Source organism: Eretmochelys imbricata, chromosome 1 (genome assembly GCF_965152235.1).
Source record: "Eretmochelys imbricata isolate rEreImb1 chromosome 1, rEreImb1.hap1, whole genome shotgun sequence".
NCBI classification, from domain to species: Eukaryota; Metazoa; Chordata; order Testudines; family Cheloniidae; genus Eretmochelys; species Eretmochelys imbricata.
The window spans coordinates 166,503,222-166,564,169 of NC_135572.1; the positions used below are offsets into that span (position 1 = coordinate 166,503,222).

The 60,948-nt window shown below is 40.7% G+C and overlaps 2 protein-coding genes across 2 annotated transcripts; both read left to right on the plus strand.

Annotated features, from left to right (window-relative positions):
* The first annotated feature begins 13,967 nt into the window (after positions 1 to 13,967).
* On the plus strand, positions 13,968 to 14,708 carry EPCIP (exosomal polycystin 1 interacting protein). The gene has a single exon (XM_077814709.1). The coding sequence runs from the start codon at positions 13,968 to 13,970 to the stop codon at positions 14,679 to 14,681; it is 714 nt and encodes a 237-aa protein (XP_077670835.1). The 3' UTR covers positions 14,682 to 14,708.
* A 10,472-nt stretch (positions 14,709 to 25,180) lies between these two features.
* On the plus strand, positions 25,181 to 60,168 carry PAXBP1 (PAX3 and PAX7 binding protein 1). The gene is made up of 18 exons (XM_077819254.1): positions 25,181 to 25,636; positions 26,667 to 26,795; positions 29,028 to 29,204; positions 31,708 to 31,929; positions 32,566 to 32,669; positions 34,074 to 34,294; positions 35,263 to 35,452; positions 43,310 to 43,433; positions 46,293 to 46,392; positions 46,943 to 47,058; positions 49,055 to 49,254; positions 50,689 to 50,833; positions 50,984 to 51,105; positions 51,933 to 52,009; positions 52,340 to 52,406; positions 56,216 to 56,362; positions 56,845 to 56,999; positions 58,671 to 60,168. The coding sequence occupies exons 1-18, from the start codon at positions 25,240 to 25,242 to the stop codon at positions 58,786 to 58,788; spliced, it is 2,811 nt and encodes a 936-aa protein (XP_077675380.1). The 5' UTR covers positions 25,181 to 25,239; the 3' UTR covers positions 58,789 to 60,168.
* Positions 60,169 to 60,948: the final 780 nt, after the last annotated feature.

The following is a 60,948-nucleotide window of genomic DNA, read 5'->3' on the forward strand; positions in this document are numbered from 1 at the left end:
CAGAGCAACGGGTTGACTCCCTTGCCTTCTGGTACACCTGCCTCAGCTCCTTTATCTTCACCTGGCACTGATGCATGTCCTGTTCATAGCTCTTCTCCAACATGCCACAAGAAATCTCGCCATAGGTATCGAAGTTGCTATGGCTGGTGCAGAGCTGGGATTGCACAGCCTCCTCTTCCCACAGTGCCAGCAGATCCAACAACTCAGGTGTGCTCCAAGTGGGAGAGTGTTTGCTGTGTGGAGCCGCCATGGTCAGCTGGGAAGATGCAATGTGAGCTCTCCACGCCAAGCAAACAGGAAGTGGAATTTCAAAAATTCCCAGTCCTATAAAGGGGAGAAGGGGCAGTGCAATGGCGGGGGCTCAGGGAGAAGGGTAAGCGGGCGGGGCCTTGGGGGAGTGGGCAGTGTGAGGGCATGGCCTCAGGGGGCAATGTGGCTTTCGGGGACAGGGCCACAGTTCGGGTGCCTGTGGCCCCCACACTTGTAAAGTGCTTCCATCACTCCTGATCTAAGGGGAAAGTGTCTAAGAGGTTTCGGGAGGGCTGTGGCATGTGTTCTGTGGTTTAGGTGGCCAGACTGAGGGGTTCCACTGCCCAAGAAAAGGTGTCAGATATGAGGTCTGTACCTGGAAGTGCATCTGAGAGACCCAGAGCTTGGAACGGTGACCAGTCACTACCCAGACCCAGGGACCTTAGAACCACATATGATTCAGTGGTTAGATCGAATCACAACAGCCTGAAGTTCATCCAGAGAGGGGGACTGGCTCAGGCTCTGACAGTCACTGAAAGAGAGGCAACAGAAAACAAACAACAAAGGAAAAAAATAAGAAGAAAGAGAACACATCAAAAACAGAAGAAGGAAAAAGTGAGGGAGGAAAAATGCACATAAAAGAAAAAAAATAGACCAAAGACAGGGGAAAGAGGAAAAAATGAGGAATGGAAGCATTTTTCTGGGGCATGGTGCATAGGAACATGAAGGGTAGGAACAGGGAGTGTGCCCAGGTACCAGTCTAATACAAGGTGAAGGCTCCAATATCAAATGCTGATGAACCCCTGTGGTTTAGTAAAAAGAACAGGAGTACTTGTGGCACCTTAGCGACTAACAAATTTATTTGGGCATAAGCTTTTGTGGGCTACAGCCCACTTCATCGGATGCATAGAATGGAACATATAGTAAGAAGATATTTATACATACAGGGAACGTGAAAAGGTGGACTGTCTGGCCAAGAAGGAAGTAATACTGAAATGCTCCAAAATTTCGTCTAATACCACGAGGCTGGGAAGTCATACAGAGTGGGATTCACAAAGTTATTTAGGTGCCTAACTCCCATGAGAGTTAGCACCTAACTTCCTTTGTGAATCCCACACATCATAATCCCATGTAGGGTGACCAGATAGCAAGTGTGAAAAATCGGGACAGAGGGCAGGGGGTAATAAGAGCCCACATTAAAAAAAACCCCAAATATTGGGACTGTCCCTATAAAATCGGGACATCTGGTCACCCTAATCCCATATCATAATATGGGCTCCCTCAGGAATGGGGGAGAGCCGCAGATTTCTGAGTAGGATAGTCCTCTTCACTCAACTCACTACCATCATGGATAAAAATATTAAGTGAAGAAGATAAATAGAACTAGGATCCAAATTGTTGGGTATGTGGAAGGAATTTGGAGTTGCATATTTGGAAGGTAGGAAATGGCTCTTCTACATTCACAAAAACCAAAATCCTGTCTCCAGCACCTATCACAAGTGATGTAGCTGGGCCCCTCTCTCACCCTTTGTCAGTCTTGTCTATTTAGACTTGACTGGGGGAGCTTGTCTGGGGGAGGGACAGTTTCTTATTATGTGTTTGCACAGCAAGTGATCCACTAGAGCCCTCTACTTGTTTGGGGCCTCTGGACACTATTATACTGCAGTTAAATAATCAGAGTACATAAATAATGGTTGGGATAACCTATATGGCCTTTGGTCACTGCAAAGCAGGATAGCCTCACCTCAGTCAGATATATGCAGATACTCCCATTAAATTCAATAGCTGCAGCATTAGGTCCAGACACTGTGAAAACCTTGCTACTGTGTACACCCGAGTTCTTTCAGTGCTGTGCACAGTGTTAATGCATACGCTGTAAAATCAGAGTTAATGATGTAACCTTTAAGCAGGCCTCTCCGTACCCCCACCCAAAGATTAGTTCAAGCAGGAATTGCTGTTAGGAATAATCTCTGTAAAGCCGGTAGGTAGGGATCATTGCCAGGACAGGAGCTCTGTGCATATGAACATGCCCAGTACACATCACACTAACTCTAGTTACAAAGTGCTTGCAGAGCACTCTCTATATAGGTTTGGAGAGAGGCAAAATAGGGGTGGACAACTTCTATGTCCCCATCCCACTTTTGACCATAGACTTTCTTTCAGGAGTCCATGGGCAAGGCCTGCCAGAATGTGACCCCAAGGATCTAGCAGTAGGCTGTAGCTATAATGCATAGTTCAGCCTCTAGACAGGGCCCTATAAAAAGAGAATTTACTTGTGTCCAGAAGAAAACAGCTGAATTCTTTAGGAATTTATACTTCATAATGTATGGGGGAGGGTTAAAGTATACCAAAAGTTGGGCATGACCCAAATAAGATTGTATTTATCTATGGATGAGCTCAAGTTCAGAGGTAGAGTCGAAAACATTAATCCCAATTCTGTTCCCACTGAATACTGGAGGCATAAATTAGACCAGCTCTAGAGACTGCTCTGCCTGCCACACTTTCTTAGTGCAGGAGCCAAGAACAGCAGGGACTTATTGTGCTCTGGTAAAAGGACAATGAGGATACTTAGGAGGCTAAATAAGAGGCTATTGCAGTAATCAAAATGGACTATAATGAGGGGGTGAATGAAAGATTTGGCTGTGAAAAGAAGATTTGGTAATGAAAAGAAAAGGATGGATTTGAGGAGGAAAAAATGGCAGGATTTGGATCTGGCCTGGATGACTGGGAAAGGGAGGAGTCAAAAGTACCACAAATTGCAGGTTTGAGTAATGAGAAAGATGGTGGTGCTGTCAGCAGGGAAGGTTTGGGAGGAAACATAAGGAGTTTGATTATGGTCATGTTAAGTTTCAGCTGATGACAAGACATTGCTTCCGGGAGAGAGGCTGAAATGTGGGATTGAATGGAAGGAGATAGGCTGGGGCAGAAAGAGAGATTTGCAAGTCATTATCCTAGAGATGATAGTGCAGATGAAATTGCCCAGAGACAGGGTGAGAAAAGAGAAGAGCCTTGGGTATCCCTACAGGCAGTGGGAGAGGGAAGAAGGAGAACCTGTGGCCTGTGCCGCTTCCTGAGCTCCCATTGGCCGGGAATGGCAAACTGCAGCCACTGGGAGCTGCAGGCGTCCATGCATATGTAAACAAACTGTCTGGTGGCCCGCCAGCGGATTACCCTGACAGGCCACTTGCGGCCTGCGGACCGCAGGTTGCCCACCACTGCTTCTGTGGTTTATCAGTCCTGTCACTGGTAAGCAGGCACGTAACAGTAAGTAAATGAGCTCCAGAGCCCTGGAGAACAGTAAGGGCAGCCAGACTAGTCACAGGAAACTCTGAGAGGAAAATGATTTTATTCTGTAGGGACAGGGATTCTAACACTGTATAGGATGGTTGGATTAATGCTAAAAGGAAAAGGGTAATAATATCATGAAAGAGCAGTGATAAGAAGAGCACTTCCTGGTGGTGGAACCTAATTATTATTTCAAGGCCTTGGCTCATTTCAGAAACTTGTAAACTTGATTAATTTCCCATTGTAATGGTAGTTCCGAGTGGCATAACTCAGAAGCTGTTTATAGCTGTCTTCTGTTCCTCTCCTGTTGTTCTGTCCACTGAATTTATTTCCACAAGGCACCATTTAAATAAAGATTCCATGGGGGAGGATGAGAGAAAGCAGACCTCAGTTTATACTATTTATACATTGGGGGTGGAGTTGGCAGTAGTCTGACTTGTAACTGAAAAGCAGACATAATAGTCTTAGGCCATGTCTACATGTACAGCACTGTGGTGAAGATGCTCTATGCTGGTTTCCCATAGGCATAAAAAAACCACCCCTGCGAGCAGCATAAGCTATGTCTGCAGGAGGAGCTCCCACCGACATAGCATTGTGCACATTAGCGCTTATATCAGTGTAACTTATGTTACTCAGGGGGTAGAATATTCACACCCTTCAGGGACATAAATTTTGCTGACATAGGCAGACACAGCTTAGAATTTTCCAGTCCTAAGACTAAAACAGATTCTCACTGGAAGCAAAAGAATCCCATAAACACTGGTTTAAACTGTCTCTGCACTTGGAGTACGGAACCTCTACACGTTCCATTCAGAAAGTATTTATCAGGCAAACAGTTAATTAAAATAAATGATTGAACTAATTCTACATATCTGATATCAAAATGTACTGATTTTCACCACTCCAAACAATTTTAAAGATTAAATATTGTGCATGAGTTTGGATAAGTTTCACTGTCTGAAACTACTGGATTGAACAGTTATTTAAAAACAAAATCCATACCAGAGTCTTTCTAAGATCAGGAATACACCCACCTTCCGCAGATAATGTGGCCATACTTGGCGCCAGAATGAGTATGTGAGGATGGACAATTTCTGTTTACTGACCTCTCGTGGAAGGATAGGGTTCAGTCCACTTGCCAAGCACAAATTTGAAATTCAAGAAGTAATGGTTCTCTGAGCTCTACAGTCTTTCAAAGTACAAATTGAAAAGCTGAAAAAACCTGCATGTGGAATGGTCACAATTTCTTACTTTTATGGTACTTGCTGATTCTGTCAAGGAAATATCATGTCTAAGGGAAACAAATTGTACAGTGGCAGAGACTTTTTAAATAGCCATGTATCATTAATATTTTAATGAGGAGTTCCCACAAGAAAATGTCCCTGTTAGCCTGTGATAAATCCCTTCTTCCAAATGTGCCTGGATTGCAAAGAGGAACGGGGGACTGACTGGACCATCTGTTCATTTTTTTTATGTCCAAAACACTGTCTCTTAGCCATAGCCAAGGAAGGAGGGCAACAAATGTATAGGAAACACATTTCACTGGAAATGTTTACTCTTGGTTTCTGAAAATGTAGGGGGTATATTGATAGTACAGCGGAGTGTTCAACGAAGTGTGATTTGAAATGGAGTGTTGTGTACAACAGGCCTTTCAGGGCGGGGGCTCAAGTTCCTTCTCTGTGAAATTTTATTAAAGTACCTAACATTTAATGCAATCTTCTGAATTCCATAGACTACTCTCTAGAAGTATTTTAAAGAGCCCCAGGGATAAACTGTCTCTATTAAGGTAATTAAGCAACATCCAGAGAATGAGAGTATGTGAGGAGGAGGGGTGGATTACATAGCCCAGATTCTCTAGTCCTAAAGCCACTTTGTGCCATGATGCAACCTTGGACACAATGGAAAATCCAGTCCCATTAGAGAGCAGGAAATCACCCTAATCTTCCCTTTAGTTTAGTGGTAGAATTTTAACAAGGAGCTTCTGAGTGTCCCTGCGAGCCCGTTCCAGCACCTAGTGGCTTTTAAAAACTCTCTAAAAATTAATCCAAACTAAGAGAGTCTCCCAGCAAAGCAGTAAAATGAGTACCATGAGTCGTGAGAGATCACAAAAATCTTGTTAAAATGTTTTCCCCCTTTTTTTAATTTAAATTTGAAATTTCAATGAAGAATCTTATAAAAACAAAAACAACAAAAAACAATCCTGAAATTGTTGTCCAGCTCTACATAGCCACACTTGTGATGACTAAACCAAATAGTTCAGAGATGTGGTTTGGCTAAGCAGGAAAAGGTTTGTCTACCTAGTTCAAACCAAAAATTCCCATCCTTGCATACTCTTCAGACCCTTTCTGTCCTATGTCCCTTTCTCTGTTAGGCTCTTGTTCCTCACTTCACTGCTCCCTCTCCAGTCTCGAACTCTACTGCCTTCTCCTTTAGAACCCCCCTCCACTTTTTCTTTCCTACAGACTCCCAGTGCCTTCTGAGCCTCTCTGATGCCTCATGATCATATTCCAGGTTTCCAGCTCCTCCAGACTTCCCCAGGGGTTCTCTCCTGCCTGTTCAGTTGTGACCCTTGCCCTTCTAACAGCCCCTCCACAGCACTAATAGTTATCCAAAAGATGCATCTAAGGGTAGGAGCCATTAAGCTGCTGTGTTCAGGTTTTATCACTGTTTTCTGACTAATTTCTTACTTTTATTATATTTTTATTTTTTTGCAGAAAAGCTTGTTAAAAAATCAACAAAAACCTTTTTCAAAACCCCCAAAGTGTGCAGACAGCAGAGTAGCATGAGTAGGAGTTATGTAATGCATATTTCTTTGTAGATAGTTGGAGGCTCAAATAGCAGTGCAGTGCAGGTGATTTTAATATTTTGTGGACACTGTATAACCTACAACAGATATTTCACTGCCTGCATATTGCTTGCCAAAAACACACCAAAACTTAGCATGCAGTACTTATTGCTATGATTTCTTCTGAGTTGCAAGGAACAAAAGAGGATAGCAAGTATTTTTGGAGATAAAGCTTCATTCAATACCAAGATACAGAACACAGCTTGTGACTAAACTAACTGTGAAACAGAATTTTCCTATGGTGGCTGCATGAGAGTAACAAAGCAAAGCAAAGCTCAGGTGAGTGCAAAGAATTAGCAGAGGAATAACTAGTTAGCTCTGATGAGAATTTATCAAAAAAATGTGTTTTGCTTTTGTTTTTTGTCATGGCTATACACTTTCAGAACTTTGAAAAATCATTAAACTTCTATTGATTTTGGTTGGTGTTTGCGATTCAGGAGAAATTCTGAGTGGCAGGCTCATATAGCACTTTAATTAAAATCTCTTTTATAGAGATTAAATTCATACTGCTGCTAAATTTATCTATGAATTTTGCTTGTAAAATACTATCTTCAAAACAGATAAATCCAGATCATTCTTGGCAATGTGTGAGGGGAATATTACTGCATTTATGACACAATAGTGATACTGTAAATATTCTGATTTATTTTATCATAGCCTCAAGCCAAGGAAAAATAAACCAAATGTAAAAGTATGGTAGTAGAATTCTCATTATCATGCATGATTGGATCCTTAGATGTTTGGGGCCAACTTCATTGCTTGTGTAACTGCATAATATCAGGGGAGTTACAGAATGGTTGTACTTGACCTTTGAAGTTTAACATTAACTAAATGTTCAGGTGGCATTTCTGGTATGTTGTGAGAGATAATGCTGTGGAATTTGGATTAAATATTTAATTTCAACAAGAAGCTGTCTGTATCCTGAATTCAAGAGAAACATGTTTTTCTAACTTTTAAAATAGTTGCTAGACATGGGAGGTGAGCATGAAATTAAATTTCCTTGGAGTGAGCTCATTAAAGTTTGTTCTCTAGAACACTCATCTTCCTCTTTTCGTGGATGTGTAAATCCTGGGGCATTTACTGGCCACCATAATTTCTGTAAATATACTAGTGTGTGACCAAACATCAAAGAAATAAGTGGACTGAAATGTACCTCTTTTGTAAACTGTAAATTTGGAGTGTAATTAAAAGGACAAAGAAGTCATTCTATCAAGATGCAATGATGTTTATAATTTTAATGTTCAATGTATCCTAGAATAACAATGCTCTTTGTAGGGTTGTCAGGAGGAACTGAATCCAGAATATCTTGCTCCAAAGCAAACCCATTAGCAGGGAGCTGTCCTCTGAGGATCAACCACAGATTACTAATACAAGGCTAATCTAACAAGCTACTAAATGCATTTTAAAATATTCTGTTAATAGGGTGCTACACAAACGTTTGTATATTAAAAGGCTCCATTGTTTAATTAAATCAGGTTTGGATTGGTACCCTGTGAATATTCATTAATTATACATTATTATATATTATTACTATTAGTTTCTTGAGGACATTTTTTTAAACAATCAGCTTTTATTGTACTGGCTTTCTGATGCACTGGACATGTGTTCTAGAGATGGGAGAACATTTAAATATTCTAAGGGCTAAATTCTTCTCTCGGATTCTAAGAAGATTCTGGCTGGCTTCAGTGGGAACCACACCCATGGGCACAATTTGGTCCTAATTGGTCCTAGTATATATAAGATTTCAAATTAATCAGTAAAAAAAATATTTCCACCCAAGTATCTTATCTCTTATCTTGAGGCAGGATATTATTTATTATTATTATTATTAGTAGTAGTATTTAGCATCGGAATACTGTAGTATTTATCTTTTTTTCCTTTTTTTAAGAGTAGGGGCAGGGCAGGGGGCAGGAGCAGAGTCGGGGAGAGGGACAGAGGCAGGATCCTGAGCCCCGGCAGCTGGGAGGTAGCCCCTGTCTGTTCAGCTCAGGGATCTGGGGGGTGGGAAGGGGACCCTCAATGATGCTGGGCTCAGGCTCTATGGCTGGTGTGGCAGCCACGGCATCGGGAGGTGGAAAGTCTTCAGTAGGGTCCCCGCCCGGGAAGGAGGTCGGTTGCCCCACACCTATGAGGGATACCCCATGGGACTCGGGTCCTGGCCGCGTGGCACTGGCCATCGCCTCAGTAGGCTCGGTGGCCATCAGCGGGGTGCCACCTGCACCGGGCAGATGAAAGAGCCCAGGGGACCCTCAGAGGCAGGAGCAGAAGCAGCAGTTAGGGGGAGGGAGCATGGGGAAAGGGGGGCTGAGGTGAGGTCACTTAGATCGAGGACTGCTGGCAGAGGGTCATCCTCCCCCTGGGTGACCAAGGTCAGACCCAGGGCCTCGATCTCCTCATAAATGGAGGGGAGATCACCTTCCACCACCCCGGGGTTCTCCCTGCCGGCACCCGAAGCAACGCTCACTTCGGGGCTCGCAGGGGCTTCAACTGTTAAGGGGGCAGGAAGGGCTCCATCGGGGGCCTCTGAGGGAAGGGACTCCAGTGGAGGGGTGGTACTGCCCTCCGGTGCTGCCATGTCTTCCCCAGCTGGTACTGGTGGACAAATTCCACCCGGGGGCAAGGCGGAAGGCCTGGCATTGGTGCCCCCTTCCTGGTCTTCAGGGGGGCTTCCGCATCAGTGGGAAGGAGCAGAGCTTGAGCCTTTCACTTGCCCCGCTTCCCCTGTACTAGGGCCCAGCCCTCCATGGCATCATCCGGGGGCTGGCTAACAGGGGTTGGGTCGGGGGGCGGGGCGATGGGTCAGGGATTCAGGGAGGTCACGGTGGGGCAGCATGAGGGAGGGAAGATTCCCCCTGGGGTGGGCCCTCTCCCATGCCTGGCAGGTATAAGAGACCAGGGAGGCTAAGCCTCTCCAAACAGGATGTGGCGCACTTCTCTCTAGAGGTGCTGCCGCCGGCCTGCCGCCTTCAGAGCTGCTGCCAAAAGGGCATCTGGGCCATAGCCCCACCCATGCTCCACTCCAGGGCCCTGCTCCCACTTGTCCTCTTCCCCCATCACCCTGCCCACACTTCTCTTCCTGCCCCAACTCCCTCTTCCCCCCAAGGTCCCACCCTTGCTCTGCCTCTTTCCCCCGAGGATCCTAATCCCGCTCACACCTCTCCACCCCCTCTGAGGAACGGTGGGCAGGGGAGGTATCAGGGGAGGGGGCGGAGAAGTGCGAGCAGTGGGTAGGGCGGCTTCGGGGAAGGGGTAAAAGAGGCACCAGTGGCGGCCGCCTCAGGGGAGGGGACAAAGAGGCACAAGAAGTGGGCGGGGGGCCTCGGGGGCGGAGAGGAGGGAGTGGCGGGTAGGAGGGGGAGAGCTTTGGGGGAGGGGGTAGAAAGGGTAGGGGACCAACCAGGAGCGGGGCCTGGAGTGGAGTGTGGACAGGGCCTTGGAGGAGGAGGCAGAACGGGGCGGGCCTCAGGGTGGAGCAGGGGGAGGGGCCACAGTCCAGGCACCAGGGGCCTCCCCCACTTCTAGGAAGCTTCTGGTGCTCACACCCAGCCTCCCCAAATGCAGGAGTCACACACTGCCCATGGTATTTATTATTTATACCCACTGTGGTAGGGACCAAAGGCCACAGTCAGGATCTGGTACCATTGTACTACATACTGTAAAAACATGGGGCTGGATGGCTGAAGATCAAGGTGTCCCTATTAGCTCTTGTGGCTCCCCCATCCAGTGCACCCAAGGGGAGCTTGGGCAGAATGAAGAATCTACTCTGTTGTCTGTAGCACACATGAAGGTTGTTAAACTGCTTTGCTTTGCTACTTTGCTTTGATGAAGTAGTGTAAAGGAGGCAGAACATATCATTGAATCTGGCCCCAAAAAGTAAAAAGGAAAGTGGTAAGAAAATAAAGATTTTTTTGTTATGCCTATTACAAGACAGTAATAAAATTATAGAACTGTCTAGAAGCTAGGAGGAGAAAGAGAATGGGTGAAGTCAATGGCGACTGCATAGAGGGTCATAAATAAGGAGTGGAATCACCTGTGTTTGGATACAGAAGAGAGGGGAGAAGATAGAGCTGTGAATTGTCCGTTTACAACAATGCTTTCGGAAGGCCAGAAGACCACATAATTGACTAGCTCATCTTAGTTTTCTGTCTTGAGTCTTCAGTGTTGAATTCACTATGTGGTTTTACCAGTAATAAATGTGAAAGCTGCAGATCAGTGCTGCGAACATATGGTTAGTGTTTAGTGATGATCAAACTTTGTATAAACTTATCTGATTCTACATGTCTAAAGTTGAAGGGAGTGTAGGAAATAAGTTTTGAAGTAATGAAAAAAATAATTCTTTTGAAATAAAATGTAAACCTCGATAAGTAGTAAGACAGGAGTCATATCCATCTCAAAAGGTGCAGAAAGTCAGTTTTTCAGATTCTTCAAGATTAAAGGAGTCACTGAAACTCTGTCTATTGAAATGGAAGAGTAGAGCATTAACTTAATGATCCTGAAAGTGAGACATTTTCCATGCCGTTGTCATCATGAAAACATAGATGTAATGATAATTTAAGTCCCGGTGTCAGGCTCTTTAGCAACTCTTCAGCATCAGGTTCATTCATGAGCAATCTCCATTCATCTTCTGCTTAAAATTTATGTTCAGGAAAGGAGTTGTTGCACACTTGGTTGCATCATAATGGTGAAAAATTATGGAAGTAAAATTAATTGAATTCAAAATTGTGTCAAATTTTAAAAGACCCACACCCTTGTTTAAGCAGCCCAGTATCAATCAAGTGTGTTTTTAGCATATTTGGACTGGTTAAATCTAAATTGGGCAACAGGTTAGATTCTGAAAAAGCAAATAAGCTGGTAAAAGTATCTCCGAACAAATACAAAAGTCTGGTGGGCCTAGCCAGTTAGCAGACCAGAGGAGTAAATTATTGTGTTCTTGTATTTTACTTACAAGATTGCAAGCTTGTTATACCAATAAAATAAAAACCAGCAGGATCTTATTAAAGGGAAAAAGGCAAAATACCACATTTATTGTGAATACAGAAAGAATCATAGTAAGCAGTTAGTTATAGCTATGACATTCCATTCAATCTCATATTTATTCACACATTCATTCATACAAACACACACACAGGTTCTGCAAGGTTGTTATCATAGTTACAGCCTTAGAGTTGCTCATGCCAAGCCACTGGCCAGGTGGCCTGGACATGAGGAGGCAGCAGGGCCTTGTCAGATGCTCATCTGATGCTCCTGGAAGTTGGTTTGCAGAATCAGACCCCAAAGTTCTCACTTTTTAGAGTCTATTTTTATAGGAATTTCTTCCTATGCCAGTCTGTGGGAATTGCTTCATCATGCTGTTGCTGAATCAATCAGCAGATAGCACATTCCTGACGGCTCCGTGCTGCTAGATGTTATCTTGTTCTTTGGTTCTCCCATTCTTGAGGCTGTTGGGTGGATTCCACTCTGCCCTCCGGGGGGGGGGGGGTCCTCTGGTTATTTCCACTTGATGCCTTCTTCAGCCGATGGACACTGGATTCTTAGGCTGGCACCTCCCTGATCATTCAGTTATTATCCACACCAAGCATCCATCCACATACATCCTCTATCTCTATTTTAATCACAATTGTTAATACAACAAAAGGGTGGGGAGTCTCTGGGTGCTGTTTCTGTTGTTAGAGTATTGCTTTGAGTCTCTGTCTCTGTGAATTGCTTTGAGAACAGACTCTGTCTTAGAATGTACTAACACAATTAGCAGCTTGCAAGTTTCACACATAGAGGGAGAAAAACAGTACCAAAAACCAAGAGACCTCTTAATTAGTAATACCCTGGAATTTAAACTATGGGGAATCAAACCCATTTGTGATTTTAATACAGAACTTCTTTAATATGATCCAACAAGCTCTTCATTTTGGACAGAATGCCTTTTTATGTCTGAGGAATAATTATGCATATGAAGTAAATGTATATGTTTTGTGTTTTACTTCATAAAATCTTCATGGCCTGTTGTAGTTTTACTCAGAAGAAAAAGTGTTTTTTTTTTTCAGGATGAGGGCAAATCACCACAGCCTGATTGTAAGATGCTGTCTGAATCTGGTGTCTACACAGTACAGACATTCCATGCCCCTCCCAGCCTGGGTATAAATAGCAGTGTAGACAGTGAGGCACTGCTTAGGTGAGTAGAGTAAAAACACACCAGAACCATAGGGATGCACTCACCACGGCTCTCTAACTTGCCCAATCAGTGCCCCCCGATCTACACTTGCTATTATTAGCAGTGTATTGTTCCCCTGCCTCCCCCTGCTGGAGCCTTGCCCCGCTGCCCGAGTCTTTCACTGCAGCGAGGAACAGCTCCAAGAGCGGGAGCTGCTGCGGCATTTCCCTGCTGCCTCCCCCCCTGCCAGACCCTTTTCCTGTTGCTGGAGGGTCGGGACACTACACTGCTAAAAATAGCAGTGTAGATGGGAGACACGCTATTTGGGTGAGTAGAGAGCTGTGTAGGATATGTATCCTAAGGTTCTGTCATGTCTTTACTCATTTAAGCAGTGCCTCACTGCTATTTATACCCATGCTGGGGGGCATGCAGTGTGTATAGTCTACACACCGCCATACCTGTAGACTATAGCCTGAGAGAAGAATGTTCATATTGGTTTGGTACTCAACCGTAGCTGTGATGAGAGCTATAAAACAGTAAAGATTAAATGACTGAGATACAATTTGTTCTTTATAAATCTCCATGCCTTTATTAGTTCTATTACAGGCATGCCTAGAGGTGCCAATGAATGTAGGGACACTATTGTGCTTGGCACTGTACAAACACATAGTAATAGACAGTCCCTACCCACAAAGAGTTCACATTCTAAGGGCTAGATTGTCACAGCCCTTACTCAGGCATGCAGGGGAGTAAGAGGCAGTAAGACCCCACCTTTTACTTCCCTGCTCAGATTGCCCTCCACTGCAGCTAGTGTTGCAGGGGTTATCAGCACTCACTCAGTATTCCTGCCAGCAAGCAAGTGCACTGGGAGGAAACTGATAGGAGCAAGGAGTAGGAGGAGCCCTGTCTTTGCCCTCACCCTTGTCAGCCAGAGTATCCGCGAAGTGCACAGGGGAAAGTAAGCTGTTCTATAAAAGTGGATAAAACAATTTATTCCTCCCCGAGTAGAAGAAGTGGCAAGAAATCCAATGGAGTCACAGTTTGTTCTCTGACCTGCACTGGGATCAGTGAAGCTATGTGTCTCCCCTAACCTGAGGAAGTGCTCTGTGTGCAGGGCCAGCTCTAGGCACCAGCAAACCAAGCACGTGCTTGGGGCGGCACTTTTCAAGGGGTGGCGCTCGGCCCCCCCCCTTTTTTTTTTGCACTTGGGGCAGCAAAAAACCTAGAGCTGGCCCTGTCTCTGTAGCTTGAAAGCCTGTCTCTCTGACCAACAGAAGTTGGTCCAATAAAAGATATTACCTCACCCATCTTGTCCCCTAACTTAGGGTAGATTGTAAAGTGGCAGTGTAGCCCTGAATAGACAAGTCAGACAATGAGTGGGAGAAAGTCTTAACGATTAAGTGAACCCTAATATAATAAAGTTACTCTTATTCTCATTAGGTAATGGCAAATGATAAGAATCACTCAGTAAAAGAAGACAAGATGCCTGGAAGCATGATGTCAGTATCCTGCCATAAGCACCATTTCCTTTTGGTTGGCTTTCTTGGTTTCTGTCTTAACAGTTTTGTGAGAGGTCAAAAGAACAACACTCTGATTTTCACCAAGGAAAACACAATTCGCAACTGCAGCTGTTCTGCTGATATCCATGATTGTGATTACAGCTTGGCAAACCTCATGTGCAGTTGCAAAACCATCTTGCCTTATACAATAGATAGAGTCAGCTACCACAGTGACCTAACAATTTGGTTCACAGATACGACCGTGCTTGGAATGCTGTTGAACTTTACAGTGGTGCACTACCTGAAGCTTTCACTCTGTGGCTCCACTCCTCTACCAACAGAATACCTGGCCATTTTGGGATTGCGAAAGCTGCAAATAAACAGTGAGGTTAAGGGCCAATTTCTAGAGCAAAATTTAACAATCTACAAAAGCGGCGACAATGAGATGACAGACAAACTGAAGGTGCTACACAAAGACAGGCAAATGTTTTTGTATATTTCTGTCTTGGATACATCTCTTTTCAACAGGTATTCTTTACTGAAGTCCTATAGTGTGGAAAATGTCTCCAGCATTACAGACCACTTTCCAAGTCTGCCATATTCTGATATATTTTCAACTACTAATAACAAAAGCTACGTTGTAACATTCATTTACTGAAACATGTTCAACAACTTCAGCAGTACAGTAAGGGGGCATGTTAACCTGTCATTAGAACAAGATATGGAGCATTTGCAAGTCTGTTTTGTTTGAGCCAGAAAGGAAAGTAAGTGTGGGTCAGTTCTTACTGCACTCAAAATGACACTACTCACAAAATGTGAGGTTCAAAATAGTTTGAACACAGATAATTAATTCTGTAACCTGTTTCTTAGGGAACAAAGAAAGTGTGAAACAATCAATTTTAAAAGTGATGTAACTAAGTTTTCAAAATGACTTAATTATTGTATGGTAAAGATTGAAATATGTTGATTAATTTTGTTATGAAATGTGCATTACTTGGGCATATGAAAACATGACAATGTACCTTTAGGTATGGAAGTACCTAATAATAATAACCCATCTGTAATGTGTTTTTACACATTCTGCTAGATGTAGTAAATATGTGGAAAATGTATAAATAGTATGAATTGTAGTGAGTTTGTCTAGTTATATGTACTGAATCTCTTATCTTTTTACATAAAAGTACATGGATCTTTTTCAGTTGTAGTTTGAAAGCTCACACCATTATTTGCCTTGGAATACCATTAGGCTAGTGTATGATGAGCAATTATGTCTCCTTATGAAGGCTGTTTAATTACTCCAGTGTTGTCTTAATTTGGTTCTACATTAACACAGAACTTGGAGATACCCAGAAGTCACCTACTACAGGACAGGCCCAACAAAGAAAATAACAGAACGCCACTAGCTGTCACCTTCAGCCCCCAACTAAAAACTCTCCAGTGCATCATCAAAGATTTACAGCCTATCCAGAAAAATGATCCCTCACGCTCACAGATCTTGGAGACAGACCAGTCCTCGCTTACAGACAGCCCCCCAACCTGAAGCTAATACTCTCCAGCAACCCCACACCACACAACAGAAACACTAACCCAGGAACCTATCCTTGCCCAATGCCAACTCTGTCCACATATTTATTCAAGTGACACCATCATAGGACCTAATCACGGTAGCCACGCCATCAGGGGCTCGTTCACCTGCACATCTACCAATGTGATATATGCCATCATCTGCCAGCAATGCCCCTCTGCCATGTACATTGGCCAAACCAGACAGTCTCTACGAAAAAGAATAAATGGACACAAATCTGACATCAGGAATCATAACATTCAAAAACCGGTAGGAGAACACTTCAACCTCTCTGACCACTCAGTAAAAGATTTAAGGGTGGCAATTTTGCAACAGAAAAGCTTCAAAAACAGACTCCAACGAGAAACTGCTGAGCTTGAATTAATATGCAAAGTAGATACCATTAACTTGGGTTTGAATAGAGACTGGGAGTGGCTGGGTCATTACACATATTGAATCTATTTCCTTAAGTATCTTCACACCTTCTAGTCAGCTGTCTAAATGGGCCATCTTGATTATCACTACAAAAGTTTTTTTCTCCTGCTGATAATAGCTCATCTTAATTAATTAGCCTCTTACAGTTTGCATGGCAACTTCCACCTTCTCTGTATGTATATATGTATATCTTCTTACTATATGTTCCATTCTATGCATCCGATGAAGTGGGCTGTAGCCCACGAAAGCTTATGCTCTAATAAATTGGTTAGTCTCTAAGGTGCCACAAGTACTCCTGTTTTTTTGCGGATACAGACTAACATGGCTGATACTCTGAAACCTGGAGATAGACAGGCTTCATATGAATTAAAGTAGTACTGTTGGCTGCACAGATGCAGAAATCTGACAGAGCCTTTGGAGCTGGCTCCAGCAGACCCTTTTATATAGGTTACCAAAGATGAATTGCCAGTGACATACTGTTTTCACAATAAGGCAAGGTTAATTATATCATATATATACAGTATAATAAAAAAGTATCTAGAACAGCAGATCTTTACAGTCTTGTACTGCCAATAAGGGATATCTAACAAATCTTTCCTCCTTAGCTTGTGATAACACCTGGGGGAGTGATGGTGTTAAGGGACTGGGGAATCTATTAATTAGGATTTCTTTTAAATGGGAAAACATTCTCATAACTATAACCAAAAAAGATGGCAGGGCTCCTGGACAAAGAACAGTGTTCAGCTTGTGTAATTTGAAAAGGGAAGGGGGGTGATGGTGTTGTAAGTGGTCAGAAGATAAGGAAATCCTTCCCTGAGAGAGATTTCAAAAATACTCAAAACTTGGCACAGTCTGGTACGTTCCAAAGGTGGGGGGAAAATGAAAAAATGCTCTCTAGAAGTATTTGCTAACTTTTAATACCAGTAGCTGATATCTCTGGCAGGCGTGCAAAGGTCACTCTGACCTCTAATTTCTATCTTTCTGATCTATATACGTTGTCAGACCATCCTCACCATCATGGTATCTTTAACAAGGAGCTCCTATTTTAAATTATGAAGATATGAGTTAGGCCCTCCAGATGCAATATTTATTTATATCCATGAATAGTCGTAAATACCCTGATGCCATAAGTAAATACCAGCATCATTTTACCTACTTTTTTCTCTCTACTCTTTTATTTTCTTTAGGGCTTTGTTTCTGATGGTGAGATTCAGCATTATTTTATTTTTACGTCTGAAAAGTAAAGACACATTTTCTCTTTTGTGAAAACAGATTCCATCAAAGCACTAACCACTTGGATCTGAAGCTCCTTTCTCCCTTCTCTCAATCAAGGGACCACAAGTACTTACTCATTTTTTAACTTAGTCATTACTCAGGCAAACTCCCATTGCAAATCGAGTAAGGATAGAGCATAAAACTTGAGTGAAAACTGAGTAAGAACCTCAGAGTTTGGCCCACAGGGAAGAAACAGCTCTTCGTATGCATTCTTCAATTTTATTTGCATGTAGGACCTTTCATTTATTTACTTTTAGGGAATAATGAAAAAGATGCCTATCCAAAAATGAGGCATTCTAACTTGTCCTTATAACATCCAACGACAATATGCCGTAGTGCTGAGTGTCCATAGCCACACTATACAGCTTTATTCCAATTATCTAAACATTCTACAGGGCTATTACTAGGCCTGTCAATTAATCGCAGTTAACTCAAGCGATTAACTCAAAATAAATTAACTTGATTTAAAAAAATGAATCACAGTTTTAATGACATTGTTAAACAATAACAGAATACCAATCTAAATGTATTATGAATATCTTTCTACATTTTGAAATATATTGATTTCAATTACAACACAGAATACAAAGTATACAGTGCTCACTTTATATTATTTTTATTACCAATATTTGTACTGTAAAAAAGATAAAAGTAGTATTTTTCAATTCACCTCATACAAGTACTGTAATGCAATCCAATCTCTTTATCGTGAAAGTGCAACTTACAAATGTAGAATTATTTTTACATAACTGCACTCAAAAACAAAACAGTGTAAAACTTTAGAGCTTACAAGTCCACTCAGTCCTACTTCTTGTGCAACAAATTGCTAAGACAAACAAGTTTCTTTACATTTACAGAAGACAATGCTACTTATTTACAATGTCACCTGAAAGTGAGAACAGGCATTTGCATGGCACTGTTGTAGCCAGCATAGCAAGGTATTTACATGCCAGACATGCTAAACATTCATATGCCCCATCATGTTTCAACTTGTAGATTTTTAAGAGTGCAAATATTTGTGATAAAACATAATATAAAATGAGCACTCCACACTTTGTATTCTGAGTTATAATTGAAATCAATATATTTGAAAATTAAGAAAAGCATTCAAAATTATTTATAATGTAAATCAGTATTCTATTATTAACAGTTTGATTAAAACTGCAATTAATTTTTTAATCATTTGACAGCCCTAATTATTACTGATCTGGTGAAACCAGGTTAATTGCAGACGATTGTGTGGCTACTGACAATCCTTGGCTGGGCAATGTCCCCTCCTGACCTCAAGTCCAATCTTCAAGGCACTATGTGCAGGGACTTTATCTCTACTGCAGGCTATATGACCAAAAAGTGCCAGCCAGCGATGACTGTGACTTCAATCCTCTCGTGGCCAGTTCTCAATAATACATCCCTATTATTGATGAGATCAAACCATCTTATACCCAGTAGTCACCGCTGGCAATGCATATGAAATGCCTCCAGCCTCCCTAATGTCATGTTTAAGCAACATATATGTTTCACAAAAAGAAAAGGAGTACTTGTGGCACCTTAGAGACTAACCAATTTATTTGAGCATAAGCTTTCGTGAGCTACACCTCACTTCATCGGTTGCATCCGATGAAGTGAGCTGTAGCTCACAAAAGCTTATGCTCAAATAAATTGGTTAGTCTCTAAGGTGCCACAAGTACTCCTTTTCTTTTTGTGAATACAGACTAACACGGCTGTTACTCTGATATATGTTTCAGAATCAGATCCATATAAAAGGCTCAGAAGTACACAGGTTCGATAAATCCATACTTTTGTATGTAGTTTCACCTTCTTTTGGCTCCAGGGCCTGTGCAGATCCTTCACGGTTCAGAGTACTAAACTGATTCTCCTTAGGATATCTGGCTGGCTACAACCATTTGATGACAATGTACTGTCTGGACAGATGAAATTGTCCACTATTTCCACAGTTTGTCTAGCAGCACAGCTATCTTGTATCACAACTTTTGCACTGACACTCTGGATTTTTGTTTTTGTCCAAGAAATCCTTAGTCCCAGGGCAGCTGCCACATGCAGGAAACTCTCTAGTGTGTCTGTAAGGTCATTTGCGCCCTGGCTGAAGAGGATGATATCACCCATATAATCCAGTTTGGTAAAAGAAGCTGATCCAAGTTATACCGGTATTTGTGGAGACATGTTCATGGAGCCAATCCATTGGATGGCAGAACAGGGCTGGGGGCAGGACATATTCAGTGGTGCAAGTACAGTTGTACGGTCCAGTATGCCATACCAGTAAGATATTTATAGTTAGTATGGCGTACCGGAAAGACACAGGAGGAGCCCGCCCCCAGCCCTTCCTCGCAGCGGCATCTCCTGAATCCTCTTCCCTGGGGTCTACAGGGCTGGGGGTATGTGCACTGGGGGCAGTACAGCAGCTGCGCCGGAGGAGTTGCTGGTGTGGGGCAGCCTGGCGGCCCCATGTTCTTCTGCTCCTTTCACCGCTGCAGTTCCGGAGAGCCCTGATCTCCCAGGAACCACAGTGGCGAAAGAAGCAGAACGTGGGGCCACCAGGTGGCTCCACGCCGGCAGCTCTTCTGGCGTGGCTATACTGCCCACAGCCCTTCCACACAGCTGCATCTCTTGAGTCCTCCTGACTGGGGTCTGTACAGCAGAAGTCTCTGGCGCAGTTGGAGGACAGAATCCCCCCCCCACAGGTAACATGGGATAGATGTGGCTCATGGGGAGGGGACAGGGAGAGCACGGGGGCCCTGGGCTGGGGGTGAGGTGGAGTCACGTGGCCCCCCTTTGTCTCCCTCCCATGAGTGCAGTGTACTGGCAAGAAATGATTTCTACTTGTACCACTGGACATATCCCTGCTTCACCCCAGATCTAATGTAAAACCTGTCAGACCTATGGGTCCCTCATTGCATCCGTGCCCGTGAGTCATTATGTGGATCTTGAATTAATCTCAGGAAGATGTCGGGAACACCATTGCCTCACAGGGCCTTCCACAGGTCAGCTCTATCGACAGAACTGAAGGCTACCTTTAGGTCTACATATGCTGCTGTCAAAGGACAATTGAATTCATGATTGATCTCAGATAAAAGATGAAGAAGAAGTATAGAGTCCATTGTAGATCACACAGCAGTGAAGCCTGATTGCTCTAGTGATGCTGTTTCACAAGGAAAGCCTGGAGCTGGGCAAGTAGGACATGTGTAAAAACTTTTCCAGGAACATTAAGCAGAGTTATTGGCCTACAGCTGCTGCACTCAGTGTGTGGGACTTACTCCTTATAAAGTGGGTTGATGATCCCTTCCTTTTACTCTACTGGTACCTTCACAGTAGTCCAAGCCTGGACAAAAAGTTGGTATAATAATGCTACGCTTATGGCCTCTATGGCACACCTGATAAGTTTGGGTGTTATGCCGGCAAGTCTGGTGCATGCCTGTTTCACAGTTTCTATAATATCCAGCAGCATTCAAAAAACAAACATTCAGGAGGAACAAAGGAAGCCCCCAATCCTGCAAACACTTACAATCATGCTTAACTTTACTACCATGAAATCCCATTGATTTCAATTGGACTACTCATGGTAGTAAAGTTAAGAATGTGCGTTTTTAAAGGATTGGAACCTAACTCAATTCAGCAAGACAGTGAATCAGCTACAAACGGCCTCCTTTCCACCTGCCATCTCTGGGAATATACCCTCAACCTTCCTCAAAAAATTATTTCAAATAAATAAATAAAGGGCTTTTTAGTTGATCTTGCCAACTCCCATGATTTTATCATGAGTCTTGAAATAATTGGTGTTTTCTTAAAGCTGCAGATCCTAGAGTCACACGTATACATGAGAATTCCAGCTTTCATAAACAAAAACAAATTTCTAGCCTTCCTGATTACTGAGAAAAGTGTGGAAATATATTCCCAGTGTATCCTAAAGGCTCACAAGCCAGAAGGCAAATAAAAAGAACCTAAAATGCACTATTAATCTTCATCTCACTAATTTTCACCCAATTTCATGATGTTTAGGTCTCACTCATGATATGGAGCCTTTGGGGTTGCTTCATAAATGCTAAGGGCTCAGTTCTGAACTGTAGCTGAGTTGAGAGAGACATAGCTCTTCATGAGCAAGCAAGAGAGACTAATTCAGATTGGTTTTCTAGGAACTCCGGCCACCTCCTCTCTAATCAAGAGTATTAAGGTTGAAAGCACAAATTGTTTTTGGCTGATTAATAATCCTGAGGCAGGACACTTCTGTCTTAAAAATTCTCAGAACTGGTTTATACAAAGTAACTCATTTATGGATGTTAGTACACCATATATAAAAACTGATATAATCAAGAAAGTCTAATAGATTATTAGTGACTATATGTGAGGGTCTGCTGCCCTCTAGTAAAAAGGCATTGAATAACAAAGTAATTAAGTATTACCATAACAACATCTTTTAAAATGGAAGCATGCAGTACTATTAAATATGAGCTCTGGCTTTGGTGGGAAGGTTAATATGGAAATAAGAAAGCACATAAGTCTTCCAGATACTGTAACTTAAAAGAAAACTGCACTTAGTTTTGCTCAGAGTAATGTTCTGAATAAAGGTCGCATAATAAAATCCTCAACCCTATACCCAGCTGAGCACAAGAGAACTCTGATGGGGAAGTAGGGAGGAAACCTTCCTCCAGCCCATGAGAGAGAAAGGAGCCGCAAAGTGGAGTTAGCTGGAGTAGCCTCTGCAGTCCTCATGCCCCTGTTCTGGAGACACCAAAGACTTGAAAGTCAAGTCAATCAACCTGCTCCTTACCCTACCCTGTTTCTGTTGTGCCCTAAAAAAGCTGCTGCCTTAGGAGATGCCACATAGCTGGCCTCCAATGCAACACATGTAGACACCATGTAAGCTGCAAACTCTATTAATGCCACAGTTCAGGACCCGTCTCATCTGCAGGTGAAAGGGAGGATTTGGGCCACACACAAGCACCACTATTTCTGGCTCTGTCTTGAAGCAAATAATGTATCTTTGTGAAACAAGTATCGGGGTCCCGGTAAGGTGCCTAAGAAATTGTAAACCACTTTCCAGGCTTTAATACTGATTGAACAATTTGATGAAGACCTGTAGTGTTTAACAATGTATTTTCATGAAAAGGTTAACGTTTACATGAGATTCTCTATCTGGCTCAGTTTGCAGCATGTAAGGAAAGTGGCTGCCATAAAGTCTTTCAAATTAATGTGTGCTTCTCATTCATGGGAACATCAAAAAATTAAATATATAAAAAAATGGACACTGGTGCAAGGGCTATGGAATGGTTTTCCTGTCACTCAGTAGTTCAGACATAACCTATGAACAACACTATAAATTTAGAACAGCACAGAAATTAGTTATATAGCACCTTTCCTATTCAACAGGGTTTACAAAGTATGAGTTAGATGCTGGCAATACAGTGACTGTGTAAGCAAGGGGATTCTGGGGGAACCTGCTCTTCTGAGGGACCTCGTCCGCCTCTAATTTCAGTCTCTTTAGCTCTCCATGCTGTCCATCATCTTTCAGTCTCTCCCACTGATTCTGTCCCCTACTTCTGCCACTCCCTGTACCCATTCTCTCTCCACTACCTCAAATTCCCAAAGTCTCTGCCCCCTTTTTCTAGTATTCTCACCTTCCTTGCCAGCAGAACACACCAGGGCAGCCAGGTACCTCTGCCTCCTCCTCCCAGCTACCCTAGGCTTACTTGGATCCAAAAGAGGGAGTTGTGCGAGCAAAGGGCAAAAGGCTTGCTAGATGCCTGATATCCTAGGAGGGTTGCAGGGATGCCTTGGGAGCTGCTAAACAGTGTCATGTGAGTTGCTAACTCTTCTGATTTTAGATGCTTTGTTTCAAATTGTATTATTTTCTGATTTCTACCAGCAAACTCATGAATTTTGCTTAGTTAAAATGGCTGCCATCTCTTATTACTGCCAGTGGGAAGGACTGACCAGGGTGCCCTCAGTTCTGATGAAACCATTTCCTGACTACTACCCCTAATAAAGATGACCCCCAATTTCCATTTTTTTCTAAGAAGACAGAAGCCAGGCTGTCTTCAGGGAGGATGGCTATTCTTAGTGCTTACAGCTGATGAATGGTGAGTAAACATGGGAAGGGAGGCTGCAGGGAGATTGAGGAGGGAGCACTAGGGAATAGGACATAGGAGTCTTGAAGGGTTACAGGGTTGAGGCAGGAAAGGAAACTGAGGGAGATGCAGGGAAATGAGTACAAGAAGGGATACAGCAGGGACATATCTTGTGCATTTATAGTTGATCCCTGGGATGTTTTAAGGCCTACTGAATTTGAACTCTGGTAGGACTTGTGTATGATAAATATATGACCTTGTCCTAATATCTTTATTAGTGGGAGACTTTTATTTTGAAATTTAAACTATAACAGGGGGAATTAACCTCCCTCTTTGGCAGGAGAGGCTGAGACCCAGAAAGTGTAAACAGAACATACTCCTGGGGAAATTCTGCACCACTGCATATGCGCAGAATTTATATCCCCTGCAGATTTCTTTACTTCGCTGCAGAAAAATGACTTTCTGACAGGGAAGCAAAGGGAAGTCACAAGAGCGGTCATACAACCCTCCCCAGCAATGTGTTTCAGGAGCCCAGCAGAGAGATAAATCACTGTGGGGCAGGAGGTGGGAATGGGGAAGACCCCACTGGTGGCTCCTACCCTGCACTGGATTCAGCTGCTAGTCCCGACTGGGCTGGGGAGGACGGAACAACTTCTTCCCTTGCATGGCATCCGGGACCGAGTCAGACCCACCCCATGATTTCTCCCCTGGCTGAAGGAAGCTCTGCAAACTCCCACCCCCCACTATCCCCTGTTTCCTGCACCCATTGCTCCTCAGTTTCAGGGGAGGGATCCCTGTACAGGGAACTGCTCCCCCCTCTGCTAAACCCCAATGCATCCAGACCACCCCCATATCCAGACCCTCACTCCCAGCACTCAGAACTCTGTCCCCCATGAGCCCCATTCCCCCCACACCACCCTGATGAGTCACCTGGATCCCCACCCCACTGAACCCCAACCAACTGCATCTGGATCCTCCCACATCCCCATCCTGAGCTCTATCCCCCCCACACCCAGACCCTCCCTGCTGAGCCCTAACCAGTTTCATCTGGACCCCCCTGCACAGCCTGATGACCGTTGCACCCAGAACCCCCCCAACAAGCCTCTTTGCATCCCGAGCCACCTACACCCAGATTGCCCCACACAGAGCCCTCTCAACCCACACCTGGCTCCCCCTACACTTGAATCCTGCCTTGCTGAGCCTGCCCGCCTACACTTGGTGCACCTGGCACAGAGGGGCAGGCCCAGTCCTTGCGCTGTGTCAGGGTTAGATGCAGCCACACCGCTGAGTCTGTGCCTGGGGGAGGGGGGTGGCCTGCACTGTGACCACCTACCACTATGCAGCCAGGGGCCCCAGTGCTCCCCACTGCCATGCTGGCGCCTCCACCAGCCCCTCAGTGACACAAACCCGCAGAGGTCAGTCCCTAACGCCCAAGCCAAGTCATGGGCAGCGCCGAGCACCGCGGGAGTCAAGTTTCCACCGTCCTCAATAGCGCTTCCGTCGCGCCGCCCGCCCAGCCCCCCGAGGCAACTGCACCTGGGCCGCCACTGCCGTCACGTGATCGCTCCCCCCTCACCCCCTTGTTTCCCCGCTCACACAAGATGGCGGCGGCTGTGCAGTCGCGGGTGGGCGCTCTAGTCCCCCGCCCTCTATGGTTGCGCGAGGCACGCTAGCCCGGCGCGGCACTCTATGGTGTGGCGCGTCGTCGCTTCCCCTGGCAGCCGCTGCGGGCGGCTGGGCGGGCCAGCAGGTGGCGCTGTGACTGCCCGGTTATCATGCTCCGGGGAGGGGGAGCTGGGGCTGGGCCGCGACGCGCTGCTGCGGGGCGAGTGTCTGGGCTGCGCGCTGCCGGGCCCGGCGGGATGTTCCGCAAGGCGCGGCGGGTGAACGTGCGGAAGCGGAACGACTCCGAGGAGGAGGACGAGGAGCGGGAGCGGGACGAGGAGCCGCCGGAGGCGGACGGGCCCGGCGAGGCCGCCATGGCCCAGGCGGCCCCGCTTCTGCCGCTCCCCACCGGCTGCGTCCCCCTCGCCGTCCCCGCCCTGACGGGCTGCGGGGCGGGCAGCGGCCTAGGCCCGGGCTTCGCTCCCGGCCTGGCCGCACTTCTGCCGCCGCCGCCGCCGCTGCCGCCGCCACAGCAGGGGAACGGGCTGCCGGGGGCCGGGCGGGCGCGGGAGCGGGAGCGGAAGCGGCTGCGGGAGAACAAAGAGGCGCCGGCGCCGCGGGCCAGTCTGCTCAGCTTCCAGGACGAGGAGGAGGGTGAGTGAGTGAGTGGGGCCGGGCAGCGGCGGGCGGGCAGGCGGGCCCCCCTAGCTGCACCTAGCCAGCCCCTGGGAGGCCGGGTCCCCGTCGGGAGCTCGCAGCTGCATGACGGTTTCTGCTCGCGCGGGCCCCGGCCCCCCAGCGTCGCTGCAAGTCAGGAGAGTCGGTGTTAGGGGGGAGGGGAAGAGGCCTATCGGGCTATCAGGTCAAATCTCTTTTCCCTCTCCTCCTTCCCCTCGATATAGGCCCTGGTTCTTCCTTCCCGGGGCCACGTGTGACTCGCAACTTACCTGCTGCGATTTGTATTAAGGCAAAATGTTGAACGTGTGGTTTCCCCCCAATAAGGACTAAGTGGAGAGGAAAACTAGGACTTAAAGAGGGGCCATCACAGCGATTCACAGTATATTTTCTGGGTAATAAAATGAATGATAAGGTGTCTTCAATTTTTGATTTAAAAATTATATAAAAAGTGTACATCCGTTCTTTTTTTTTTTGTTTGCCTTCTGTTTTTGAGCCTTTAAGATGCAACGAGGGGCTTATTTTTATATTCTTCAACTGGGATAGTTAGGTATGTTTTTTAAAATGAAAGATGAGATTCTCATATATTGATAAAAAGAAAAGGAGTACTTGTGGCACCTTAGAGACTAACAAATTTATTTGAGCATAAGTTTTCGTGAGCTACAGCTCATTTCATACAGACTAACACGGCTGCTACTCTGAAACCTGTCATATCTTGATGTGATTCCAGGAGTTTGGGCTTCAAGAAGAACACCTGTTATCACAAGGCTTATGATTAAAATTATGAGCGTTTTTGCACTGAAAACATGCAATTGCAGTGCCTACTTTTCAAAACTTTTATGTTAAATTTTGAATTTAGATTTGTGGGATACTTTTGTTAGTAACTCTACTATGAAGTTGTGCTGTGCACCACGTGAAAAGACTTGACAGATGGAAACTATTTTTGTGAGTTGTAGCTGACCAATCTGTTCCCAGGTCACTTAATGTTTTCTGATTTTCTTTGTTAAAGAAGCTGAAGAAGTTTTTAAAGTGAAAAAATCAAGTTACAGCAAAAAGATAGTGAAACTACTGAAGAAAGAATACAAAGAAGATCTCGAAAAATCAAAGGTTAAACCAGAAGTCAATTCTCCAGCAGATGGTAATTGCAAAACTACTACTACTAGTAACTTGTATTAACTGAAAGATTAAATACTGTTCATAAAAATGAGTTGTGTTAAAGATGCAGTGTCAATTCTGCAAGGAGACTGAGCATTTTAATACTTAGATTGCTCTACGTATTCAGAGCAGTCTGTATAAGCATTAAGTTAATCCTCATAAGCACCCTTTTGGCGTAGATGGAATTTATCCCCATTTTATGGTTATGGAAATAGATATGGAGAGGTGAGGACAGTTACTAGAAGGCTACACAGTGAATCCTCATTAGAGTTGGGATTAAAGCTGACTAGTTCTTGACTCAAGCCTAGACTCATTTCTTTAAATCACGCTGTACTTCTGCTTTCTAACAGCTAGCGTTTGGATCTGCATCTAGCACACTTCTCTGCCAGGATGCCCTCTCAACACAGGTGTTAAAAGGAGAGCATTAAAGTGAGGGAGAAAATTATTGAGGGGGTTCGCAGAGTTGAATTCCTTATGTTGAGATCCTGTGTTAGAAGAAGTGACCTACATCTGTGTGTTCCAAACTAAGGACTGGATCAATGAGCATGGGGAGGTGAGGCAGAGACTGAGATGAGAACAGGCTGGAAGAGTGGTGGGCAAAAAGCTCTCTAACCATTTGAGTACACATCCGTAGAACCTGGAATAGAGCCTAGGGTTCCTGAGTTTCACCATTCCTGCTGTCAGCTAATAACTGAAGCCTACTGGCAAAAGTGTGTGCTTCATCTCCCTCTAACAGCTGGATCACATACAGGATGGCAACCTACTACTGCTATCAGTTACTGTTAGCTTAGGTGGAGCGTCTGTGCTGTGAAGGTTCATGGCCAGCTGATGAATAATGTGAGACTCAGTATGGTTTCAAATGATGGAATTTCTGTTTTTTCTGTTTGCTATTTTAAAAAAAAAAAGAAATTATATAAAAAATTCCATTAAAGGAATGTTAGTTATAAAATCAAGCACTCAAAAGTGAGAAAATGCCAGAATGAAGGTTGCATGTGTAACCTTCATTTGGCCACTGTATGTATCTTGTTATGTCGTTTATGATCATGTAATTAAAGACTAACTTTGCTCCCTGGGATCTCAGTGCACAAAATGTATGTTGCTCAGGGAGTCAATCATGGTTGTGTAGGACCCCTGTTGTCTTTAGGACCCCTGCCTCACTTGTGGCAGAAAATCTGGGCCTGCCCAGGGATGGGATGTAGAGAATGAGGCAGAGGACTGCAGGAAGTAAAAGGATGGTTTTGTAGTTGAATGGAACTGTGAAGAACTGGATTCTATCCCTGCCTCTGCCATAGAGTACCTATGTGATGCTGGGCAAGTAATCTAAATCAAACTTTTCACAGGTGGCTACTGTATGTTCCTCCTTTTTTTTTGGTGTCCATCTTCTGGCAGTTGGGGTTGGATTTGCAGAAATGCTGAGTGCGCTTAACTGCAACTGAAGTCAATGAGATCTGTGCTCTGAACAAATAAAGAGCTATGAAATGTTAAATTCTTGGAAAATTCAGGACGTGGGCATCTCACGTTGGACACCCAAAATTAGTGTGCATTTCTGATAATGCCTCTGTGCCTGTTCCCCTTTTGTAGAATGGAAATAATGTTGCCTTACAGGAGTATTTTGAAGATGAATGTAAGTTTGTGAAGCACTCAGATGTTACAATGGTGATTGTCATAGAAAAGCCTCTGTTGAAATTAATAATTGTCTTCAAAGCAGTGTTTGAGTGGTGTGCAGTAAATCAGGTCTGGGGCCACACACTGATTAATGAGAATAAAATAAAATATTGGATAGCTGCTCATTCAGTGAGTACTGTCCATCTTGTGCAATGAGTGAGGCAGGGTTCCTGTGGGGGGAGGGGGGAAAAAAAAGGTGTGTGTTCAGTCATTGAAGACTGTCATAATGCATATGTATGCAGGGCTACAATAAGGTTGCATAGGCAGCCTTAATTCTGGCATTTCCTGGCTCTCAATGCTTGACTGTGTGAACTTAATATTTAATGTTTTCTTGGGTGCATTAGTCTTCCTATCTGAGACTGGTCAGACTGTATAGTGTGAACTTGAGAAGATTTCAATGTTTTTTATTGAAGCCACAACATATGTTCTTCTCCTTGTAAGTTAAAAATTAATTGCTGTCTTAAACCTAAGCATATCTGGTGGTATTCTTTTAAAAGTGCTTTTAAAAAATCTTCACAGAAAGAAACCGATATAGACTTTTCTCTTACAGCTGAACAGGCCATAGAGAAAACAGGACAGGTTAAGGAAGCAAACCAAGAAGATGGGACTGCGAACAGTGAACAAGGTGAAGAAGAGATGGAAGTCGAAAGTGAGAAGGAAGAAGAAAAACCTAAAACCGGGGGAACTTTTTCAAGTGCTTTATCATCTCTGAATGTTCTCCGTCCAGGTTTGTACTTTATAGTAAATCTAGTTTAGTGGGTTTGGAAATGCTGTCTCTAACATTTGTGATGTAAGTACTGATATCCAGTCAGCTGTATGCACTCTTCCCAAGCTTAACTCCTACACACCCTCGAACAGTGACTAGAAATGAAAATTTAAAAGTAAATGGAAATGTCCACTTTCCAAGGTTCATCCATATTCTGCTGGCCTGTGGAAGAATATAATTACACACTGTTTTTGAAGAACTAGGAAAACTGAACTGATTCATTTAAGAACTAAAATAGGACCATTTAATTACCACAGTATCAAATAGCAGAGTTTAATATGCTGAAAACAAAGGCTGTAACAAAATGTTTTGGTTTTTTTAAGTTAGGTATTTATATGAATTCCTTCAGGTGCCAAGTTCGTGGGGTGATATTTCAAAATGAAGCATAAGTCAAACTGGAGTCTCTGGTCTTTAAAAAACTAAATAAACACCCCTTCTAGTTACAGCATTTGTTTTTCTAAAACTTTGAAATATTGAATGTCCTCAAAACTCACCTCTATTTTTGATATTCTGGTAATTCTCCAAGTAACCTGTCTTGTGGTGTAGTTTGGCATTTATCCTTAATTTAGGCACTAGAAAATGTTCTTACACTTTTGACCCCCTATTTGAGTGTCTTGAATGCTGTTAACTTGGTTAAATAGACTAGGAAATATTAAGGGCCAAAGAAATTAGTTTGAAGTATTATTCTTCATGAATAATAATAACTAGCAAATTTGCACATAAGGAAGCTTTCTGTCTGGGGAATAAGGTTGTTGCCTTCATGCTCACAATCCACAGACAACCATGGATCCATCTTAATTCCCTCTTAAAATAATGTAACTTGGGTACACACAGCAGACAGACTGCTTGTACAGATTTTTCAGACATGTCTGCCACCTTGTTTCCCTTATTCACCCATCTTTCCTTACTATCTTTGTCCTACTCTGTCAAGTTCTATGGTAATCTCTCTTTCTGAAGGGACTAAACTTTGAGCAAAATGAGAGAAGAGCTGCTCTCAGTTCTTACCTCCTCACACAGCTCCAGACTCTATTAAGAAGCTACTCTTTCTCTGGGAGCACCTCCCTAGGGGAATCACCCTCTCTCCCAGCTAAATGGGCTGAGGGTAGCAGAGTAGGTACTTTGTTCTGCTGCTGCTGGCTGTTACTGGGGGAGAGATGTCTAACCGGGACTTCTGGCTACATACCAGTGACTCCAGGAGGGAACCCCCAAGTGCTTACCACAGAGGCTGAGGGAAGCAGAACAGAACCTCTTATGTTAAAGATATTCAAGGCACTGTCATCAAGGATGGACTATGGGAAGTTATCTTTTGGGGGGGAACTTGATGGATTTGGCCTGCATCCAATTTATTTTTTAACATTTATTATCTGCATTGATAACTGCACTATGAGATGCCTTTTCAGAAAATGTAAATTAAAAAAGAATCATGCAGGAAGGGCTTTCTGCAGCATATACTGTTCACTAATTTCTGAACATGATGTAAAGGTAGGAGCATTACATTTAATGACTCTAAATCATTAAATGTGTGCATTGACTATATATTGCTGGTTCAAAACTGTATTTCTTACATGCTACCAGAGATTTTTAGCTTCATGAACTTTGAGAGTATCTGAAACATAACAAAAATCATGTGAGATGATGATATTCCATTTAAATACTGCACTGCTTACGAAGAAACAAAAAATACGTTAGTAATTGTATTGTGCCTACACAGCCTCCAGAGTCCCAATCTTGTTTAGCACTACTGTAATACAAATAATGGGAATTCTAGATTGAGGAACCTTGGATTGCTGTTTTATTGGAAGATTAGTACCATTTGGGCTCCCCTAGTCATCAGGAACACATGACCAAGGGAAAAGAGCTGCCACCAACAATAGTTTGTCTAAACTTAGACAAGAAAGTTCAAGAAAGAATTAAATCTAGAAAACTATCCATTTGGCTATATCTATTATATGCAAGAGGTGACATTATGCTGTATGTATGCAGCTTGTATATACTGCTGCATTTTCTGAAAGCCTGTGAAATATCTTTCAGGGCTTGCCTATCAGAATAGTTTCTTTTGGATTTTTTTCTCTGGTTTCCTTAACAGGGAGAAAATATGTTTGCCCTTCTTGCCCCTGGAATGTATTAAATAAGGCCTGAAACGTATATATTTTTAAACTTTCTTCTGTTTTTTTTGTGTGGAATATCTTGTCTTCCCTGTCTTTGCCGGAGGACTCTTAAGTTCTTACGAGCAGAAAAGGCCTCAGTGGAAGGGCTCAGTGGAAAGGGCTGAGAGTGCTTTAACCATTAAAAATCTTTTCTGCTTGGATTCCTCCGTTTTCCTTACTGATAAGAAATACTGACGGGTTGGTGTGTCTTCAGTACCATTTTTCTCAGCTGATATGGCAGTAGACAAGTAGCAAAGAGTCTCACTGAGTTCGGATGCAATCATTGGCTGTTTAACTTCGTAAACATATGTTTCCAGGAGAAATCCCAGATGCTGCTTTTATTCATGCCGCTAGAAAAAAGCGTCAAATGGCTCGGGAACTTGGGGACTTTACGCCTATTGACAATGAGCCGGGCAAAGGCCGCCTTGTTCGAGAAGATGAAAATGATGCCAGTGATGATGAAGATGATGATGAGAAGAGAAGAATAGTATTCTCAGTGAAGGAAAAATCCCAAAGGCAAAAGATTGCAGAGGAAATAGGTAAAATGTTTTTGGAAGGATGATAGCATACCTAATATAGAAACTATTTTCATTGTAGGTTACTCACCCTGACCTTTACAAGCCCTTAAACAAAATGTTCTGCATAACTAATAGCAGTTTTGGTTTACCATAATCCACATTGCAGTTTGGTATAGAATATTTTATTTGAACTCAATGTCATAAAACTTTAATGATCCATTTTAAGGAATTATGGTAAAGTAGAATCTAGCTAATAAACACATTCAGTTTGCACACAAAAATGGCCCCTTTCTGCTTTTGAGCAAAGCTTTAATAGCACAGTGCTTTTCTGAAGTTTCATGAAAACTTAATTATACAAAATATTTGTGGTGAACTCTTAAGTATAAACTAATTAAAGCTATGCTTGTCAACCAAACAAAATGTATTGTGCCACATTATTCTTTTGATTATTTACTAGCTAATGTGTAAAATGAATTTACGGCGGATCTCTTGGTCATGGAAGATTAGCAAGGTTCTGGCTTGTAATAAGCATTAGGTGTTTTTTCTTACTCTAATGATTACGTAAATTTAACTATTGGAATTCGGAATGAAATATCCTTGGTATAAATCCATTATCTCCATTTTTATCTTGTCTGTTCATTTCCTTTGGGTGCCCAGGTATTGAGGGAAGCGATGACGAAGCTCTCGTGACTGGGGAACAGGATGAAGAACTCAGTCGATGGGAACAGGAACAGATACGAAAAGGAATTAACATACCTCAGGCATGTATTCAAATAGTTCAAAAAAGATGGTATATTTTTTGGGAAAGGTATAGGATTTTTAACCTTTCAGTGCATATATTGACTAAAACTTCCCCAAACTCAAAGCAGTATTATGCTGGTTGGTACAATTTGATCTGATGAGATTAATGGTGTAACTTTAATTTATAAAGTCCTCTCATATGGAAATAGGTGGTGTCTTGCTCCTGCTTTCTATCCATTATGGAAGAGTAATGAGCATTGTGGTAGCATTGACTAGCACTTATTAGCTAACTAGGGCCAGTAAGTAATGAAGCTTTGAAGTGAACTTTGTTTCTATTCTTCCTGTCCAGAAGTTGTTAGGCATGTATGGCCTGATACTACTGCGACTAAAGTCAATCGGAGGTTTTTGCCACTGATTTCAGTGGGAGTGATATCAAATCCACACTGGAAAGACATGCTAATAAAATCTAAAGCCTTAATGAATGTACATGTTCATCCCAGATGTACCAATGCCTGAGCCTACTTTTGACTAGAGCTAGGGGAAATGTTTTGGCCAAAAAATGGAGATTTGGGTTGAATGAAAAAATTTTCAAATTCATGTCTGATTTACCAAACTCATTGGAGGGGGGGGAAGGGGAGACATGAAAAAATGTAAAGGGGGGGAACTCCCAAAAACCTCAAACATTTAATTTTGACACTTTTAAAAACATTTTGATTTTTTTAATATTCAAATCAACTTTTCATTTCAAAACTTACTAGTTTTATTTTTTTTAAATGACATTTCATTTTGGATTCAACGAAAACTTCGTCTGACTCAGAATTATATTTTTTATTAGTACGGTCAGCAAACTGAAAACTCATTTGTACAGCTCTACCTGTGACCTCTTGGGAAGACTCCGTACCTGTGTAGGATTATGCCTTGTGGTAGCTGCGATTCGTGGCTTTGAGCAATGGTGAAGTAGCTGGCCCAGAGTTGGAAGGGGACACTAGTTGGCCTTGAAAGCTATTTTCTAAAATTAAAAAATATTTGTAAGGGTTTTCATGGCACGTTGTTAATCTGTATTAACAGCAGAGATTAGTACAGTTTAGGATATTTAGTAATTGGGTGTTGCAGGCTTGCTGCATTCAGTAGTATGCCATGAGCTATTACTACAAATAATGATAACCATGCTAAGACATTCTCCATGGAAGAGATTGCTTCTGTTAATTACTGTAGACCATAATTCTGTGAACACATCTTCGCTCTGTTTGTTTGTTCCCATCTATCTTTCATTAGGAGGTTATGAAAAGTGATTCATTTTAATAACCATTTTGATTTGAATAACTTCTGTCTGTGCATATAAAATGTCAAAACTAAGTTACAAAGTAATGTTTTTAAAAGGAGTGACATTAGCATTTTGAGTATTACATGTCTTCTTTCTATAGGTTCAAGCAAGTCAGCCTACTGAAGTGAATAATCTGTACTACCACAACTCTTACCAGACAATGTCTTATGGTTCATCGTATGGCATTCCTTACACTTACGCTGCTTATGGATCATCAGAGACCAAGTCTCAAAAAACAGATAATACACTTCCTTTCAAAACTCCCAGTAATGAGATGACTCCTGTTACTATTGATTTGGTAAAGAAACAGCTTAAAGACAGGTAGGGCAGACCATCTTTTTTAGACTTAAAAGACTTGTCCTCTAGCTTTCTATTCCCTCAGGCACCCTTTAATCTCGAGCAAATGCAGAATTTCATCGCTGGAAAACCACTGACTTGGCACATCATTTAAAAAACAAAAACAAAATGAAGATGACATTGAAACTTTGTTCAAAAGTCTGCTTGGATTTCTTCTGTGGAAGTGAAGCTTTTAAAATGTGGCAAATTGATCTTGTTGAAGACAGATCTGAGTTGCATCTTCTGGACGCTGAAAAAAATCTTGTAGTCAAGAATTGAAAGAACAGTGAGATGTTTAGCTTACGAAGTAACATAAAGTGTGTAAATCAGATTTTTTTTTTTTCCTGAATACATAACCATCTTACATTTTAGGCTAAAATCTGAGGTTTTTTTAGGGCTTAAACATTGTAATCTCCTTGTTAGGTATCAAAAAGATCCTACTGTATGAACAATCCAATTGCAATGAGACATATTTTAGAATGAACAGCCCACACTTTTTGTAATGTCTTCAAAACTGGTTTGTATGCCCCTTGTCGTAAAAACTTTCCATTAGCTGAAGTGCGTCTAGTCAGTGCAGTATAATAGAGGCTGTGTTATAGATTATATTTCTTGCTAGATATAGCATAATGCCTTTGCTTCTATTTTAATTTCTTAAGACTCAGTCTTGCAAGGTTCTAAGCGCCTTCGACTCCTGTTGGGATTAACAGGAGTTGACTGTACTCAGGACCTCGCAGAGTCTAGCTCATGTAACTTAAACTACTCTCCTTGCTGATAAGAACTGGAGAAGGGAGAAAGCATTGACAAATCACAGGTAGTGAATGTACCTTGAAAATATTTTCCTTATAGAGATTTGGTACTTGTGCTCTCTCACTCTGAAACAGATTAATATCTTCAACAGTGTGCATTATGTAGAGTTTACGATGTAAATTTGTTATCTATCCATTGTCCCTCAGGTTGGACTCAATGAAAGAATTGAACAAAGCCAATCAGCAGCAACATGAGAAACATCAGCAAAGCCGAGAGGACTCTACCAAGGCAATTGAACGATTAGAAGGGTCTTCTGGGGGTATTGGTGAACGGTATAAATTTTTGCAAGAAATGCGAGGGTATGTCCAAGACTTGCTTGAGTGTTTCAGTGAAAAGGTAAGGATGCAAAAACATTAATCTCTTTTCAATAAAACAGAAGTAGGGAAGCTTAGTACAGGCCAAACCCATGCCTCCTTGTACTTACTCCTGCGGCCCCCGCCCCCCAAAATATCAAAAAATCTGAGAGCATACTCAACAGAAGGTTTGGTTTTAGAGGTGATGAAAAGTCACTTTTTCATCATACTAAGCTTGTAAAGAGAAGTCTCACTTTTACAGTATAACAGATCTCTGGTGTATTTCCAGTTGGAATGTAAGTGCTGACTTGACTGAAGTGTGTGTGTGTGTTTTTAGAATGGTTTAAGAAATTGAATTTTTTTTTAAAATATTTACTCAAACACTTCCATATACACAGATTGGATGCCATGTTAACGGATAAAGTTAGTATCCATTATTGGTGAATTGTTAGATTGCATTGAGGTAAAAAGGGTTGAGGTGCAACACTGACTTTTTCTGGAAGCATTTAATGAGTGCCATATAACACACTTCTACTTTTTGCTGTAAATTTTCTGCTAGTAGCTTAAAAGATTTGGCAGTGTTCTGATATCTATTTGGCTGGAAAAGTTTTAGAATCAGCATAGCTGGCTGAAGATTTCAGAATTTTTTAGCTTTTTTCTTTTTAGGCTACTCTGTTGTATACTTCTAACTTGGAAGAATTAATTTTATTTCCCATTTAAGATAATTGAAATATCCTTTATACTTCCAATTCTGTAAACATTAGTATTAGTTAATTTGTATGGTAATCTAATCCAATTTACTGTAGTTAAATTTGGTGAAAAGATAAGATGCTAACAATCTTATGGGTGATGCGTACATTACACAAGTAAATTGCAATACAGAGGAGAGAGTGTTGTTGTAGGCTTTCACTCCTCTTTTCCTGAAAGTGATTTCTATTTTATACGCTATAGGAAGCTATTTATTACATAAATTACATAAGCCACTAGAATGGAGTATTTAGGATGGGGAAAGTGGCAGCTTTTACTTTTCTATCTGTAGGCTTCCCTTCACACCTACCACACGTTCAGGTTGATAAAGCAATTGATTCTTACTATAGTGAGATTAGCTGCTGTCTGTTGCTGGTGGAGCTTTCAGAAAATCCCCCATCTGTACTCTGAATCTTCACCACTACGTATCAAACAGAATGCCTCTGAACAACCTCTGTGTAAGCAAATAAATTGGTTAGTCTCTAAGGTGCCACAAGTACTCCTTTTCTTTTCACTTGAAACACGTTACTCTCGCTAACTTTTTTTCTGAACAGAACAATGCCAGTTGAGACTTCATCTGATCTTTTTAATGTTAACAATCAAACCAGTGATCAACCATTTAGGAAAAAAATTGGGAATAAGTAACTACATGGTTCTCAAAACTGAGCTGTGTGGAAGGTGGACTGTGTTTTTCATTTGATCCACTAGCCATACTAAATGCTGCTTAACTGAAGAAGCAAAATTTTTGAAACTGTAACATTGTTAGCTGACTATATAGGTAATGAAGTTGACAATTTATTACTGCCTCATTTTGTTGTGTGTCTAAAGTACAATCCAGATAAATTATGAGCTTGGCTTCTCTTCTCAGATCTTGTCTGTATTCAAAATTGCACCAGTTTAAAGGTGTGACTTTTTTTTTAAACAACTGCAAAACAGTGTGGACATTTAATTTGTTTTAAACCAGGTTTATTAAAAAAATAGTGTCCACACTGGTTTGCAGTTTAAATCAGTCTTAAAAATGACACCTTTACATTGGTGCAGTTCTGAATATGTAAAAGACACTGGTCTACACTGAAAAACTGACTGACCAGTAATGGACCAAAACCAGTTCTGATACTAACAGTTCAGTTATTTTCAACATTGGTTTAGGGGATCTGTTGCTGATAATCACTGGCAAAAACTGGTCAGTTTCCTACTGTAGATGGAGGTACTTGAGACTTGAATTTGTTAAATCTGCCTTCCTTTAGTATGTCATTGTCTGCTCTAATCTCTCTCTGGATGTTCTGTAGATGACTTATTAGGGGGGAAAAAAGGCCTTGTGCCTATATAAAGAAATACTTTCAATAAGTTGCCAAAAAATTACTTGTAAACTAAGCCCTTGATTCTACAATTGACTGCACCCAAGCATACTCCTGTATCCATACAGAGCGACTTTGGCTTCAGTTGAAGTCCACAGAGATGCACATACACAAAGTAAACTGTAAAATTGGGGCCTAATACAGACAATTTGACTGTAATATTTAAATACAGCATGAAATCTTAAGTATTCTCAAGGTTCTATGTATTCCCTAATTCTGTGGCCACAGAATTTGCACTGAAATCCACTGCCTGTTTTTTAGAAATCTGTAATGTGTTACTACAAAGATCTGTAACCCCTCAAAAGGTAAAACTGTGGGGCAGCATAAAATAACATAGAGGCAGCCAGACTGCAGAATTTTCATATTAGGTCATTAAAACCTCTTTAATTTTATTTTCATGAAATTGCAGCAGTAGAATTTCCTGTCTGAATTTAGAGATGCAGAATTTAGATTCAGGTTGCTCTGGGCCTTGCGTATCTCATGTTGGCTTTAGTTTGTTTTAAATTTACAATAATGCAGTTCATTTACCACTCCCCTGTAGAAAACTTCAGACTAAAAATTTTATTAAAGCAAATGTTAAAAAAATTATATAGTGCACAAGTTAAGAAAATAACATCTGTACATCTGGTTATAGTGCTTAGATTATCCACAAATACAAAGTTTGTCTTAAAAGTCATAAGATACATATAATGCATAATCAGCAATAACCCAAATTTAGGTGAATAAATTTAACAATACAGTTTACATACTAGAATCCGAATACTTGGGTACATCACTCATGAAAAGTTGTAGAGAGAGATGGTTGTGGAAAGCAAAATTATATCAATGAGTGAACATTGTCCCTCAGTAATTGAGATATTAGGGTAGGTTTACTACTGATGCATTTTGTTCTATAACACTGAAACTGGTGAGGATTGTGGTTAGTCATTTTCACAATGCTGGCACTAGGGGGAAACTTTGCATGAATGAGCACAAATGGGTTCATGACAATACATTTTTCTTCAGAAAGAGATTGAGCAGAGGGATGTGGAAGTTCTAGTGGTGTATAGACTTACTCCTGGAATAATGAGAACATTTTAGTTCTATAAAATCTTGTCTCCCTGCTATCCCTGTACCTCTCCCCTTTCTGAATTTATTTTTTTTACTTAGCATATTTTTAAGTATCAAACAGGTTTAGATGTGTGAAATACAATTCTTTCATAACACTGAGTTGCAACCTATACTGTAGTAACTGTTACATAGGTTTTAGAATAAAGTAGAATTGTAGGACTGGAAGGGACCTTGAGAGGTCATCTAGTCCAGTCCCCTGCACTCATGGCAGGACTAAATATTACCTAGACTGTCCATGTCAGGTGTCTATCTAACCTGCTCTTAAAAATTTCCAATAATGGAGATTCAACAGCCTCGCTAGGCAGTTTATTCCAGTGCTTAACCACCCTGACAGGAAGTTTTTTTCCCCTAATGTCCAACCTAAATTGCCATTGCTGCAATTTGAGCCCATTGTTTCTTGTCCTATTCTTAGAGATTAAGGAGAACAATTTTTCTCCCTTCTCCTAGTAACAACCTTTTTATGTTCTTGAAAACTGTTATCATGACCCCTCTGTCTTCTCCTCTCCAGACTAAACAAACCCAATTTTTTTCAATCTTCCCTAATAGATCTTAGATAATTTTAGTTGCTCTTTTCTAGCCTCTCTCCAGTTTGTCCACATCTTTCCTGAAATGTGGCACCCAGAACTGCGGTATCCAGAACTGCACACAATACTCCAGTTGGGGCCTTATCAGTGCAGAATAGAGCTGAAGAAGTCTTTCTCATGTCTTGCTTACAGCACTCCTGCTAATACACCCTGGAATGATAGATAGATAGATTTTATTTTATTTTTGTAACAGCATTGCACTGTTGACTCATATTTGGATTGTGATCCACTATGACCCCTAGATCCCTTTCTGCTGTACTCCTTCCTAGGCAGTCCTTTCCCATTTTGTATGTGTGCAACTGATTGTTCCTTCCTAAGTGGAGTACTTTGCATTTGTCCTTATTGAGTTTCATCCTGTTTACTTGAGACCATTTCTCCAGTTTGTCCAGATCATTTTGAATTTTAATCCTATCCTCCAAAGCACTTGCAACCCCTCCCAGCTTGGTATTGTTCTTTGTAAGTGTACTCTCTCTACCATTATCTAAATCATTGATAATGATATTGAACAGAACTGGACCCAGAACTGATCCCTGCAGGACCCACTTGTTATGCCCTTCCAGCTTGACTGTGAACCACTGAAAACTACTCTCTGGGAACAGTTTTCCAACCAATTATGAACCCACCTTATAGTAGCTCCATCTAGGTTGTATTTCCCTAGTTTGTTTATGATAAGATCATGCAAGACTGTATCAAAAGCATTACTAAATTCAAGATATACCACATCTACTGCTTCCTCCCTATCCATCAGGCTTGTTACCCTGTCAAAGATAGCTATTAGGTTGGTTTGACATGATTTGTTCTTGACAAATCCATGCTGACTGTTACTTATCACCTTATTACCTTCTAGGTGTTGGCAAATTGATTGCTTAATTATTTGCTCCATTATCTTTCTGGGTACTGAAGTTAAATGGCCTGGTCTGTAATTCCCAGGTTGTCCTCGTTTCCTTTTTATAGATTGGCACTATATTTGCCCTTTTCCAGTCCTCTCGAATGTCTTCTGTCTTCCATAATTTTTCAAAGATAATTGTTAATGGTTCAGATATCTCCTCAGTCAGCTCTTTGAGCATTCTAGGATGTATATCATCAGGCCCTGTTATCCTGAGGACATCTAACTTGTCTAAGTAATTTTTAACTTGTTCTTTCCCTATTTTAGCCTCTCCTGCATTTTCCCTAACATTCACTGTTAGACGTCCAATTGCTACTAACCTTTTCGATGAAAACTGAAACAAAGTCATTTAGCACTTCTGCCATTTCCACATTTTCTGTTGTTCTCTCTCCCCTCCCACTCCCAGTTGAGTAACAGGCCTACCCTGTCCTTGGTCATTCTCTTGCTTCTAATGTATTTAGACTGTTTTCTTGTTACCTTTTATGTCTCTAGCTAGTTTAATCTCATTTTTGTGCCTTGGCCTTTCTAATTTGGTCCCTACATACTTGTGTTGTTTCTTTATATTAAACCTTTGTAATTTGATCTAGTTTCTACTTTTTGTAGGACTTTTTTTTGTGCGGGGGAATTTCAGATTATTGACTTAACCAGGAGATCTTCAATGTTAAGGGCCAAATCCTGCATTGTCTTCCATGGATAATTACATTGAGTTCGCTGAATCTACTTGCATAACTAATGCTCACACAACTAAAAGTTTGCAGAATCATGCCTTAATACTATTTTGGTTTAAAGCACAGGGAGAATTTTAGGCAGAATGTAAGAATTCCTTGTCCTAGCTAACCATCAATTCAAGTTAACACCTCTTGTGTTACATGCAGTGCTATAAAATCTGGAATGATCACAGATGATCAGAATCCTGACTGTGCATGTCATCCAAGTGACGGCAATTCCCACAGCAGAGTGCCCCACAACGCCATGCTGTCATTGGGATTTAACTAAGTTGGGTTGAAGAGTGCCACCTGCCGATTTGGTGCAATCACTTCTTGCAGGAGCTAGGTGGTCTTTTATTCTAAGACTGTTGCCTTCATGCTGGTTAGTTCGTGAGACTTTAGAGGGTCACAAAACAAGGAATGGCTTTCAGCCATCCTACTACCACAATTAACACAACACTGTTTTTGGCTCTCTTAGAAGGTAAAGATATTGGCCATTATACCTTGCTTTTATTGTATAGATATGGAAAAGATGTGGGAGGGTGAGACTATTCGTGGATGTCCAACTGTATAGTTAGTTAAATTGTATTGTAATCTTAATAATCCCAGTATTGATATATCACCAAACCACACTTTGGAAATTAGGTTAAAAACTGATGCAAATGGAGTGAGATACTGTGCAGAAATCTCTGCACATTGATGTTTTTCCTGTTTTATTTTTTTGAGAAAAGCGTGTAACAATTAACCAAATGTTAATGGATTAAAGGATTAAATACATATGATTTTTAAAACTATAACAATGTAATAGGTAGTGAGAGCCATCAAGGTTGATCACCAGCTGCAATATTGTGGATGTAAAGAGTACTAACTCCTAAATTTAGTTGGTCTCCAGAAGGAATCTATTTTGAATGTATTCAAACACTCATGCACAAGTTTAGCTTTTCTTTTGATGTTCAGACACTGATTGGAGGAAACCTATGGGGACATTTTAAAACATTCTTTCAACTCTTCAGTTAAAATTTGTAGAATAAACTGCTCACAGGAAGAAGCTATTCTCTTTATGAACAGAAACAACAATAATGCTAGGATATGTACTTTACCCTTCAGTTAACACTACTGTTTGGTTGCATCCATTTTTGAAAAGGAGTCTTGTAAATCTGAGTTCAGAATTTATTTAACTCTAGAAAATCTTTAAACTTTTTTGTATCCATTTGCAATTAGTTCAAGAAGCTGTTCTGACCTGTTGGTGCTGATGTTCTCAGGCCAAGAATGCTAATGTGAAGAGCTGACACTTTTTTCCCTTGCTATCAAAGAAAACCTGGCTTGTAGTTCCTTTGGGTACCTGCAGTGGCCATTTCAGCTACAGTACCTTTAGTGTTAAGCTTTGTTGGAGGAGTTTTCCAAATACTGACTCCAGTCCTAGGTTAGTTCAGAAAACATTTTTCTGAAGCCATTCTTTATTTAAAAAAACAACAAAACCTTGGATTTTAGGTAGCAGTAAAATGTTAGAGCTGAAAGATTTTGGACTAGACATATCTCAGAGGTAAGGAGGCCATATCTTAAGTGTTTTAATGCCAGATATGAATAAATTACAGGAGGTGTCTTGCCAAATAAACTGAGAATTACTGTCTATTGTATTTGAATAGAAATATGGCCAGTTTTAATTCCTTGGTGCCAGGAACTGGGATCGCCCAACATAAGCTATGATGCTGCTGTCCAACACAGTAAATTCTAGTTGCTGTAACATACCTTTACTTCTAAAGTAATTGTACAACTGAAATACATTAGTCATATTAAAAAGTGAGTAGCAGATCATCACTGACTTAAACTCCAGTCCTGCAAAGATTTACCCAAGTGCATAGTTTTCCTCACATGACTCGTACCACTGAAGTGAAAATTATGCTCTTGAGTAAATTTTTTCGGGTTTGGAGCATCAGTTGGCATACACAATAGCATGTGGATGATGTTTCAATGATAAAATTCCGTAATAGTAAGTGCGCTATCAATCATTGGCATTGATTTAGTAAGTTCAGTATATGTTTTGTTTCTGTACCGCTTATTGTCAATAGCATACTTTTTCAGTAAATTAATTTTGAATCAGCATCTAGTATCTACTGTTGTAAAAGTGAGTTCTGTTAATTGTAAACAGTAGCACAAAACATTGCTTACAAGTACATACAGTGAAAACAATCCCATGGAATACATTTGTGGCATTTATACTCTAGTTCTGCATCTCTTTAAATCAGCCATTAACTTACTGTTCAGGCTTTTCACACTGCTGCTTATCAGTGAAAACTACTTGTACAACTTTTGTACTATAACTGAAGGCCATTATCATAAACTCTGTCAAATGCATGTATTGGCTCCAAAGATATCAGCTGGTAAAAGAAAACAACTGATGTATCTAAAAACCGCAACAGCCTACATTGCATCTTGGAATAGTATGGTACCCCAGACAATTAGGCACCTGAAGAGTTTGATATTACGTAGTGTGTTATATTTTTACAGGTGCCCCTGATTAATGAACTCGAGTCAGCAATGCATCAGCTGTACAAACAGCGAGCTTCCCGCCTTGTCCAAAGACGACAAGATGATATTAAAGATGAATCTTCGGAGTTTTCAAGCCATTCAAGTCAGTCCATCTTGAAGGTTTTTATTATTCATTAAACAACCTTGTTTACTTAGTATGGTTTAATTTAAAAATAAATACTGCAGAGCATGATTGACTTAAAACTTATCTTTTGTGATGACTAGAAGCAAATTCAGGTTTAAAGTATTCTGATCTGTTTTGTTTAAATACTGAGTCATTCTTACTCTTGAGACTTCATCTCTCCTATCTGCTAGTCTTAACTATATATATATGTGTTTTCTCTCTTTCCTAGCATTCAGGATATTTGAGAGTAGTGATGTTTGGCATGTAACTGTTTCCCTATGTCAGGCTCTCTTTTGACCTACTTACGTTAATGTAGATACAAAATTCATGATACATCTACCATTGATTTCCAAACAGGACTTTTAAAATGTTGATAACCTGAAGACTTAAAAAAAGTACAGTTTATTCTGTTAGCAATAAGTGTTACATTTCAACAGTGTAAGTTTAAGACTCTTAGAAAAGAAAAAGCATTTCAAAGCTAGGGAGGCTTTCTTCTCTTAGCCAGATTTAAGTTGTAATATTCAGATACTAACTCTGTAATATTATAAATACTTTATACACAATAGAAAGCCTCCTTTTGAGACCACTGCTCAGAAGTGGAAATCAATTTAAAAAAAATTGGTCAGTATCTCCGTTCTGGTGATCACTGTTAAATGTGTAAAATAAGTTGTGCAAAAAAACCAGATACTCATATTATCTATATTTTATTCCACATACTAATGATATCATGTAAAATTTCACTCAAGTGCTTTTGAAAACTTTCCTGAAATTGGTAGATCTGGTTTCCTGCTTTTAAGGAGATTTCCATTTAAAAAGTTTTTATTGCCCTCAGTTTTTTTTTGAATATGTAGAAAACATGTCCTGTGGGCAATCAAAATTCACCTTCGTCCCCGCTTTCTGGTATCCACTTCTATACCCATTATCCATTTGTCTATTTAAGAACTATCGAAAATGGATTTTGTACCTAGTTACAAAGCTACATTCTCCTGCCCACTGCAAGTCCCTTTTGAAATAATATTCAGCATGTGCACACAGCCTAATTAATTCTAAAGTTAAAATCACTCGCCCTCTTTTGAGAGCTTAGTTGAGCATAGGCCTTGTGCTGGCTCTCCCATTTACCCTGGGTGCATTGCTTTGAGGCTTAGGATATGCCAAGTATGCTCTGAGCAAATTACTTAGGGAGCCTATAGTGGGGCATGTTGGATTAGAATGTTGTTTGGGGGATGGGAAGAGTCCAGATACTATCATAAAGGGGACGCTTTATCTGAAGCATGGGAGCCCTGAGGATATATTCTGGTAAATAGATATATTCCTGAAATGTTTCAGTCCTGTCGTCCTCTCCACTGGGACTGGTAATGTGGTCAGTCAGTTTCTCGGTCAGAGGTGCACAAACACATCAACTTGACAATCAGCTCACTTTACTACTTAAACCAAAAAATTACTACCTTTGGAAGGGACTTAAACACATTCCCCAAATGTTTACTTTACTCTGTCTTGTTACAGTCTGTAACATAACCTTGACAGATGTAACATATTGAACAAATTACAACTTCTCCCATGCTCTAAAGCAGCTGTTCTCAAACTGTGGGTCGGGACCCCAGAGAGGGTTGCAGCCCTGTTTTACAGGGGTCGCCAGGGCTGGCTTGGACTTTCTGGGGCCCAGGGCCAAAGCCCGAGCCTCAACACTGGGGCTGAAGCCTTAGGACTCCAGCCCTGGGTGGCAGGGCTTAAGTTACAGGCCCCCTGCCTGGGGCTGAAGCCCTTGGGCTTCAGCTTTGGCCCTCCCACCTGAGGCAGTGGAGCTTGCGTTTTGGTTATTCGCTGTTCCCCTGGGGAGGCAGCAGGGCTCAGGCTTCGGTCCCTCGTCCTGGGGTCATGAAGTAATTTTTGTTGTCAGAAGGGGGTTGCGGTGCAATGAAGTTTGAGAACCCCTGCTCTAAAGCTTTCCTTTTCTGAAAGGATTTACCATTTCTTAAATAGGAACACTAAGACAAATAATCATTAACATTCTTAAATGATGAATGATTTGATAACCTGGTTTGGTAAGAATGCATAACTTTATTTTTGTGTAGTTTGAGGCTATTGTTGAAATCTTGTGATGTTTATTCTAGTGGGTGGATCTGGTATCAAGTAATACTTGTGAGAATTTATCGCAAAGGTTAGACAAGCTGGAGACTTTTGTTAATTTCAGTCAATGGCTTATCACCAGCTTCACTGATTAAGAGCAGAATTTAATGTAGCTAATCAGAATGATCTATCATGGAATTGCTGTTTTTTAAAAAAAAAAAAAAAAAATGGAAAAAACGTAGGCTTTATTTCCTAGGAGTTTCAGATATATATCAAAACCTACACGTAACTTAGTGAACTTGATTTTGTGCCAGGGAGCAAGACTAGATGAATAGGAGTCAGATACTGAATCTTTTGTTACAGGGCTGCCTTTCTCTTCCCTCCCCCTCTTCTCTGCTCACTCACTGTGTTTTTAAAATGTTGCATGCTGAATGCTATATTTATAGCAGCAGTACAGTTTTTTTTCATTTTTGTTGGTACCAAGCAGTTTAAACATTTACTGCTTTAGGCCACGGAGTGTTGATAACTTGTGAGTACCAGTATTAGAGGGGAAGACTGAAGTGTGATGAAGCCAAATTCGTATTTGAATAAATTTGGAGTATCTTCAATTTGAGATTCCAACTTCCATCACTACTTCTCTCAACCTGTAGTAGCTACAGATTCAAACATTTGGGTTTGTCTGTTTTTAGCTGCTTCAAAATACTGGACAACACATTATTCCCTGTTACTGTAGATGGAAGTGTTTTAATTTCAACCAATGTAATCTTGCAGGTAAAGCACTGATGGCACCGAATCTTGATTCTTTTGGACGAGACAGAGCACTCTATCAAGAGCATGTAAAACGGCGGACTGCGGAAAGGGAAGCTAGAAGGTACAGTACTAAGATTTCCTGACTGTATTGGGGTAGCACCCAAAGGCTCCATGCAGTATCATTACATCACGCAGGGATTTCCATAACATGTAGGAAAGCGCTGTCCCCACCCTGGACAACTTAGAGACTATTTGCTTTGTGCAGTAATGAAGAGAACATTTCAGTTAAATGACAAAAGTACATATCTGGTTAGTTACAGTTCTCCTTCCAACAAAACTTGCTCCTTTCGTCCTAATCCCTCTGTCCAGACGCCTCATGCCTCAGCCCACGTGCTTGCCAAGGATATCCTCAAAGAAATATTCAGGCTTAGTATGTGGAAGCAGCCAATCAGATGGTGCTTGCTAAAGTTACTGAAAATGCCTATAAGCCACTCCAGTCTTGCTGCAGTCCTTACTGCTTTCACCTAGCTCCCATGGTGAGGGATGGAGAGGCTATCTTTACTTTGGCTCTGCTGGGGTCAGGAGTAGGACCAGCATGGCTAAAACTATTGTTCATTTGTACAAAGATCTTAATGATTGGTTTATACTGTAATTGTATTGCTGCTTTATAGAGCCCGTCGTAGGCAAGCAAGAGAACAAACTGGGAAGATGGCAGATCACTTTGAAGGCCTTTCTAGTGATGATGAAGAAACTTCAACAGATATTACTAATTTCAACATGGAACGAGGTTAGAAAAGTCACTCACTTATTAACTGAACATGGAAATCCTAAAAAAAAAAAAATGCATATTACACAATATGGATTTTTTTCTAGACTTAGAATGACAAGATAACAGAATCACAACAGTGACTTGAAGTTGTTTTTTAAAAAAGCATTTAATAAGAATATGGAACTTGATGGGGACAATATCAACTCTTAAAACGAAGTTTAATAGACCTGTTCTAAAATCATGTACAAATTCAATTTCTTCTATGGAGATAGTCTAGCTAAAATAGAGGAATTGCTCTTCCTCCCTTCTTGCAGAACAAACTTGCATAGTAAAGTGTAACAACATGCCTCCTTCCCCACGCCAGCATACAGTTTTGCACAGATTCAGTGCTTTATTTTCTTTGCAAGTCTGAGTGGTTTCTATTGCATTATGAAACACATGCTCCCTCTAATGACAGAGTTAAACATTTAAGTTTGTGTGGATTTTGGCAATTCATTGTTCAGTGGGACACACTTGAACTCTATCTTCTAAAAAAAAATATATATATATTGGGGTGATTTTTGGCAAGATATTCTATTATCCCCAAGAATTCTGAAGTTGCAGACTTTGGTAGGTGAAAGACAATGTCTTTTCTGAAGTTCTGCATAAGTGTCTATAAGCTTATTGACAATTTTTATGGAGCTATGTTGCACTAACAGTTTGAAATTTAATATTTTTTTTTTTTGCATACATGTAACTAAATGGACTGTGTGTAGTGACTTAGGCCTGTAAGCCTATAACCCTAAAATTTCCATTGTTTTAATTGGCTGTAGTTTCACGAAAACTGCTATCCGTGCATAAGAATAATCTGTTTGAGTTTTGTGAAGTGTCTGTCTGTTTAGGTTTTTTTGCAGGTACAATAAAACTTTTGTTAAAAACAATATTAACCTCAACTATCTAGTTAAAAACTTAGAACCTGAACTGCTGTTTTAACTTGGCTTCTTGTGCATATATGAGATTTAGAAACAGATACTATGCCTGCTCAGTATCTATTAAAGACTTTTAGTATATTCATATCATACACACCATAGATTCATTTTGGATTGCAAGATGCACAAATAGCATACATATAACTGGGATATAATGGCAGTTAAAGATTGCTGGGACAATTTAATATGTTCTTAGTTTAGGTATCACTGTTGTGGGAGACCAGTATAAAAGATAGTTATATGATGCTCCACTTTGTAATGCCTCCCATTTGTTTCTCTTTTGGAACTGAAGAGCTATAGGAATGGCCCTTTGAAGTTTGTCTCTTTATATTCTTGATGCTCTAACTCTAAACATTGTTTACAACAAAGAGAACTAGAGCTGCAGGAAGAAGGAATGACTAAAATGAAGAGAACGTAATTGTGTAAGAAAAGGGGTGAGAGGGAGTAAAAGGATAAAGCAGGAACTTAAACAGCTGCTAGGCTTGTAAACTATTAGTACAGTAAAAATACAAAAAAAGTTCCTGGTAATTGTAATGTTCACTAAATGTGATTTTTTATTATTATTTTGTGATATATATATTCACATTATCAACAGTTCAATTCGCTCTAAGATCCACATGTCCAAATCCACACTTTCTGGAACCCTCATTTGACTGGCTAGTGTTAAGGATGCCCCATCACACTTAGAACGTGGCACTTAGTTCTTCATTTTCACCCTTATTTATCATTATTGATACAGTCCCACTTCTGGCTACTACTGAAACAAAACTGGTGGTGCTACCAAAGCTTACTAGATCTTAATATAAAACATATCTGCATGATAAAACAGTTTACCAAATAGACACTTACAGCACCCAGGCACTGTTTGTGTTGCAGTGAGGGAAGAACAGAGGACAAGAAACTAGAAAACTGAATTTTTTTTGTTGCTTTTGTCAGTTTCTAAGCTGAATATCATTTAATTTGCTTGGGTAAACCACCTTATGGGAGCTCTTGTAGACAATAGAACATCAGCTTGTTACCTAGTTCTCTAAACTTTTTCCCCCTAGATCGCATTTTGAAGGAATCCACCAAAGTTTTTGAAGATGTACTAGAAAGTTTCTACTCAATTGACTGCATTAAATCACAGTTTGAAGCCTGGCGTTCCAAGTATTTCTCCTCTTATAAAGATGCTTATATTGGCCTCTGTTTACCAAAGCTGTTTAATCCTTTAATAAGACTTCAGCTCCTTACCTGGGCTCCTTTGGAGGTAAGATACTGTTACTCAAATTAAGTGAACTGTTGTGCATTAGAGCATCATTTTTTCAAAACAAGGTGAACTACCCTTCGGTTCTTTTCGAGTATGCCACTCTCAGGTCTTGGGCCTCAAGCTCTCAAGATTATAAGGGTGTAAGCTCTTTAGGGCGGGGACCTTGTTTTTGTTCTGTATGTACCGCATCTAGCACAATGTGGTCCTAGTCCATGGTTAGGGCTCCCAGGAGGTATGGAAATATAATTAATAAACTTTTTTTTTTTTAAATGGAATCATATGATTCTTCCATGCTCAGACTGGGCTTTGGGCTGCTGTCCCCTGTGGTTAGCACAGCAGGTCTGACTTAAGTTCAACATCTGCAATTCTCTTTCCTTTGGGAGCAATGACAGTGGTATCCAGTAACCACTTCTTAAAGAAGTAAACTTCTTAAAGCAAAGTATTTATTTAGAACAAAAGTACTTAAGGGAAAACAGATCTTAAAACAATTTAAACTTGTTTATTGTTGAGTGTACCTTCAGAATAAAATGAGCTATTTTATTTCCCAGTTAAGCATATAGTTATGTTGAAAACATGCCAAATAGCTTTCCACTTACAATTTTTAATGATTTGGCTATTCATTTCACTTATGTTAGAATATAGAAACAGGGCTGATGCCAGGAAGGGGATAGGTTATAAATAATGTTAATAGATGTCCCCCAGTATCTGTCTATGTGGAGTAGAATTACAAATATAATAGTGTGTGGACCCATGAGACATTTTGGTGCTCGCAGGTTTAACCATTTATGTTCCATAGGCTACAAAATGGGCATATAAGAAAACCACATTTATATAAAATAGGCCTTTTTCATCAGGATTCTGTAGTTAGTGTGGTATCACTAGTGTATTCCATTCTGGGGTTTTGTACAGAGTGGTAGTCAATGATTTGTATGCCACCAGTGTAAGAAAAGAAAATACTTTACATCGCTCTGAAGTAAGTGAATACTATCCCCATTCTGTTAATGGGGAAATTAAGGCAGAGTGGCTTACCCTCAGTCATGCAAAATCAGTTGCAGAAATGAATAGGCCCTAAGTGATTTGTACTTAACTGAGGTATTTTGGGCCAGATAAAAATGCAGAGAAGTCTGCATTGAATTCCGTGTGAGTAAAGCACCTTTGAAAATCCCATTAGGTGCCTAAACACCTCTTAAAAATCTGGCTCTTTTTCTAATGGCTAATGTGCCTAATACTTTTAGGATGTCTAGGATACTTGGCTCATAATTCCAAAGCTATTGTTTTCTTTTTAAAAGGAGGGAAAAAAACTTTGGCCTTCAAGTGTATTGTGCTGATGTTTTAGGATGGCTAAATAAGTTGTTCAGGCTCTTTAAAACTCCTGTTGGCCTCAAACAATGTTTAAATGTATGGGACTAACGTCTGTCCTATTAATTTTAATAGGGCAAGTGTCAAGATTTTGAGAGCATGTTGTGGTTTGAATCGTTGCTATTTTATGGCTGTGAAGAACAGGAGCAAGAGAAGGATGATGCTGATATTTCACTATTACCTACCATTGTGGAAAGAGTTGTTCTCCCTAAACTAACAGGTATGACTTAAATGCTATTTTGTAACTTTTACAAATATTAAACCATAGTAAATACAGAAGAACAACTTTCATGTGATTTAACCTATTAATACCTACTTTTTGAGCACCTGCAAAGAAAACTGTGTAGTAATTCTTAATTATTTTTACTAGTACTTGCTGAAAGTATGTGGGACCCTTTTTCTACAACACAGACATCTAGGATGGTAGCAGTTACACAGAAACTAGTAAATGGATACCCTTCAGTGGTAAACGCAGAAAACAAAAACACACAGGTAACATTTTTTTCCTCAGTCATGCTAGTTTGGAAATCTATTTTATAGAATTTCTGCAGCATAATGAGAAACATTAGACACATTGGAACAAGAAAGAGAATCTTACAACTAATGGATGTGACAGTGCCCCGTTCCATAGTGCTAAAGATCCACTGGAGCAGCTGGGGGAAGTAAACTAGGAAGGATGCTAAGCCATTTGAGTCTGTACAAAATGTACAATAGGATTTGAACAGAGTGATTCAAAATGTACCAAACTTAGTTATGGGGCTATAATTTCACTTTAAGGTTCAGTTGGAAACGCCATTGCTTCTGTTTTCATAGCATATTGTATTGCTAGAACCTCTAGATTGAGTGCCACATAATTCATTTGCTTGTCTTTTATGACAAAAGAATGTCTTTGACAGCTTACTGATACTTTGCAGTGTCGTAGCTGTATACTTACAGTATAGAAGTTAACGGAGTATGAATGCAAACCTTAAAATAGGCGATAACTCCCAGCAGAGTTGATAGATTAAGACTGTATAAGACCCTGATTCTGCAAATTGTTAAAAATTTGTTTAAAGTTAAGCACAGGAATAGCTAAATTGACTTATGTTCCCTTTAAACTGAAGTCCAGTATTTTTACTGACTTGTTAATTGTAGCTATTCCCAATATTTGACTTCAGTAGGACTACCCGCATACTTGAAGTTAAGCATGTTTATGTACTTTGCTGAATTGGGGCTTAAAGCACTTTGCATTTTTAACTTCTAAAGAGGCCTTTAATTTAGCTAACAACCAAAGCAGGACTGCAAAAATTTTTAGCATTTTCATCTCTTAACTTTTTCAGACACTCTTGAAGGCCCTGTTACTAAGAATGAGAAGAACGCTAGATGACGATGTGTTCATGCCATTGTACCCCAAAAAGTAAGTTGCTTGTTTAAATGTGCAAAACAGCCATAAACATCTTGATTGGCAATTCCAGTTGCCTTTTTGTCTTGCATATGGTAGCTGAGGCTTTTTATAGCTCTGGGCTCATTCTTGGGTTTGGGTTTTAGCGATTTTTTTTTTTTCAGGTTTAATAACATACTGTAAGAATGTAATGAGGCGAAAATGATGAAAAAAGTTATTTGAAACTTTGGAATTTTACTGTAGTCTGCCCTCCATTCATGAAAATAAGAATAATCCACAACCTTCAGACTGAAGTTTTTATGGTTACCTATTAAACAAGTTTAGAGAAATCCTTTTATTTTCCAGCGTCTTAGAAAACAAGAACTCTGGTCCTTATTTGTTTTTCCAACGCCAGTTTTGGTCCTCAGTGAAGGTAAGCCAACAAAAATATCTGATGAGGCCTCAAGCCAGGTACTGCTACAATAAAATACACTTAAATATTTTAGAGAATTACTTAAAAATGCATATGGTGGAAGGGAGGTTGTGGGAAACTTTTGAAAAAAATTTAGCTTTGTAGACTAATGAAATTACTATATTCAGTACTTTGAGTGGGGTATATAAGTACAGATATAGTGAACATTTGTAATTTTAAGATAAATTTCAATTTTAAGTTAAAGTAGCACTGTAAGGTTTAAAGGAAATTCTCTTCTGATAAAATTTCATCCCCTTTTAAAACCATCTCTTATACAAAGAACAGAGAGCTTGGACAGATCACTTTGTAAATGATAACTATTTTAAAATTATGCATTACATATTTATTTGACATACAAAGCAGATCAGTCTTGATAGTCCAAATGACCAAAAAATAAAATCTGACAAAATCTAAAAGCGTGCAGGCAAAATATAAACAGGGTAGCTGAAATGAAAGGTCTTGGTTGGGGACAAAGGACAGAACAGCTACTTTGGTTGTTTATTTTTAACTTTTAAAAAAAGTAGGAAACATCAAACTCGTGCACAAGTGACACATTTATTTATCCCTTTGGCTTTCAGTCACTGCTTGCTCCAGAGTTCTAGAACAATTGTAATCTTGGTCTACTTGAGGCAAGGGGGTAGAGAGAAGATGGAGGAAACACCTTGTCTTCACATATGCATAGTCAGAAGGTGGCCCTCTTTTTTTTTTTAATCTTTAGCGACTGTTGAAATTAGACACAATGGTCGCTTGCCCTTTCATTTGAAATAAAGTATATGAACTCAACAAATATCCAAACTTTACAGACTTCTGCAAACAGTAGTAGATCTAGGATTTTCCAGTGGTGGGTGTAGGGACTGAATTGGGGAGAAATGGGATTGTTTCTCCAACTTCTGGATACGTTTGAAAATCTGTTCATATACATAACAATACTTGTAACATTTTGGCAACAAACATTTCAATTTAAAAGCGTACAATTGGCTACCCTTAAACCTTTCTTTCATTTTTAATTTTTATCTTGGGTGTGAGTGGGTGTGTGTTCTAGAGGAAAAACTGGGCATGGCTCTCAGTTCTCAAACATTAAAATGAAAGTGATTTGTAGAAGACCAAAATTGGTCATATGTTCATGACCTTGCTTTTTTTTTTTAAATGAAGTAAATTCAACCGCATCTTGAAAGCAATTTTCATAAATAACCCCCTCACTTCATTATGCTGTGGTAGGAAAGTGTCATTTTACAGATGGGGAAAATGGCACAGAGTAATTTTGACTTGACAAAGCCATAGAAGTCTGCGAGAGTCAGGATTAGTATTGAGTTCCTGGCCTTTCCAGTTCTGTGCTAAACCAGGAGACCAATGGTGTCCAACCTGTGGTCTAGGGCGGTGGTTTTCAAACTCTTTCTGGGGACCCAGTTGAAGAAAATTGTTGATGCTCCTAACCCAACGAAGCTGGGAACGAGGGGTTTGGGGTGTGGGAGGGGGCCCTGGGCTGAGGCAGGGGGTTGGGGTGCAGGAGGGGGTCAGGGCTCTGGGGTGGGGCCAGGGATGAGGGGTTTGGGGTTCAGGAAGGGGTTCTGGGTTTGTGGGGGGGCTCAGGGCTGGGGCAGGGGATTGGGGCACGGACTTACCTCCGGCAGCTCCCAGTCAGGGACGCAGCTGGGGTGCAGAGGCAGGCTTCCCGCCTGTCCTGGCATCGGAGACCGTGCTGTGCCCCAGAAACAGCCAGCACCAGGCATGGCTCTGGTGTGCAGGCATTCTTCCCAGCTCCCATTGGCTGGTACCCGGCCAGAGGGAGTGTGGAGCTGGTGCTCGGGGCGGGGGCAGTATGCAGAACCTTGTGGCCCCCCTGCCTAGAAGCCGGACCCGCAGCTGGCTGCTTCTGGGGCACAGCGCGGTATCAGAACAAGGAGGCACTAGCCTGCCTTAGCTGGGCAGCACTGCTGTTGGGACTTCTAACGTCGTGGTCGGTGGTGCTGACCAAAGCCATTAGGGTCCCTGGTGCTGAGCAAGGCAACCCAGTGCCTTACATGCCACGACCCAATACTGGATTGCCACCCGAACTTGGAAAAACACTGATCTAGGGGCTCTGAGGCTGATCCCTGAGTCCTGACTGACAGCCTTGACAAAGGGTCACACACCTTGCATGATACTTCCATTTGACAGCCCTGTTGCTTATTCTGTACAACCTGTGAGAAATCTTAGCAAACTGCGGAAGTGACTTGTAATATTGGTGCCACTGGTTGCCAGGAGTTACTGTGGCACCTGCTGAGCAGGCAGCCAGGCCTCAGTGCTTCCCCTGCTGGACCAAAGTAGGGAAGGAGCATAGTAGAGGCAGCACTGGCAGCACATCGAGGCAACAGAGAGAAGGTGAGGGGCCTACCACTGATCCCAAGCTCTAACAGCTATCTGCACCAGCTTTCCTCCAGGTACTCCTGCAGAGCTTTACACCCAGACAGCCCCAAGTCACCTACCACTGAAACCGTCCCATACTCCCAAATACACTCCAGCACCCATTTATCTCCCCACAGCAACAGCTGTCAAGTTTAGTGGAGCTGCATGTCCTCTCTTTTCACTGTTTGGGACAGATTGTGTTGACTGTAAGTTGAAGTGTCTGGTTATGTTAAAATTTGCAAACATGCAAAATAGCTTATTAAATCTACATAAAATGTCTCACACTGAGCAGCACGATTTGACAGCTATGCTGTTAAGAAAACTGGTATTTTTATGCCAAGGAAATTGATATAAAATGTTGCTCCCTGTAACCTTTTCAATGAAATGTTTTGCATCATCCTGCTGCTACAGGGAGGAAGTAGGAGCAGGCACATCCTCCCAAACTGTCTTCCACTACTTTCTTTGAAGCCCCAGCTGGAGCTTTTGCATGAATTGGGAGTGCTCTGAATTGCTGCTCTCACGCTGCAGGGTAGGGTGGGGAGAGTAGCCCTGCTTTCTTGCCAGGCTATGGAGCTCCAGAGAACAGGATCTGGAGATTCACTAGCTCTGCCTGTGCTTAGGGGAGTACCTATCAAAAAACATCTCTTAAACCCCACACAGCCACTGACTGCAGCACAGGAGACTAGAAATCAAGGAGAAGCTGAGAACCAACAGCTCCCTTATTCTCTGTGTCAGCACTGGTCTGCAAGATGCTTTAATTTGTACCAGCTGGCATTGGTTCCCTGTGGTCCATATTCCAGTTGGAGATAAAACACTTAGCCACTCTCCCCTGCACAACATGCCTTCTGTACCAATGGCTGATGGGAGTCAAGTGTAGGCACTACCCATGCTGTGTGTACGATAACGGGATTTTTCCCATGCCATGGTTGTTTGCAGGTGGTACAAAGGAAGCAAGAACAGGGCAGCGTCTGCCCCAAAGTACTGATTGTGGTTTGGTTTTGTTTTGTTTTTTGTTCAGCCCTCAGACTGAAAAGTTCGGACATCACTGCACTAGACAACACTTAATGGACTTTATACAACAAACTTGGGCTGTAAAAACCTTGATTTGTTCTTGTTTCTTTGTATATATTTTCCACAGAATGCTCTGTAATCATCATCTTTGTACAAATCCAATGTTGTTATAACACTGGGAAGAATGACATCTCACTGATTCTATTTAGTCATGAAACTGAACTAGAAGTTATCTTCTTTTACCTCACTCTGATCAGTACATTTAAACATGTCTTTTTATCTTCTTAAAAATTAATTTTTTTTCTAGTTTATCAATAGTTGCTTATGTTTTGCCTTCAAATATTCAACACTTCTATTGTCTCTGGTGTCTTTAGTTACTAGGAAACTTTCTCCAGTGGTATGGAATCCTTTCAAACAAAACTCTACAGGAGTTATCGATAGATGGCCTGCTAAATAGATATATCCTTATGGCTTTTCAGAATTCTGAGTGTGGAGATGACAGCATTAAAAAAGCTCAAAGTGTAAGTAAAATGGAACAAAATATACTTAGAAAATATTATACATAAAAACATCTTCTAACTCTTGAATTTCCAGTCAAGTAAAACGTATATTTGGAGCCCTAGTGGGAGACTCTTCAGTTTCCTGTGTTTAGCCTAAGATTTCGAGTGTTGCCCATATCTCTTTATAAATAAAACAGTTACTATGTTTTCATAGCAGACAACTTTTTTAATAAAAGATACATTATATGAAATTAGAAATTCTGCTTATTGCTATCCTTGATATTGCTGGTGATTTTTTTTAAAGATATTGATTAGTATGTGTTGCTAGCATCTTAATTCTCACATTGGTCTTTAATATGTTGTTATAGTACCCTCAAAGTGTAGGCCTTACCATTGCCAATACTGGCATCTTGATGGCTTTCTAAAACATATTAGACCGTAGGTATTAGTCATTTTTCTTGCCTTTTTGCTGTTAACACATTTTCTTCTTCCCTCATCTCTAGGTAATTGCTTGCTTTCCTAAACAGTGGTTCACTAATCTAAAAGGGGACAAGACTATTTCCCAGCTAGAAAACTTGTGTAGATACCTTGTTCATCTGGCTGATACAATTTACAGAAATAGCATTGGATGCTCTGATGTGGAGAAAAGAAATGCAAGGTAATTTATTTTGAATCATGTAATGCAATAGTATCTCATGCTGCTGATATATACAACACAAAAGCACATGTGCCAACAGACATACGTACGTGTGTATGTGTGTATATATAAAATTTTTGAGGCGTTCCCCCTTTTTTAAAGTTTAAATAGGATTTTTAATATGGTATCAATGGCTTTTGGGGATGGCTAGTGTATTGTATAAAGGTTACATTTAATCTGCTCCCATTGTGTAGTTCTGCTCTAAACAATTAATTGAAAAGTGGCATTTAGGGATTTTGTTTGGTTTTGCTGGTTTCTTTACAAATTTGCTGATGCAGCTAATTACTTGCCATGCAAATTCCCGCCACTGTCCACAATAAAGATTTCTGTAATCCAGATTGTGCTCTTGTCTTAAACACACCTGGACAACCCACTGGAGAAATTCCTTACATTCTCAGATAACACTGTTTAATCCCTGCTCATGAGAATCACCACACCTAAAAGCATAAATGGGATTAGACACTTAAATGCCCACATGTGGCTACGAGAGGTGAATTGGAGGAGGTGAGGAGAGAGATTCCAGTAGAAAATGAAAGTCTTTCAATAGTCATCCTAGTTTATAAATTGGTATCTTCTTTCTAAACTAGCTGTTTGTCTGGCAAACTCAAACTGGAACTGTGGATTAATACTGAAAGGGTAGATGGATATTGAGCCAAAAGGATTTTTTCCTGATATTCTAGTTCCAATTAATTTAGTCGTCTTTGCTCTGTGCCGATAATTTTTATTAAGTATATGGAAGTATACAATAAATCCCAAACTTTCCTGGTAACAATTGTGCAATTGGCCACTGATCTATATTAACTTCATTTTACAAAATTACATAAATGGCCTTACTTCCCGTTGCAACACAGCTATTCATCTAGGCTCCTCCGTCCCATAGTCACTGGGGAAATATTACTCTAGTACATTGTTTTTGCTTTGAAATAGAATCATCAATTACTTGTGCCAAGAGGGAAACAAAACATCATAACCCATGTTTGCATCTGTTTGTCGGACACCACTTCATAGTTCAATTTGATAGTCCCGTTTAGGGTAGATTTTGGATTTCTGTAGTCATGAACATTTCTTTGGATAGTTTAAATTTCATGTCTGCATCTTGTTTCTTTTGTGGGACTTTTAAAATTTTCCTACCAGGCTTGTACCTCCTGGATTGCTAGGATTTTGTTTACTGTGAATCTGTTGTTCCTACCCAATCCAGATCAATCTATTACAAATGTGTAACAGTATTTTTATCACTTGAGGCATGCACAAAAACTGCTCATTTTTTAGATGTTCTGGTTCAAGCTGTGTGCGCGCGCGTGTGTGTTAAAGGAAGCTGCGACTGACTTCCTAACACCACATGTGACCCAGTAGTTTTTCCTGAGACTGTCCAAATAAGCCAAACATAGGCAGCTTGTCCTCCCTTCCTGTTTCTAGTATTGCTATCACCAAAAGAGACTTTTTTGTTTTCATATCCAGAAACACACTAATTTCAATGAGCCATATTTTAAAAAAAAAAAAAAAAGTTATCCACAAGCTGGCTCACTTGCAGTGAGAAAAAAGAATAAGTAGTGAAACATTTCTAAAATATTATTTGACTTGTGCAAGGTTTTGATTTCTAGTTTTATTAACTTATTTTTTTCCTTCATTTAGGGAGCATATAAAACAGACAGTAAAGCTTCTAGCAAGTATTCGAGCGCTGGATCATGCTGTGACAGTTGCAAATGACCATAATGTGAAAGAGTTAAAGGTTTTAATTGAAGGGAAATAACTCTTAGATGACTCCTTTTGAGCTTTAAAACCATTCCTGATGTGTAATTTATGTACATATGTAAAGTTTTCTTAAACTGTAAAATATTGATCCTTGTTTTAATACAAAGTGCATTGTTACATACATCATCCTTAATAAGTATTGATTTCTTTAAAAAAAGAAAAGGAATCCAGGAAGACCATCTTTCCAGCAGTCAGACTTCCCTTAAAATCTCTCAACACATTGTTTACAAAAATATTTTGTACCCCATGATAGCTAGTCATCTACTCAGTTAATCGTCCCATGGTTAACTGGAGTATGTGTAAATATATAATGTGTAATATACAGTATGCTTATATTTATACCACCCTGTTACTTTCACACTGGATATAGTGGTTTTCTGCTGTTGAAATAAGTGTTTCAGTTGCTGAAATTCACTTCAATAAACTGACTGCATTATTGGTCAAAAGGGCTGGCAAAATATACGAGAATCATTTGACCTAAATAGTAAAGAAGCTTTCACATAGCACCTAACATTACAAAGTAGCTGTGCTTCACTCAGACTGAAATAGCTTAACTTTACATCTTGTATTCAGAGTTAATATGGATCTTTCTTCAGACTGTTTTAAAAATCATCATTAGCATAGTTTTTGATGCAAACAGTAGTCTGATGACTTAAACATGTGGTAACTTATGTTTTTTAAGGTAAATGGCAACACTGTGTGATGGTGTGTGCCTCCTTCTCTCCCTCCCCACCCCCCCTCATCTTGAAGGGGGCAGCATTTCAGTCATGGATCCTGGACTCTCATCCCTTGAACAACTCTGTTAAATCTACTATTTGTGTTCTGTTGCACAATTTATAATATCTTTGATGTAGATGTCAAATATAGTTGCTCACACATGGATATTTCTAGAGGTGTAAAAGCCAAACAAAGGAAACAAAGATTTGTCTTATGAGTCAATATAAATATCACACCGTGAATATTCAAACAACTTTAAATTTAACACTTCCTGTCAAGTAAGACCATTTTAAAAAATGGACTAGCTTACAACACAAAATGGCCTTTTAGGTATAAGAGGTGTTTTTTGTCAGAACACTAGTGACATCTTGGAGTCCCAGGAGCACTAACTTGCAGTCACTGGCTTGGACAAGCTATTTCCAGGTGTTCCCTATGTTAGTTGGGAATTGTGGCAATAAATTGGCATACTGAGTAACATTATAATCATATTTTATGCTCATGTCATGTGGTATAAATGAGGATATTAAAAATGTACAATTTGTAACATGCACACATCATTTGGAAACCAAACAATTTGTTTTCTGAACTTGGGCTGATGGAGCACATTCTGAGTATCTGCTTTTAAGAATCCTTCCAATAAACTTGTCTGTCATGGAGCTGTCTCAGTGAAACCTGTGAAGCTTATTTTGTTTGTTCTTTGGGAGTGAGGTAAAGGAAGAAATCTACATGCTTGTTGACTAATTCTTTAAAAATGGAGGAAAAACTTGAATTGGAAGGAGGATTTTGAAATATACCAAAGCCATATTGTTTTGAGATGGGATCTCTTTATATTATTAGGATCCAAATCCACCTTTCATAGTGGAATTCTGGTTGCAGTCTTCGTTATGGAGAGGCTATACCTCTTAATTACATACACCTGCAGAGCTGCAGCAAGAACCCTGGTCCTGCAGTTCCTAAATTCAGAGTTTTATGACTACTGTTATTGCTAATTAAAAGCAACAGCCATGAATATTCAGTGGTACTTTATTTGCTATTGAGTGTAAATAGCTAACATTTTTCATTACTGCAACTGCAGAAAACATACTTGACTCCTTTTAAAATCTTGTAAAACTGAGTGCTTTGAATTCCATTTTAATCAAAGGGGTTTAAAGACCTTACCAGTGTAAGTATATTATTTTATAATACATTAGGATAAAACTATTAATATTCAGTCAGCTCCAGTTGAGGTAGAGCACTTATCCCCAGGAGCAAGACTTCCTGGATAATTGAATTGTGGGGTTTAACAGGCATTATATGAATGTTATCCAATTTTCTGTGGCCAGAACAATGGCTGCAATTTAATACCTTATCTGGAAAAGGAATTCTTGCAAATTCAAACACCTCCACTGTGGGCTAGAATGTACTGTGGCGGGGGCAACATGGGGAAATGTAGACAATTATT

What these genes read in the sequence shown, in the direction of transcription:
- PAXBP1 (XM_077819254.1), top strand. Translation starts at nt 25,240, where the DNA reads ATGTTCCGCAAGGCGCGGCGGGTGAACGTGCGGAAGCGGAACGACTCC. An exon ending in AAGAAACAGCTTAAAGACAG is followed by an intron (nt 34,295 to 35,262) that starts GTAGGGCAGACC and finishes ATTGTCCCTCAG; the next exon opens with GTTGGACTCAATGAAAGAAT. An exon ending in TAATTTCAACATGGAACGAG is followed by an intron (nt 47,059 to 49,054) that starts GTTAGAAAAGTC and finishes TTTTCCCCCTAG; the next exon opens with ATCGCATTTTGAAGGAATCC.
- EPCIP (XM_077814709.1), top strand. Translation starts at nt 13,968, where the DNA reads ATGGCAAATGATAAGAATCACTCAGTAAAAGAAGACAAGATGCCTGGA.